The sequence below is a fragment of the Bos mutus genome, chromosome 5, assembly GCF_027580195.1.
Source record: "Bos mutus isolate GX-2022 chromosome 5, NWIPB_WYAK_1.1, whole genome shotgun sequence".
NCBI classification, from domain to species: domain Eukaryota; kingdom Metazoa; phylum Chordata; class Mammalia; order Artiodactyla; family Bovidae; genus Bos; species Bos mutus.
In genome coordinates this window covers 45,178,779-45,232,800 of record NC_091621.1, presented here as the reverse complement: position 1 = coordinate 45,232,800, position 54,022 = coordinate 45,178,779, and the positions used below count along the sequence as shown (strand labels likewise).

At 48.6% G+C, this 54,022-nt stretch overlaps 3 protein-coding genes across 3 annotated transcripts; all 3 read left to right on the top strand.

The window, feature by feature from the left end:
• The first annotated feature begins 3,424 nt into the window (after positions 1-3,424).
• On the top strand, positions 3,425-11,884 carry LOC102274244 (keratin, type II cytoskeletal 3). The gene is made up of 9 exons (XM_005907013.2): positions 3,425-4,069; positions 5,837-6,057; positions 6,940-7,000; positions 7,781-7,876; positions 8,059-8,223; positions 9,302-9,427; positions 10,035-10,255; positions 11,188-11,222; positions 11,565-11,884. The coding sequence occupies exons 1-9, from the start codon at positions 3,425-3,427 to the stop codon at positions 11,882-11,884; spliced, it is 1,890 nt and encodes a 629-aa protein (XP_005907075.2).
• An 8,313-nt stretch (positions 11,885-20,197) lies between these two features.
• KRT77 (keratin 77) lies at positions 20,198-32,627 on the top strand. Its single transcript, XM_070369992.1, has 9 exons — positions 20,198-20,764; positions 26,269-26,483; positions 27,683-27,743; positions 28,244-28,339; positions 29,311-29,475; positions 30,933-31,058; positions 31,175-31,395; positions 31,811-31,845; positions 32,293-32,627. The coding sequence occupies exons 1-9, from the start codon at positions 20,198-20,200 to the stop codon at positions 32,625-32,627; spliced, it is 1,821 nt and encodes a 606-aa protein (XP_070226093.1).
• A 10,029-nt stretch (positions 32,628-42,656) lies between these two features.
• Positions 42,657-48,199, top strand: KRT1 (keratin 1). The gene is made up of 9 exons (XM_005907012.3): positions 42,657-43,235; positions 44,311-44,525; positions 44,838-44,898; positions 45,268-45,363; positions 45,534-45,698; positions 45,830-45,955; positions 46,509-46,729; positions 47,451-47,485; positions 47,594-48,199. Exons 1-9 carry the CDS (start codon positions 42,657-42,659, stop codon positions 47,914-47,916), a joined length of 1,821 nt encoding a protein of 606 aa, XP_005907074.1. The 3' UTR covers positions 47,917-48,199.
• The last annotated feature ends 5,823 nt before the right edge of the window (positions 48,200-54,022 follow it).

Here is a 54,022-nt window from a genome sequence, read left to right as displayed (position 1 = left end):
GCTTCCCCGGAGCAGAGGCAGCCTTGGTCAGGGCGTCGTCCTGGGAGGCACAGCCATGACCACGGAGAGGAGGTGGTGCAGGGCCCCGTGCCTCCCCTGGGACCCCTGTGCCCTCACCTCCTAGAAAGCCCCACCTACTGCTTTCAGCGGTGGCACCTCCCTGCCAGTAGCACACCATTTCTCTCCCTAAGAGGTGTCAGAGGAGAGCGGCTGGGCTTTTATAGTCTGTGGGTGTGGGGGATTAGAGTGGGATTTGTCAGGAATAAGAGATTTGGGCTGGGCCCTCATTAGAGTCCCAGACTTCCACTTCAAGCTCTTTGGACTTTGTTCTCGACGTTTGAAATGCAAACTGACTTCTCAGCATATTCAAACTGGGCCCTGGCATTGGCAGCTGCCAAGGGGTGGAAATCAGCTAATCGTTCTGAAGAATTTCTCTGTGATAGCACTGAAAACCACGCAGGTGAGACAGGAAGACGGTGCGGGACATTTCCTCATTCATTCTCAGGGTCTCTTTGGATGCGGGCATCAGCCACACTTGAATCCAAAACACTATTTGGATTTTGGAGTCAGGATCGACCTCACGGGTCGGCAATGAGAGCGGCTTATGTGCTGTGTTGTAAAGGCCCCGTCTCCCAACCCAGTCACCAGGCCACTCTCCCCACTCTCACTAGGTGGACTATCCTTCATGGATGTCAGCGGGCTGAGATGGCGGTGGCCACGACACTGGGGCACTGCCCCCTGCTGCCCCTTCCTCCTGCCCCTGTCCTCCTCTGAACCCTGGGCTTCAGTGGGTCTGCACGGATCCCTTGATCAGGTGTGCCACCGTCCTTGTTTGGAAGAGGAGGCTGAGCAGCAGAGAGAAGATGTGGGTGGCAGCTGAGTCAGGGTAGGACCCGGGCTGCCTAACTCCCAGCCTGTGCCTTTGTTTGGACCCAGTTGCTGTATCTTGGTTTCTCAGATTAGTGAGATGCTTTGGGCAATAATCAGGGCCGTGAGGGAATGAGGCAGGCAATGAGGTTTAGAAGACAAAGCAGGGAATGCCTATTCGTGACATCAAGGGCTTCATAGGGAAGAGACTGCTGGGCAGGGAACCGTGTTGAGAGCGTGTGTCTGCGTGTATGTGAGAGATTTTGTGAGTGTGTACACATGTATGTGTGGTTACTGTTAATGCACAGTACATGTTGTGTTTTGGTCCTGTGTGTGTGTGTGTGTGTGCATGCATGTATGTAGAAAGTCCGGTAGTCTGAGGCACTGAATTCTGTAATCCAAGCAGACCTCGATCATACAGAACCTCCACTTGCCACCCTGTCCGAGGCCACTTGACTTGAGGGTCTTTGTGTGCTTGAAGAAACAGGAGCAGAGTTCCTGGAACTAAGGTTTCATGGGTCACTGGTTTAAACTGGCTCGATTCCCAGTGAGCTTGTAGGGGAGCAATTACCCCGCACTCTTGGTTGAGAGCACATATGCTGAGCAGCCAGAGGTGAGGGGTAAACAAAGGGGCTGGGTCAGATAAATGAGGGGGGATTCCTGGAGGGGCAGGTATCTGGGGACAAAGGAGGCCAAATTAGAAGAGGAAAGAGAAGTCTCCTTTCTCTTTCTCTTTAAGTAAAGACATTTTCCGGAGTACCTGGAGGTCGGCTTTCAGCCTTGGAGTAATTAAGACTGGTCTTTGCTGCTGAAGGGCAATGGGAGGTAAATGTTGTAACTGATTAAACATTCATACCACACATGATAAGTGATATGACAGTTTGCTTTTCTCATAACCATCCTCTCAACAACCTTACAAATTGCAATCATTCTTCTTTTTTTTAGAATCTTGATGGTGACAAGAAAAGGGAAATTAGCAGATTAAATGATTTTTCTGTAGAATTCATGGATTTTAGTCAACAATGTGCCCTGGAAAAAGAGTCAGAGATAAGAGGCAAGAACCCAACAGGATAGTGGGAAGTACTGATGCTATGTCCCAAGAACTTGGAATACTGAGTCAAAAGATATCTGAAACTTTTGTTTCTAATATGGAATAAAGAGTAATGCAAAGAATATTGGGGAAAAAATCTACAAGATCATGATGTGATTGGAAGTAATCAGCTCTATTGTATACATCGTGATGATAAATAAAAATATGTTTTAGAAAACTGATGATGGAAAGAGCCTTCACTTTCCTACGGTCTGAGTCAAGTTAAATGGACCCTGCCCAGCTGCGGGTGGATGTAGTTTATAGCCATCCAGGGAGCCACTCAAGCTTCCTAGGTGGTGTAGATGGTGTATCTTAGGGGAGCCGAGAGGAGAAATGAGAAATCCTGGATTCATTTCTCTAATGTGAGCTTGGAATAGGAAAGGTTGGTGGTCTCTCTGACCTGGACCAGGTAGTCTGCACACTCTTCCTTCCTGGATTAGTCTTCCTCCAGCTTTCCTTTCCCCACAGGCCCCCCTCCCTGTCTGTTGCCTTCCTCAAAGTCCTCGGCTATGGTCTGTGTGTGCGTGTGTTCTTAGGCGCTTCAGTCATGTCCGACTCTTTGCGACCCTATGGACCATAGCCAACAGACTCCTTTGTCTATGGGATTCTCCAGGTATGAATACCAGAGTGCATTGCCATGCCTCCTCTAGGGGAGCTTCCAGACCCAGGGATCAACCCCCTGTCTCCTGCGTTTCCTGCACTGCAGGCAGATTCTTTACCGCTGAGCCACCGGGGAAGCCCTGGCTGTGGTCTGTGCTTCCTTTCAGTCCACTGTATATCCCTCTGTTTCTTGGCCTGAGCACCCTGCACCCTATTTTCCCCGCTCCCCAACCAGCTCTCCATCCAAGGCCCACACGGTCAAGAACACATCCTGCTGTGTGACTCGGATGTGTACCTTTTCCTGCCTGGATGGCAAGAGCCCCAGAGGGATGCTATACCTCCTCTCACTCTTCCATTTTCCATCTCCTCATGCTCCTTCTCCTTCCCAGCCCTCCCCCTTCTTCTCCCTTCTTCCCCTAGGTCCTCACTGAGGCTCTGAACCCATCCTGTAAACTTCTGAGGCTTGATGGGCTGGCAGGGTGGCCATGGGGACACAGGGGAGGTACGGAAATGCTGACTTGTCACTCCTGGGATGGGAGGGTAAGTCTCTCGGGGATTAGGGCTGTGTCCAGCCCTGCAGGATGGCCCCTCTCCCAACTTAAGCTTCCTTCAGATGAGTAACCCTCGGGAAACAAAGCAATTTGGAAATTTGGAGTGATTACCAAGGTGTGTTTTGAGTTTCGGACTTGACCTCTTTCTGCCAGGCAAACCAAAGCTGATAATACCTCAATTAGTTGGTTGGCACCGCCAGCCAGCCAAGCTCCCAGCCCTATATAAGCGCCACCTCTGGCCCAGAGCTTCAGAAGGTCTCCGCGTTTCCGCCAACCTCCCGGTCCGCTCTCCTTTTGGAATACCTTGCCGTCCACCATGAGTCGTCAGGCCGGCTACAGCCAGCAGTCCTGCAGGGCTTCCAGCGGGAGCCACCGGCAGGGCTTCAGCAGGCGCTCAGCCGTGGTGTCGGGCCAGAGCCGGGTCACCTCCTCCAAGTCCTCCTTGGCCTCCCGCTCAGGCGGGGGTGGCGCTGGGTCTGCCGCCTGTGCCCTGATGGGAGGAGGCTTCGGCAGCCAGAGTCTCTACAACCTGGGGGGGAACAAGAAGATCTCCATCAGCCTGGCTGGAGGCAGCATCCGGGCTGGAGGGTTTAGGAGCACCAGTGGGGGATATTCAGGAGGCTGTGGTTTTGGAGGTGGTGGAAGAGGGATGGGCGGGGGCTTTGGTGGAAGAGCTGGGGGCTTTGGAGGGGGAGTTGGTGGCTTTGGAGGAGGGGCTGGTGGCTTTGGAGGTCCTGGTGGCTTTGGTGGTCCTGGTGGTTTTGGAGGACCCCGTGGCTTTGGTGGCCCTGGTGGCTTTGGCCCAGGTGGCTTCCCTGGGGGAATCCAGGAAGTGACTGTCAACCAGAGCCTCCTGCAGCCCCTCAATGTGGAGATTGACCCCCAGATTGGGCAAGTAAAGGCTCAGGAGTGGGAGCAGATCAAGACCCTCAACAACAAGTTTGCCTCCTTCATTGACAAGGTGAGCCCAGCTCGGGACAGCTGGACAGTGAGAAAGTTTGTCCTAATGAGCTTGGCCCCCTCTTCCTCTTTTCCTTTTGCCACCAAGGAAGGACTTGCAGGTTCATCCTCTACCTCCATCCCTCGGGGCGGGCCTGCTAAGGGAGTGGTAGATGATGAAAAGATCTCGGGTCCCTCACTGGACGGAGCCACTACCGTTCCTGCAAGCCCCATCACCGCAGCTCTGCGCGGTGCCTCTGGCGCTGCCGAGGCTGCTGCCATCATGGATGTCCCTCACTGATGCCTTCTGCACTCCTCCTCCATCTCAGGAAGACTGTGAATTGCTCCTCTTTGAAAGAGAGACCAACTCTGCCAAGGCTGGATATTTACCTGAGTGATGAATTAATCTACTCTCAGCCTAAGGAGAGGGATGCAGAGTGTTTTTTGGGGGTGGGAGCGGGGAAAGGGTAAGGGGTACCTCCTCCTGGGTGATTCTCTTGGGAAGATTTCGGCGTGAAGAGCTGTGAATGTTAGGCCACTGACCTTGGTATATGCGTGTCTGTGTGTAGGCGAGGTTGAAGCGAGGTTTTACTGGGCTTTCTGTGCTCTGACTACTCCATGTCATAGTGGGGACACTATGACAACAGTTGTGGTGACTAGAGAGTATCCAGGCTTGATCAGCTGCTAACTGAGTGTTTCAGCAGTACTGCTGAGTATAAGGTGTTGCGATCTCTTTGTGACCATGGGATAGTATCAGGTCTTAAAGAAAGGGTTTGTAGGGACTCGTTGGGGGTCCTCTCACCATATGTAAGAGGCTTGGGCAAAGCTGAAGATGAAGTTGATCTTAACACTGGAATATCAGACTTTGCAGAGGGGAAGTTCTTCAAAGCCTAGTGACCCACTAGTTCCTGGCAGACACCTGGGTGTCCAGATAAATTATTCACAGAGAGGTAGAAAGTGATGTGAAAATACTGCTCTCCACAAAAGGTGGAGAACTATCCAAGACCTTCTCAGCAAGATCTCTTATCACCTTTGAAGGGGGATTCTCAGGTCCTGGGGTCCTGAGTGGCTAGCATAAGGCATGGCACATGCCTGGTGCTTTGCAAATGTTTGTTGAATGGTCAATTGATTGATATTTATTCCATTGTTTATACAGTTGGCTTTGAGCTTGTGTACAGAAACGTTTTGCAGCAAATGAAAGTTTGAGACATCTTCAGCTAGTGGTTCAATTTAAATGCAACTGAGTCCTACATTTAACCAGGCTCGGCAGCAAGGGCCCATCTCGGTGCACCTGGGCCCTTGTTCCTAGGACTAGGGCAGCCCAAGAGCCATTTCTCTGTGGTTTTCTCTATTTCTCACCTTAATACAGGGCACCCAGACGTACTGTAAACCTCTTCCTGGAAACTACACCTGCTGTAGGCTCTCAAATCTCCTGCTATTTATTGAGTACTAACTGATTGAGGAATGAATGGATGAATGAATGATACAGTGGGAAGATCATCCAGTCTGGGTATCAAGAAACCTCAGTTTTGGTTTGTTACTAGCTTGTAGTGTCACCTTGGTTACTCTGGGACTCAGTTTCCTTATCTGCACAGCAGGCCTCTGCCTCCGTTGTAGGTCACTGATGCTGCTATCCACATGGGGTTAGTACTGAACTATTGTAGCAGGCAAAATGCAACCCAACGGGAGGGACTGGGAGATTCCTGGGAACTTTGTTTCTAGGAAAGTCAACCAAGACTGGAGTTGGCTGCAGACTGCTCCCTGATGTCCTTTTCCTATTGGATGGCAGGTGCGGTTCCTAGAGCAGCAGAACAAGGTCCTGGAGACCAAGTGGAGCCTCCTGCAGGAGCAGGGATCTGGCACTAACACTAACAACCGCAACCTGGAGCCTTTTTTCGAGAATTACATCAGCAGCCTCAGGGCCTTTCTGGATGGTCTGCATGTTGAGAAGGACAAGCTGCATGAGGAGCTGAGGAGCATGGAGGGGATGGTGGAGGACTTCAAGAAGAGGTGTGTGCTGCTCAGTTCCTGGGGCAGAGGGTGGGGCAGGGTGGGTTGGAGGGTGGGAGGGGCCAGCTCTGTTCCAGCTGGCTACACGCTGGGGGGGATTTACCCCACCTTCTCTGACTTTCAAGATCCCAGTCTTTAAAATAATGGCTCATGGTTTATTTGGGGCAGAAACTCTTAAGAATTTAATGAAAGGGTGTATCCATGTAAGTTTGGTGGGGATGTTCCAAGACACTCTGAAGTTCATTCACAAACCACACAGAATCAGACAACACCCTCCATCCTCCCTGGACTACATCATCTCCAAATTCCCCTCCAAATATGGGGTGTATTTCCCTTGTCAATAGGCTTCTGAAGGAGAGGCAGGTTACTTTAAAGTTAAGAGTACGGTCTCTGGGATCCGAGTGCCTTGGGCAAGGTCTATTCCACCACTTTCAGCTCTGTGAGCTTGGACTGACTCCTTAGCTTCTCTGTGCCTCAGTCTTCTCATCTGTAAAATGGAGACAGTGGTAGTCTTTATTCACTGTAGCGAGGCCTGAATGAGTTAATACGTGTCATTCACAGAATAAGACCCGGCACATTTGTAGTGCCATTCTGGGTTTTCGTGAATTCAAGAAGTGCTTACCAAGAGCCCACAGGGCTACCATACTTGCTGAACATAGAGCTGGTTCCAGGCCCTACCCTCTGAGCGCACATAGTGCTCAGTGAAGCCTGTAGAAAAACCAGGTCTCACCTGAACCTGGGGGGCGGTGCACTGCAAGGGCACAGGCCTTGAGCTAAAGGGCAGGACAAGAAGCCCTGAGTCTGCGGTACTTACGGGAAGTGCTCTGAGGCCATGGTGACCTCCTGGGGAAGATGGGCCAGAAAGTGCCTCTTTTCTCATAGATATGAAGAGGAGATCAACAAGCGCACTGCGGCAGAGAATGACTTCGTTGTCTTGAAGAAGGTGAAGGGTCTTTCCCCCACCTCCCACCCCAGAGCCCTGCTGAATAGGGCGCTATGAGGTTGAGGGGAGAAAAAGTCCAGTCCTCTTATTTTGAGGGTCTCCTTCAGGCCATGTAGGGAGGGAGGGCCACGGAGGGAGCCAGGGAGCCCCTCCACCCTAGCAAGCTGGGAGGGGCATCTGAGGGCCTGGCTGCTCCCCTCCTGGGAGGAGGGTCCAAAGTGTCCACCAGACTTTGCCATGTGGCTCCCTCCTGATGGGCCTGTGCGTCTATGAATCCCATTAGATCTTGAGTTGTGATCAGAAAGTGGATGAAGAGAAGGAATACATATTAGTATATATATTCCTCCCCCCTACCACAGGAGTGTATTCCCAGGAGCAATTTAAAGAGAGCCTTTGGAAAAAAAAAAGAGAGAACCTTTGAGTGTTGCTGATTTAGATTCTCCCCCAGACCCTCCTCACAAATTCTCCTCACCCAGTCTCAGTGTAATGGCCCCGGCCCAACCCTTGCTCTTCTTTTCACCCTCACAGCCTCTTTGGCTGTTTTCTGAGAAGGGTCCTCCAGCCCAGCCTGTAAGGCGGCCTATTTGGTCATGTTAGGCCAGGTCTGCCTGTGCCTGGATGGGCGTCTCATTTCCCCTGAGTGGGAGCTCCGGAGGGGGGGCGGTTGGTGGGGGGAACGGGGCAGGCCCCTGTGGCCCCTTTGCCCCGCTCCCTCCCTCAGTGCCCAGGACTGGGCTAAGCCCACAGGTCAGAGGGGACCATGACTGAATTCTTTCCCAGGACATTGATGCTGCCTACATGACCAAAGTGGAACTGGAGGCCAAGGTGGACAGTGTGACAGATGAGATCAACTTCCTGAAGGCCCTCTATGATGCTGTAAGTCTGCCCCTCACCCACCTGCCTCCTGTCTCCTAGAGAAAAGTTTCATGTCTCAGTCCTTCTGACAAAAGTGATACCTTCTCACCTGTCCCTCAGTTGGTTCAGAGCCCTCCCTCCTGAGCTGGTGGCTTGTGTCTCCTGGCGAGCTCAGGAGGGGTCATGTCTGCCTGGCCCTGCAGGAGCTGTCCCAGATGCAGTTAGACACAGGTGACACGTCCGTGGTCCTGTCCATGGACAACAACCGCTGCCTGGACCTGGACAGCATCATCGCTGAGGTCCGCGCCCAGTACGAGGCCATCGCCCAGAGGAGCAAGGCTGAGGCTGAGGCTCTGTACCAGTCCAAGGTGGGTAACACCATCACGTCTCCCCGGGAGGGCCGAGTCTGCTCCAGAGTCATTCTTCTCTGCATTTCCAGCATGGTGGCTCCTCTCCCTCCTACTAGGCTGGTTTGCTACCAGACATCTCCCTTCCTAATCAGAGAGCTCTGACATTGCTCTAACCTGGGGCTTCTCAACTGGGGTGGGGGGAAGGTATACTTTTCCCCCAGGAGGCACGTGGCAATGTGTGAAGACAGGTTTGAACGTCACACCTAGGGGTGGGGGTGAGGTGCTACTGGAGTCTGGAGGGTAGAGGCCAGAGATGCTGCTAAACATTCTACAATGCGTGAGATACCATTCTCCCACCAAACAAAAAATTATTCTGTCTGAAATGTCACTAGTGCCAAGCTTGAGAAATACTTAACCTAAAGCCCTCTGGCTGCATATCTTTTATTGTTGGAGACACTTCTATTTTGCTCTCACCCAACTTGGCCCTGTCATGCTTGCTTCTGATCTGATCACACTGAGGGGTTGAAGTCAGTGTCTGAAAGGAAGCAGGAGGAAAGCAAGGGAGACTGAGCAAAGTTAGAGGACAGGGGAATTCTGTACACCTTTCTCCCATCCCCACATCTGCATGGGGCCTAAGCTAGCCCTTAAGCATCAGACTCTTCTGAGTTTTCTGCCCCAGAAGGATAGCCTGCTGGGTAAGAGATGGCTCCAGCATCTGAGATGTTTGCATTCATGCGCCAGCCCTCTTACTTGACACCTCGGAGAGTTTAGTCATGGTACTCAAGCAATCTGTGTCTCAGTTTTCCCATTCATAAGATAGGGATAATAATGCCTTTCTCATCAGGGAGCTGTGAGGTTCTATGAGGTAAAGCACAGGGCTTGGGGCAAAGTAAAAGCTCAAAAAAATCCCAGCAGCGACTGTGCTGGAAGACGTGTCCCTGACACAGAGGACAGAGCACCTGATTCCTCCAGTGAGTGACCTTGCATAGGCCCTAACTCTGTTTTTGTTTTCCCGTTTGTGATGCAGAAGGGTTGGAGTAGAGGACCGTAGTAGGCCCTGCTGGCCTTTTGAATGTGTGACTCTTTTCGGATACAGTTGGGTGAGTTGCAGACCACAGCTGGCATGCATGGGGATGACCTGAAGAGTATCAAGAGTGAGATCATGGAGTTCAACCGGATGATCCAGAGGCTGCGGGCCGAGATTGAGAGTGTCAAGAAGCAGGTGGGAAGGAGGAAGGAGCACTCACCTGAGACTGCGGGCTGATGCCTGCACCGTAAGCTCAGGGCTCAGCACTCACGTCCCAGCCCCTTGCATGCTAAAATTGACGGGGCGTGCTTCTGGGCTGTGTCTAATGGACCCAGATCCTGCCTGCCTGGAGACTGGAGGCTGATGTGGACCAGAAATGTTGAGTTCAGACATAATTAGGGAGGCTGGGGAAAGAAGCTGTGTGAAGACCAAATTAGGGGAATAGCCAAGGTAGCTCACATCAACATGGATTAGGACAGAAAGACAATTCTTTGGATAATTCAAGAAGACTTCCTGGAGGAGGAGGGCTTTCAGGAGATGCTTAGACTCTTACCATGAGAGAGAAGAGAGGTATAGGAGGAGTCTGACTCCTGAGCTGGCCTGTGTCCTTGAGGCCTGATGGTGTTAATCCCATTCCTTGAGGCACTAGGATTTCGACTGCAGCCCAGGCTTCATCTTCTCGGGTTTTAGTTTCCTCATTTGTCCAACATGAGGCGATCCATGTGTAAGCGCCAAGCATACAGGCAGGCTCTCAGTGAATCCACTTGAACCTAAATTGGACTTCTGGTTGCCCCCAACCCAGAATGCCAACCTGCAGACAGCCATTGCTGATGCAGAGCAGCACGGGGAAGTGGCCCTCAAGGATGCCAATGCCAAGCTTCAGGACCTCAAGGCTGCCCTGCAGCAGGCCAAGGAGGACCTGGCCCGGCTGCTGAAGGAGTACCAGGAGCTGATGAATGTCAAGCTGGCCCTTGACATTGAGATTGCCACCTACCGGACCCTCCTGGAGGGCGAGGAGTGCAGGTTAGTTGGAATCCCTCTGGTTTCCATGAGGCTGAGATGTCTGGTGGCTTTGCTGCCTAAGCATGCTCATGTGGACTGCTGGAGATGGTGGTAGCCCTCAGCGGGCCCATTCCACCCCCACCCAACTCCTGCCCCTGCCCCTTTAAGTGTTTTGAGATGCTGCCAATCCTCCAGGAGAACGGTGCTTTCTATGCAATAGTGACACCACCAGAAACTTATCTTGGGCAGGTTTTCCCATCTTTCATGTCGCATATTTTAGCTGTAAAATACATGTCTGAAAAAGAGGAGGACTTACAGGTATAAGGGCTTCCCTGGTAGCTCAGCTGGTAAAGAATCCGCCTGCAATGCAGGAGGCCCCAGTTCGATTCCTGGGTCTGGAAGATCCCCTGGAGAATGGATAGATTACCCACTCCAGTATTCTGGCCTGGAGAATTCCACGGACTGTATAGTCCATAGGATCACAAAGAGTCAGACACGACTGAGCGACTTTCTCTTTCACAGGCATAAATACTATTTCTAGGCTATTTCTTTATTATTTAAGGCCTTAATAGTAGGTTTCTGAAGAGTGGGTTCCTGTAGGCTGGCACTTGGTTATAGGGCTCTGGCCTTTAAAAGGACAGATATAAACATTATTTACTATATAGGCCCCTGGGGAGCAGGAAGAGTGTGGGTAGACACACGAATGACCCTCTGCTCTGATCCTCTTGAAGGTGATGTTAGTGGGAAAGGGTAACAATTTAAGCCCAACTTTACCCAACAGGAGGAGGAATGCATGTCATGGCATTTTGAGCACCTATTTCTTACAGTCAGCATCAGTCAGGAAGGAGCTAGGGGGACCAAGGCTTTCACTGTTATTGACCTAAGCAAGGTGTATTTAAGGAAAGGAGGCTCCGGCACAGATGCTAATACGGAGGTCTGATATTCCCCAACAGGATGTCTGGGGAGTGCCAGAGTTCTGTGAGCATCGGTGAGTACCGGGTTCCTTCTCAGGAAAGGGGCTGGATGCTTTGGGATAATGTTTCTCAAACCGAGGTGGGGTGGGGGGGCAGGGGGGTTACTGCGGGGCCAGCGCTGGTGGGCTGCACCATTTGCAGGCTGGGAAGAGGCTGTAGGGTGGCGGCGGGGGAGGCCAACCTCCCCTGCCCGGCGGTCTTGAAGCCTGCCCTCACCCGACTCCGCCAAACCTTAGTGGGCGGTACCCAGGGAAGAGCCGGTGGGCGGAGGGGATTGGCTCCCGGACTGTGGGCGGGACTGGTGGGCGGGCTGGACCGGCCTCCCAGCAGCTGGCTGACCCCAATGCTCTTTGCAGAGATGGTTCACAACACCACCAGCAGCAGCAGTGGCGGCAGCGGCGCCCTGGGAGGAGGAGCTGGAGGTCGAGGAGGCCTGGGGAGCGGGGGTCTGGGAAGCGGCGGTCTAGGCAGCGGGAGGCTGGGCAGCGGAGGCCGGGACAGCAGGGCCAGCCGCGGGGGCCTGGGCTTGGACAGCAGTTCCGACGGGGGCTCTGCTGTGCGCGGGGGCGTCTCCAATTCCGGGGGCTCGTGCGCCGTCAGCGGGGTTGGCGGTCGCAGCTCGGTCCGGGTCACACAAAGCTCCTCTCAGAGCCAGCGGTCCCACCACAAACTCTGAACGTTGTCTCGGACCCACCAGCCCCCTTCACCTGCCGGCACACTCTAGCTCTGTACGCCCTTTGATATACCCGTGGGACCCTTTCCCTACGTAGCTTCTGCGGCTGGCATGGCGGCCCAAAATTTCCTGGGAGGGGTTATCTGGGGGAAAAACCATCTACTCCTATAAGGCCGAGCCGCGGGGCAGTGCCCAGGGGCTGGGCTGTGTCACCGCCCCCGCCCCGCAGGGCTCGCCACCCCAGCCCACGTTCCACTGTCCTATGGGAAAGCCCCAGCCAGCCCTGTGCATACCCGGCTACCCACCCTTTCTCGGCCCCTCTCCCCCCAATCTCCTGCTGATGTTTTGGTTTCCCTCGAGCAGTACTTTTCCTTTCTTGGCACCAATATATGTATGAATTTTCTGTTCTATATCTTCAATAAACCGCATTTATTCAGACAGTGGTAGACTTTTCCTTCTGGATTCTAAGGTCATTGGGTTTGATATCACCGCCAGTGGCTCACCGCAGTCTCTTTCCCACGCAGAGCTTGGCCTGAGCTTGAAGAGTTCCCAGGCGGGAGGGGCTGTGTCTTTTATTCACTGAAGACTATGCATGACATATACCAACTTTCTTCATGGATCAGATTTTCAATTCATAAAAATTTCATTACCCTTGAAAAAAAGTTGTAGATTTGATTTCCTTGCTTTTGAGTCATTCCAGAAATGTCTGAAATTGTCCAGTCATTACAGCTCATCATAATTCAATTAGTTGCTGATAGTCGTATATTTTAAAAAGCAATTGTAAAAATTTGAGTGTTTTGTAACACAAAATTGCATATGTATTTTAACATGTTTGCTATGATGTGGTGAAAGTGAAAGCGTCAGTCTCTCAGTCGTGTTCAACTTTTTGTAGCCCGCCTGGCTCCTCTGTCCATGGAATTCTCTAGGAAAGAATACTGGAGTGGTTTTCCATTCCCTTCTCCAGGTGATCTTCCTGAACCAGGGGTCGAACCCAGGTCTCCTGCATTGAAGGCAAATTCTTTACCATCTGAGCATAGAGCCTTCAAATACAAAGTTAGGAGAACTGTCAAAGACCTTGAATGGCCCTGTGACAGGTCACCCCTGACCCCTACCCCAGGTACAGCACAGAATCAAGGCAGACCCAGGAGGACTTGTGTAGAACACAGGTTCATTGCAGAGTCTGGGAGGTTCAACTCAAACCAGGGACATGCAGGTAGACAAAGTGAGTGTATGCCTGAGTACTTTCTCTTTAAAGTGTGGTCCTCATCAGCATAGAAGACTGACAATGTTGGATAAACAGAAAGAGAGGGCACACCTCCTGGTGATCCCAGAAACTCTTTGCTAAGTAAACACACAGCTGCCAAATGCTCACTGCCTAAAAAAACACAATGTACAACTGCAGCTTTGACAGTGGATGTTCTAGCTCTGAAGTGAATAGCTTACCTGCAATAGTCTGAGGCCGACAGAGAGAAGCCTGGCAACTGCCCGTGGCAGCCTGTGCTCCAAGGGGATGTAGCCTCACCTTTCAAAAGCAAACCCACTGTTGTACACACCCCCCCCAAGGCAGTGATGCAGTGTAACACACCTTTAGCCCAAGGACAGAAGAGATACTTTTGACTTGTTTCAAACAGATTAAAAATTTGCCATGTTCCTTTAAGTACATGATTAAAGAAAAGCTTTCCTGTATCTTTTGTAGGCTTAACAATATATCACAGGGACTTCCCCTGTGATCCAGGGGTTAAGGCTCAGAGCTTCCAATGCAGGTTCGATTTCTGGTTGGGGAACTAAGATCCCACATGCCATGCACTGTAGCCTAAAAAAAAAAAAAAGCTGAATTTCTTTTAAAAACAAGACCAAACAAAAAACCACAATATATCACAGATACATGTTTTCCTGCTCACAATGACTTTCCCATTTGTTAAGGGAAGATGGATGGAAAATACAATTTGGTTAATGGGTATGTGTGTATGTTGTGCAGCATTGTAATAGTTGTGAAAATGGATGCTTTCTTATTTTCTAGCACTCTGGTAACAGATCTTAAAAAATTAACTCATTTAATTTTCACAGAGGCAGGCAGTGTTCTTCCTTCCACTTTACAAATGAGGAAATGGAGGCAAGAAAGAGAAATGAACTTATCTCAGTTCAGTCACTCAGTCATGTCCAACTCTTTGCGACCCCATGAACTACAGCATGCCAGGCCTCCCTGTCCATCACCAACTCCTGGAGTCCACCCAAACCCACGTCCATCGAGTCGGTGATGTCATCCAATCATCTCATCCTCTGTCGTCCCTTTCTCCTCCTGCCCTCAATCTTTCCCAGCATCAGGGTCTTTTCAAATGAGTCAGCTCTTCGCATGAGGTGGCCCAAAATATTGGAGTTTCAGCTTCAACATCAGTCCTACCAATGAACACCCAGGACTGATCTCCTTTAGGATGGATGGGTTGGATCTCCTTGCAGTCCAAGGGACTCTCAAGAGTCTTCTCCAACAGTCTTCTCCAACTCTTCTCCAACAAGAGTTCAAAAGCATCAATTCTTTGGTGCTCAGCTTTCTTTATAGTCCAACTCTCCCATCCATACATGACCACTGGAAAAACCATAGCCTTGACTAGACGAACCTTTGTTGGCGAAGTAATGTCTCTGCTTTTTAATACGCTGTCTAGGTTGGTCATAACTTTCCTTCCAAGGCGTAAGCGTCTTTTAATTTCATGGCTGCGATCACCATCTGCAGTGATTTTGGAGCCCTGAAAAATAAAGTTAGCCACTGTTTCCACCGTTTCCCCATGTATTTGCCATGAAGTGATGGGACTGGATGCCATGATCTTAGTTTTCTGAATGTTGAGCTTTAAGCCAACTTTTTCACTCTCCTCTTTCACTTTCATCAAGAGGCTCTTTAGTTCTTCTTCACTTTCTTGAGGGAGATAATTCAAACTCCAGCAGCCAAATGCCGAAGCTGCCCTAAACTGCCTCATGAAGCTGTAAGTACAATGGTAAGACCCAGGCTTTGGAATCAGGCTGCCTGGGTGTGATCCATCCGAACTACCTGCAGTTTCCCATAAGTACCGTATTTCCCTCAAGAACTTGGGATTCTGGTCCTCACCCCACCACTACCTGGCACTGAGACCTTGGGTCTTTCTTGTCTCTCAATCTGATCCATCATATAATGGCATCCTCTGCCTAGACAACCCCTGTTTATGGCAGGAGCCTTTCTGTTTCTCTTAGAATTTAATCCACGTGTAACCAGCAGCCTTATTTCCCTTCAGGCCCATGTCTGCACAGATGCTTCTTATCCCTCAGAGACAAGAGAAAGTTGCCAGCTTTACAAATGGGTGTATACATAGTCGAGACTTCCAGAATGTTGGATGGAGGAGTTAATTTGCCTGGAACAATATTATCTCTGGACCTTGGCCAAGAGAATGTATGGGGCTGCTCTGAGACCTTGTGGGGGCTTCTGGCCCAAGAACACTTCGTAGATTTTATGAGAAAGAAAGACTGATCCTTAGTTTCCAGGGCAGGGTGGCATTCTAGTCAAAAGGATGTCAGAAGTGGGGTCCTGGCTGATTTGGGGCTTCAGGAGGAGATTGAGGCCTTAGTTGCTGCCCCAAACACTCACTCCAACCCAGAATCAGGAGAACACCTGGGTGTTTTCGCATGCCTAGCTCCATTTTCCATCCCTGCAGGAGGGCCTGTTGGAGACTGAAGGTCAGTTTCCCCATGGATCCCATCTCTCCCAGGCTTCAGGAGCCAAGAGGCTGCCAGGAATTTCTCCTAGGCCTCTGGTTGTTTTTTGGATTGGGAGGGAGGCTATTCAAGTTCTAGTTCCAGCTATCCCAGCAACTTTCCCCTGTAGCCTTGACCAAGTCCTTTTCTTTCTTGTATTTCATTCTCATAAAATTAAGGTGCTGGGCTGATGGTCTTGTCAGCTGTCTAGGTCTGATACTCCACAGGCAGAATATTGGCCTGAGGGTGTGGGAAGCCCAGGCTAGGAATTTCAAATCCATCCTAGGGGCTGTTCTTCCTGATCCCTGTCACATTATTGCCTCCCTCTGGTGCTCAGGGTCCCTAAGCCTCTGATTTCTAGATTAAAGGCCCACATACCTACACTAGGACTGTATCTTCCCCTTCCTCCCCAAGCGGGGGCTGGTATTGAAATTTTCCCTCTGCTCCTTTCTCTGCCTAAGGGGCCCTGCCTCTGTCCTCACGTCCTGCCCCACTTCCTTGCTGTCCTATAATATCCCCCTCTGGACTTAGGAGATGCAGGGTGAGATGGGATGGTTTTGCAGGGGCTGCCTCAGCAAGTCACACCAGCAACTTCTCTTAAACCCTGCCTCCCACTGCTGCCTGAAGCTGTGATCTGCTAGCTGATAACTGCCCTGGGCCTCACTCTCTTGGCAGCCCTGGATTTTAGTATCTGGGAGACAGGCAGGGCCAGCTGGAGCCCTCAACTGATTTCCTACTTTCCTTTTAAGGACAGCACTGACAGCAGGTGAGAAGAGATGTGGAGAGGAGGCGGGGAACCTGTCTCTCCAAAGACCCCACCTCTTCTGCAGTACCTGTGGGTTCTGGAGTAGGGGTGCTTGGGTTCAAATCTCCATTCCACCACTTTCATCTGTAAGTTCTCAGATAAGCTACTTGATCTCTCCAAGTCTCCTCTTTCCCATCTGTAAAGTGAGGGTAAGAATAAGAATACCTCCCTTATAACGTTGACTTACAGATTTCATGAGATTATCCACATTACAGAACCAGTGCAGTGCTTGGTCCATTGAAAGCCCTTGGTAAGAGGTTGACTATTAGTGCTCTGATCATTATTCTTTTGTCCTTGGACTGAATTGAATCTCAATATTCTCAAGCATCCTTCTGCTTCCTCCAGGTCAATGGTTCCCAAATTTGTCTGCCCATTTAAACCACCTGGAATTTAAAAATTCCAAAGCCTACACTATCCCCCCCCGCCACAAATGAGTGAACCGGTTATTATGGGTGGACACAGGCATCAGTGGTTTTTGAAGTTCCTCAGGTGATTCCAATGTGTAGCAAGTTTAGAAACCGTTACTCTGTGCTGTCCAACCAATTGAAGGGTTTTTCTTTGCGGACAGCAATTTGTCCTAGAAAACTCATCCAGCGTCTAACAGTTTCCCGAGGTCAGTCTTCTGGACAAGCAAAATCTCTCTTGTTTAACTTTAAGCCAGTTTTCTTTTGTGCTGAGGGAGTAGAATGGTTTTCAGCCTACACCAAAGACTCAGTAATATTTGCTGAGCTCCCCTTGCCTCAGCCCTTCAAGGGAGTGACAGTAGCTCAGCAGGGGTCAGCCTGCTCTCAGGAATTAGACGGGGGTGTTGGCACTGGATGCTGGCAGCTAGTCACAGCTAGAGACCAAAGGGGTTTTCTAAAGTTTGCTTTCTTGGGGGTTCCTCTTCTATTTCATCACAATTGACCAAGTACCCATGTTCAGTATGGGAGTAACTATAACCCTGAGCTTCCTGTTTAGTTGGCAGTAGAGACACCCATGAAAGCTTTAATTATGGGCATTCTTCATAATAAGAGTTGAAAGTGAGGGATGCAAAAAGCATCGCAGCAGGTGACAAGTTGGCTCATGTGGTCTAGAGCCTTCAGGAAAGGCTATGTGGAGGTGAGCAGGCAGGGGTACCTGAACCCACTTGTATGACTCTGTGGAGTTTTCATATTTGATCTCAGTTATTTACTAGAGTCACCCTGTGAAGCTAGGGTGATTATCCTTATTTTGCAGACTAGGAAACTGAGGCTCAAGGAGCTAAGTGTCCAAGTCATGGGACCAGGAGTGGGCAGAGGCAGGCTGGATTTTGAGATGCCCAACCCAAGGATCTTCCCCACACCACTGCTGCTTCCTACCTGGGTCCCATCATCTTTTCTTCACTTATCTTGCTTTCTCTGCCTCGACCTGACTCAGAATCCTTGCCTTCATGCCACTCTCTCACTCTGACCCATCCCGATCAGACTCCCCTTTTATTCCTCTGAGTCTACTGGTTTTCTCCTCTGTCTCTTGGGCCCAGGGGCTGAGGCTTGGCTTATCTTTCTTACCAAGAGCTCCCTGAGGGGGTTAGGATCAGGACTAGGGCTGTGCAGACCTGAGGTGCCCAGACTAAGGTGCCCATCCTGACTTGACCCGGACTGTCCTGGTTTAAGCACTGAAAGTCCAGGCCAAGAGGGGCCATTGGTCAACCTGCGAGGATCCGAGAATAGCTCCATCTGTTTGTTTAGTATATTATAGTGCTGTGTGCTTTTTCACTTGCCTTATGGGATTGACTCTGTGAAGAATAGATACTCTGATTTCTTTAAGTTTCTGAGGTTCTACAGGAGGTGACTTGCCTAAGATCACAGGTCAGTGAGAGCAGAGCTGGGTGCTGCAACCACCCAGCTCTGTGGACTGTAAATTTTAAGCTCACTTTCTCTTTTACATAGAGTCTACTGGAGACTGTCTACTAAACAATTGCTGAGCAGTTAGGAAGGCATGGAGGCTGCCCACAGAGCCCCTCCCAGCCCTGGGATGCCGCTCGCTAGTGCTCCCCAGCACTTGTCTTGCTCTAGCTGTTGGCAGCTGGGACTTGAGTCTCAGCTTTCGCAAAAGTATTTACTTATTGCACAAAAACAAAGAAGGACATAGGAAAAAAAAATCCACCTACAATCTTTAATAAACCAATTCACTTCCTATGTTACTTTTTAAACCTGCCTTCTCAGCATTCTTAATTTTTATGGGTTCATAGCACAGATACCATTGTGTATTTCCTCATTTAATGTTGTATCATTCTGTGATGATAATTTTAGATAATTATCTAAATTTGATGGCAAGCCATCATTTAGTCATTTTTCTGAGTCTGGACGTTTAGGGCTTTTCCTCTTCAATACTATTTGTCATTGTTATAAGTTTTGGATGAAAGTCACCATCCATTTAGTTCCAGAGGGCAAACACACATTTTTTTATAGGCTGACACTGATGTATGTTGAATGAGCTTTGCCCACACTTCCTGTCTGGGGTAGTGCTTTCCAAAATATGGTCCACAGGTGCTTTGTTACTGGTTTGAGAGTAGATACATACAAAATATGAGAATGATCATTTAGAAACAAATTGCAAATATTTTTCCTCTTAGCAACGGAACAGTTTTGGGTGTGCTTAATCTAAAAATTAAAAAAAAATGAGGCTTGTATTTCATATACCTTAAAGAAAATCTCCTTTTGGTTTTCCAAGGTGGTTCAGTGGTAAAGAATCCACCTGTCAATGCAGAAGATGCAGGTCAATGTGGGTTTGATCCATGGGTCTGGAAGATCCCCTGGCTAAGGAAATGACAACCCATCCCAGTATTCTTGTCTGGAAAGCTCCATGGACAGAGGACCCTGGTAGGCTACTGTCCATGGAGTTGCAAACAGTCAGACAGGACTGAGCACGCATGCATGTAAAAGAAATCTCCCTTTAAGGGTAATTCATTTTTATCCTATTTTACAAAAGCATTGGTCTACAAGAGATTGGGATGGGGAAAGAAAAATAAAGAGAGATTTGAGGGTAGTTTGTCTCTTGGTCTAGAAGACCACGTTAAGTCTTGCGAGATGCTCAATGAATCTATAACCACAGACCTTTGGTGCCACAGGACCTCATCTGTCTTGCACTTGAGGAGCCCGAGTGTATGGAGTGACACATGATGCACCCAGAAAGTGTGGGCAGCCTTGGGCAGAATCCTCTGCTTTCACTCGCACTCAATGACCACAATACTGTGTTTTTCTGTGATCAAGATTTGGGTGATGATAACAGTGGGGAGCAGAACCAGGGTGTAGGAAGATCATTACTGTTGCCCCACCAGGATAATGCTGGTGAAGTCTCCACCCTGGTCCCAGCTGTGGTTGCAAGGCAACTGGACACCCCCTAGATTTGCCCCAGATCTCCTGGACACACCTCCAAACCAACAGCTCAGTGGTGGAGTTTCTTAAGAAGATATCAAGATTTGGGGGGAAAACTGTATAGGAGTTTCCAGCTACTTGACCTGTGGAGACTATTGTGTTCTGATCTCTAAATGGCAAGAGATGAATGATAAATAATCGAGTTGGGGAAGTTTGTCTGGAGTGCGGTTTCTGCAATTCATAGGTGTGAGATTTTAAACAGATGTTGCTGGCAAGGCAAACTAAACATAAATACTCCCCTCCCAGGCTTCAGAAGGTGCCCAGCCCAGCAAATGCATGTATATATAGGGACTGAGCCAGATCTCCCGCCAAAGGAGTCATAGCTCCTTCCCTGCCTGTTCTCTGCCTCCTTTTATTCCCTTTCTCTTGTCTGCGTCTCTGGATGCTCCAGGAGCCATGAGCTACCAGTTTAGCTCCCAGTCAGCGTTCAGCTCCAGGAGCAGGCGGGTTTACAGCGCTGGTTCCTCTGCGGGCTCTGATGGTGGGAGCTGGGCTGTGAGGTCCGTGTGTCAGGCCCGAGGGAGGTGTGGCAGTGGTGGTGGTGGGTATGGGAGCCATGCAAGGGGGTTTACCTCCAGGAGCCTGTACAATCTGGGTGGCAGTAAAAGCATCTCCATCAGCCTAGTAGGGAGAAGTGCCAGTGGTTTCTGCCAGGGTGGGGGAGCAGGAGCGGGGTTTGGAGGAGGCAGGAGCTTTGGAGGTGGTGGTTTTGGGGGTCATGGCTTTGGAGGTGGTGGCTATGGAGGAGGTGGCCTTGGGGGTGCTGGGTTTAGGGGTGGCAATTTGGGGCTTGGGGGCTTTGGTCCTTCTTGTCCCCCAGGGGGTATCCAAGAAGTGACCATTAACCAGAGTCTCTTACAACCACTTCACCTGGAGGTGGACCCTGAAATTCAGAGGGTTAAGATGCAGGAGCGGGAGCAGATCATGGTTCTGAACAACAAGTTTGCCTCCTTCATTGACAAGGTGAGTGCCCCAGGGGCAGGCAGTCTCTGGGCTCTGACCTAATGACCTTGTACCCTGCCGCCTCTCACCACATTGTTTCTGGTGATGACAGTCACTTCCAGTGTGTGTGTCCTGGGACCTTAAGAAAGCATTGACTTCATTTAGGCCTCAATTTGACTTCTTGAGGGGTTCATCTTTATCTTTTCATTTTGGCAGGAAAGCAGATCCAAGGAATGAAAATAACAATCAGACAAAATACATGATGTGATCTCGCTCATCATTTTCACTTTCCATCCACCCATCCATCCATCCATTCATCCATCCACCCATCTATCCATTTACTCATTCATCCATATACCTCTTCACCCATCTACCCATTCACCCACCCATTCACCCATCCATCCATCCACCTGCCCACCTACATAATCATCCAGCCCACAAACATTTACTAAGCATCTACTGTATGCCAGACACTCCAGGTGTTTCAGGGTGACAAGGACACAGGTCCTGCCCTCAAGGAGCCCCAGATCTACAGGGAGGAGGATTGTGACAGTGTGTGGGAGGTGTGTTGATAGGGACATCGCTCTCTGGGCCATAGCACAAAGGAGGGTGTGATGAGCTCTGGGCTGATAAAGGTCTTGAAGGTGGAGAAAGAGCCAAGCAGGTTCTCAGGGCAGAGGGAGTTTCCAGGCAGAAGAACCAGGAGGCCTGAGAGTTTGATGCTTTTAGGAAATTTCAAATGGTTACAATTTCTGGAGAACATGGCACAAGAGAGGAAGGAGGAGGAAAGTGGAGATGGAGACACAGAGCAGGGAGAGAGAAGAAAACTGGGCACACTGCAGCAGAACCAAGCTGATGACTCTGGTGGGGATTGCTGGGGGTGAAAGCCAATACCCTGCTATATAAGATTCTGTCTGAGTTCCTCATTTTAGCTCATCCAGGGCCAAGAATAGGCCAGATAGAGCCAAAAAAACCCCTTCTCCCTAGTTTAAGCCTCAGGTTAGATTGGGTCGGGTCCAAACCACCAAGCAGGGGCTAGTAGAAGAGACATGGAAGAGACCTTCCACCAGCATTTCCTTTTGTCCAGAGGTGGTGGAGGCATGGAAGCCACTGGAGGCTCCCCAGAAATTTCTTTACCTTTGGGGATGTAATGGGAAACACCCTGGGATCCAGAGACCCCTGCAGGCTCAGTGACATTCCCTCAGGCCTCAGAGGAGTTCAGTGTTGAGGCCAAAGCTTGATCTATCTCTGAGTGCAGGGTAGCCATCGCCAGAGTCCACCACTGGTCTGTGTATCTGGCCTCTGATATCTAGATGAAAGCTGTCACTTTTCACTTTCATGCATTGGAGAAGGAAATGGCAACCCACTCCAGTGTTTTTGCCTGGAGAATCCCAGGAACGGGGGAGCCTGGTGGGCTGCCGTCTATAGGGTCGCACAGAGTCAGCCATGACTGAAGTGACTTAGCAGCAGCAGCAAGAGGGCTTGATGGGAACAAGGAGATGACAGATGAAGGAGACGCCACTGAAAGATCAAGCTATTTCAAAGGCAGGAAGAAGACAGGGTTGGGAATTGTTGAAATGGCCATGGGCAGCTGATCTCCTGAGACTCTGATTTGATTGTGGTTCCTGCCATTAACAGGATATCTGTTCAGGTTTATGGCATGGGGCTGAGGGCACAGGCCAAAGTTCAAGTGACTATGGTTTCCTGCCCTTCCCTAAGGGCCTGAACTGTGATGACCACGAGGAGAGTACTTATCCAGGAGGGCTCTGGCCTGGCTGGAAGAGAGAAGGCTTCTATCACAGTGGCTTCTGACCCTACCTTCTGACCTGATCTTCCTGCTTTTACCTTTAATCTTGTACAGCCTATTTCTCAGCACCACACCAGTGCCATCCTTTAAAAACATACTACATCACTCAATTTGAACCCTCTGTTGGCTTCCTGTCTCATCAGAAATAATAGCCATGATCTTATAAGGCCCTATATGATCTGGCCCTCTAACCCATAGCTGCTGCTAGTTCCTGGCTTGCATTTGTGAGACTGAGGCCACATTGCTGCTACTGGGTAGAGCCACTCTCAAGCTGCAAGGTTTAGTGAGCAGAGTGAAGGCAGGAACTTAGCTCACCAAGGTACAACTCAACACAGTGACCCTGTACACCTTCTCTGACTCTACTCCTGTTTTCCTTTTGCTCACTGGCACGCTATTACATCCCTCATCCTCCTGTACCCCACCATGGACCTGTCTCAGGGCCTTTGCACTTGCCATTCCCTCTTCTTGGAACTCCTCCCTCTAAGGAGTGGTCCAGCCGAACCCCTCATCTCCTTCAGGTCTTTGCTCACACACTGCTGCTCAGTGAGGCCTCCCTGATCTCCCTATTTGAAGGAGTACCTCATATCAGCATCACTACCCCCATCGGTGTGTTACTTTTCTCCATGGCCCCCATTCAACACACTGTGTAGTTCACATTTGTTTCCTTATAGTCATCTCTTCAAACAGATTATGAACTCCTGGAATGCAGGGGTTTTGTCTGTTTTATTTATAGCTGTATCTCCAGCACCCAGAATACTGTCTGGCATCTGACAGCTGCTCAATAAGTGAATGAAAAGTTGAGTCAACCCTTTAGGTGTCAAACTTGGGCTCTCAGAGAGTGGGAATGGAGACAAAGGCTATTTTTTTTTTTTTTTTTTTAGAATCAATGACAAAGGAAAGGGATCCCAGGAAAAAAGGATGAGGGACCCCGTTCTTCCCACAGACAGTGCCCTGGCTTTGTTCAGCTGAGCTTGAATCCTCTGTTCAGGGCAATGGGCAGGGTGGGTGGTTGACACCAGCAGCAATGCCAAAGTCTTAGCATCTCATTAGTCCACGGTGATTATGAAGTGTCTCCTCTGTGCTGGGTGCTATGTATCTCCGGGTCTCAGCACCTGGTGTCCGCTGGAGAACACTGCCTTCTTGGGGCTCACATCCCATTGTGGGGAGGAATGTGCTAAAAAACAAAAGACTGAAGTCACGATAGATGCCACAGGGGAAAAGAACAGGGGGTTATGAAGGGGAGACCCCAGGGGGTGCCACCCTAGTTGAGATCTAAAGGGAGACTAGGACTTCACCAGGCAAAGGGTTGGGGAGACCGAGGCTGCTGGAGGCACTGGGAGGTGATTGGAGTGTCATTTGCAGGGGGAGAGGGCCACAGGAGGTCGTGTGGGGTGTGCTTTATCCAGGAAGAAGCTTAACTCTGCATGATGCTAAGTTTGATCTGGGTTGCCTGGGCTTCTCCTGAGTACTGCTGCTGGGACACAGCCCAGCAGTGTTTAGGGGCCCCTGGGGAAAGATCATGATGGCTTTCAGTGATTTTTATAGTGGTTAAATCTCATGAAAATTGCCTGGCACTCCCTGAAGTCAGCTTCTGACTCTGCAGTTTGGGTGACCAATGAAAGCCATAGTTTCTTCGCCTGGGGTGGGGGCTTGGCTAACCCCTTAGCACTCAGAATTGTCCCCCTGCCCCCTCATTGTTTGACATAGAGCTTCCCTGTGGGACCATAAGATCCTCTCCTCTGGTCCCCACAACGCAGAGTACCGGGCTGCGAATGAGCACCCAGTCTCTCCCCTCCCTGGGATCGCCACCAGAGTGACGACTGGCCAGTGGCAGGGATTTCTCATGGGGATGTCACCAACCGGGTGGACAAGCTGTGAGGGTGGCTGCTTTATCTCTTGCTTTGATAAAGCTAACAAAAACAAACCATGGGAAAGAGTATTCTCTGGGCACATTCCAGCCTAGAGTCAGAGCCAAAGGAAGTTAACAAGGGCTGGCTGCTCAGATGGACAGTCTCAGGGCTGGGAATTCTGTCCGCCCTCAACTCCTTAAGCATTGTGGAGAACTATCTTCATGGTTCTCTTCTGACAACACAAAAGAGTGTGTTAGCCTCCTCTCCCACCACTCCCCACATCTCCTGGGCGGCTCCTGGAGGGCATGTGTGTGTGTTTGTGTGTATGTTGGTGGGTATGTGTGGGTGGGTATGTGTTTGTGTGTGTGTGTGTACACACACCTAAGCAAAGCATGGAGAAATCCACTGTCCTCACTTAAGGCACGGGAGGGGAGGCTCCCCCTGCAGGCAGTCGGTGGAGGTAGGACGAAAATTGATCATCATGGGAAGGACAGTCCAGGACTGGATCTGCACGGCCAGCCAGATTTCTGGAGCCTGTACTTACCTTCATGTGCGCAGCTTTGGGGGAAGAAGCAATGAGATCACAGGGTGAGGTCTGCTCTCCATCCTCTTGCTAATGAAGGAAACTGCAACATGGGGATTTCCCAAATGCTAGTTCGATCCCTGGGTTTGGAAATACTTATAAAAACATTTATTGAACAGTAATGAGTTTAGATATGGCTCAGATGGTAAAAAATCTGCCTGCAATGCAGGAGACCCGGGTTCGATCCCTGGGTTGGGAAGATGCCTTGGAGGAGAAAATGGCAACCCGCTCCAGGATTCTTGCCTGGAAAATTCCATGGACAGAGGAGCCTGGCGAGCTATAGTCCATGGGGTCACAAAGAGTTGGACACAGCTGAGTGTGCACACACAACTTGCACACAGGCAACATCAAAGTCCTTACTTTGGGGCGCTAGAACGAATCACATAACTTAAAAAATGTACCTACTTTAAAAATTCTGTCCAAAATTCTTTTCCCTCTTCGGTTATTACAGAGTATTGAGCAGAGTGCCCTGTACTATACAGTAAGTCCTTGTTGGTACTATTTAAAATATAGTAGCGTGTAGATGTCAATCCCAAACTCCTAATTCAAGAATTTGAAAAGGAAAAGATACATGTATATGTGTAACTGAATCACTTTGCTGCACGCCTGAAACTGACACAACATTGTCAATCAACTGCACGTCAATATAAAAACATGGCTAAAATTTCATGTTTTTTAAAAAATTCTGTCTGAGTTATGAGAACATTTAAGTGCGGTGACCTTCCTGAAAAACACACTGGGCAGCAATAGAGGTGGTGGGCCGCAGGATGGGGGCACCTGGGCTAGTGTGTTCAGGAAACAGTTTAATATTCGAAGCCAAAATTATTCCTCCCCTCTTCTTATTTTCTCTTCTTCTCAATCACATGAAGTGTTTCAGCCACAGAGAGACACGAGCCGTGGGTGTGCTGGTGTTTCAGATGCTCTGGGTCACCATTTCCTGAGGTTGGCATGGGGAGCTGAGGGTGGGGATGGACAACTCTACCATGTGAGCTGATAGAACCAAAGGAAACAGGGTACCACTCGGATGGAGGGGACTTGCCTTCAACAGCAGAGTTCGATTAGTGTAATTTTTCGGCAGATTGATCTTACAGTCATTGGTCAACCATCAGAAACAATACTGTATTCATGCATCCTGGTCCTAGAAAAAGAGAGCCCTCTGACCCGTGGAGGGGCGTCCTGATTCTCTGAGGTCTGGATATGCTATGAGGCTCCACCTGCTTCTACCCGTGGGAGTGCTTCTTGGACCCACGGCTTGGGGGTGAACTTGGAGGTTTTCTGTTCTTAGGTGCGATTTCTGGAGCAGCAGAATCAGGTGCTCCAGACAAAATGGGAGCTACTGCAGCAGGTAAACACGTCGACTCAGACCAACAACCTGGAGCCCATCTTTGAAAGCTACATCAGCAAGCTGCAGAGGCAGGTGGATTGTCTCAGAGCGGAGCAGATGCGCCAGAGCTCGGAGATCAGGAGCATGCAGGATGTTGTGGATGACTACAAGAGCAAGTGAGGCTCCAGGAGCAGCAAAGGGGTGGGGAGGAACAAGGCAGGGCACTGGCTTATGGGGCAAGGCTTACTGTGAATGGGTGAGGGCTGGTGGGGCCCTGGACATCAGGTGCAGCCAGGCAGGCTCTGCACCACTGCACAACTGCATGGGCACCATTTTGTACACGGTAGCCCAGGAGTGATGGTATTGCCAGTCAGCTCTCAATTGTATTGGGTGGGAAGGGGAAGCAGAGGATCTTCATGGATGCTGGAGTCACATAAGCCTGGGTTCCAGGGTGGGCTTAGCCACTTTCTGACTGCCTGCAAGGTCAGCTTTCTAAGCCTTTGGTTTTCACATTAGTAAAGTAGGGATAGTGAGTACCCTCCTTGTTGAACTGTTGTGAGGGGGAGATCTGTGGCCTTCAAATTTGAGTGTGCATCAGCTTGTTGAAATCAGATTGGTCTGGGATGGGTGCAGAGGGCTTTCATTTCTAATATGCTTCCAAGTGATGCCGATGCTGGTGGACTGGGAGCCACATATGGGGAACCACTGGTTTAGATAAAATATTCTTAATAGTTCTTAGACTGTTTTTGCACATATGAAACACTCAGTAAGCACTAGCTATTATTAGTAATAATGGTAGGAGTGACATGACTTACTTAATTCTAGGTCAGCTGCTCCTGTCCCATACAGGCAACTGAGCAGCCTCCCCCCAGTCCCATGCCCCCTTGCTGGGAGTGTAGGGTGCTTCTCTTAACATCATCTTGACGTGCTCACTGTGTTGAGCAGTCACATGTGTGTGAGTCAACAGGGGGAAATGAAATGCACACTGAAGGTGACGGGGGCAGAACGGCATGTGAATTTTTTTTCTCTTTTAAAAAATTTAGTCAAAGTGGTTGTTATTTAGGTTATCATTTAAAAAAATGATCGAACTGGACAAATGTACAAAGGTAAGATATTAAAATAAAAAGGACATTTTGGGGATGTTCTATGTGGCTCTGGATTTTCCACATTGTGGGGTTGTGCCTCTGTTGACCTGGAGAGCCAGGAGGTGGCTCCAGCTGCTTGTCAGCGAGAGTGGCAGGCCCTGGCAGGGGACAGCCGGAGTCCAGGACCATAAAAGTTTGGGCAATTCCGAGCCTCCCACTGCACAGAAAAATCTCAAGGAACCAAGGTCAGCCCTTGCAGCCTGTCTGTGTTTCTGACCTCCCCTCAACAGGTATGAGGAAGAAATCAACCGGAGGACTAGCAGCGAGAATGACTTTGTTGTCCTGAAGAAGGTGAGGGATGGGGGTGTCCAGAGGGGGACTGTGGGTTCAGGAGGCTGAGAAGAGGCAGGGACTCCTTTGGGATGCAGTAGAACTGAGGGGTAGACAGGTGAGCTTGGGGCCAGCTTGTCAAGGGTGTTTCCCAAATGCTGGGGCCCTGACCCTGAAACAGTAAGTCTCAAAAGTGTGTTGCTAATGTGAATCTTGAAAAGTTTTTGAGTTTTTAATCTCTCCAGAGTCCTGAAAGTGGAATTAAATTAATGGGCAGCATGTGAGTGTGTTGTGTGGGGGCCTTAGGACCTGGGGTGTTTCGCATGACTGGCCAGGATGAGGAGCTGATGAACACTTCCTTCTGGCCTGGAAAGCCCAGGTTTGCTGGCTCCTTATTTGAGTGAGGAGAGGAAATTTGCAGGCAAGGAAATAAACCCAGAGAGGCTTTGCCATTTGCCCAAGGCTGCCCAGACAGCTGGTGGCAGGGCAACTGAGTCAGACTGTCTTCGCTTGCTGTTCAGGATGTGGATTCTGCTTATCTGAGCAAAGCGGAACTGCAGTCCAAGGCAGACACTCTGCTTGAGGAGGTTGATTTCATGAAATATTTATTTCAATCGGTGAGTGAATATCTCAAATATTTTCTATGAGATGATGAGCTCAGTCCTCATAAGAAACCCTTCTCTTTTCTACATCTGTCAGGCGGTGTGGGATGTAAGAGGAGGAGGTCTGACACTCAACCTTACCCCCGGGGGTGCCTCTCCCCAGTCACCTCAAGTCTGTGGACCTGGAGTCAGAATCGTTTCAACCCCCAAAGCTCAGGGTTCTGGGTGGGGCCCTGGAGATGGGAGGTGGGAGATAGTGAGACAGTCTTTGCTTTTGTCTGGAAAGGAAGGTTAATGCCCAGGACATATGGGGTAAAACCAACCAGACAGCTTCATCAGCACTGGGGAGTAGATGGGGCCATCAGGGAACTCTGTGGGAGAGGGCAGTGTGGGTCTTAAAGGGAACACAGATGAAGACTGGAGAGGGGGATAACACACTCCTCCCAACCCTGGTCTAACTTGGAGACACCTTCTCTGGACTGGATGCTGTCCTGGGAGCTGTACTGGTTCTTGGGTATCTCCAGTCTATAGATGAGAGAACAGGGGTACTGAGAGACTGAGTTCCTTGCTCAGTTACCCAGCTGGTTAACAGTGGAGCCCAGATGCTAAAATTAGTCTGAACGTCTACACACATGGAGTCCTTTCTGCTGCCTCTGGGAGCTCACGTGATCTCAAGGAACAAGCCTGCCTGGCTGGGGGTCCAGCTCAAGATGGCAGCCAAGCCAGAGTAAGGAGGGATGGAGGGTCCAGGAAAGGCATGATGGGCAGCTCTGAGTTCAGGCTCCCTTCTTCTCTGAGCCTAGATCCGGATGCCTGTACCTTTAGTGAAGGTCCCTCTGGGCACACAACAGTGATTCTAAGAGCTTTTCCCAGAGAGCTTTTCTCTCTCAAGGCTTCCCCAGACAGCCTTGGTTGGGGGGCATAGAGGGAAACTGAGGTCCCAGGAGGGGAGTGGAAGAAGTCAGCCTGTGTTCCATGCCTTGCAGGAACTGTCTCAGATGCAGACCAACATCACCGACACCAACGTCATCCTGTCCATGGACAATAACCGCTCCCTGGATCTGGACAGCATCATTGATGCCGTGAGGATCCAGTACGAGGAGATTGCACAAAGGAGCAAGGACGAGGCTGAGGCCTTGTACCAGACCAAGGTGAGCATCACCATCCCCAGCCCAGGCCTGGTGCCCTAAACTGAGCATGCCTCCCAGAACTTGTATTGTCTTTTTCTTATTTCTAAAGTAAAACATGTTTGCTATAGACAATTTCAAGATTACAGCTAAAGATTACTCATATCCCACTACCACTATGAATATGTCAGCATATTTTCCGCTTGTTCTTTGTAGCTAACCTTTATTGAAAACTCACACATATCAGGCACTGCACTAAGTGCTTTTATACATAGAATTTCATTTACTCCTTACAACAACGCTATGAGGTAAAGATTCATTGATTGTTTTACCAATAATAGAGTATGAGGTTACCAGTTTCCCTTGGCTCTTATGGTTGGGAAGTAGCAGAGGCAGAATTTAATTAAATTCAGGTGCACCATCTACACGTCCATGCGCTCAGCCACCATGATGTTTTCTTATTTTTTCATAATGATATCTTTAAAAATATCTTTTTATATTTTTCTCTTTCATTTATTACTTGCGAATACCTTTCTCTGATACTAAATATTTGACATCATTTTTAAGAGCAGGGTGGTATTTCATGGTAAGAATATGTCTCCAGTTTTCAGATAAACATCTTTGTACCTAAGTTTTGGGGGACATCCTTGGTGACTTGTTTAACATAAATGGACTCAGAACTTTCTGGAGGGCGAACACAGCAGTTAAGAGTCAAAGGCCAGTCACTCAGTTCTGAACACCTGGCGCCTGAGATCTGTTTTGTGGGTTACCTGTGACCATCTCCAATCGTGGCTGGCCTCTATCCCACTGTCCTGCAGGCAGGTGTTCTGAGTGCCATGGGGTCTGGCAATAGACTGGGGAGATAGTCAGCAGTGAGGACTTCAGAATGCAGAGATGCACTGGAGCCCACGCTCCCCCTTGTTTTCTTCAGAGGCACCCCGCTCTGCTTCCTCTGTAACAGGCATCAAGAGCCTGGTTTTGTCATGGCCTGCAGGTGGAGGTCCTCTTGATGGGACCATAGATACAGGAATGGAGATAGAGAGGAAAATGCTGAGGGCCTCTGAAGAAGTAAGGTCCTGAGTGTTAGAGAAATCATTCTGGAAAAAGGGGAGGAAGGAATATGATGGGATGGGAAAAGTGAGAGGGGCCCAGTATGGGCAAAGTTTAGATGTGGGAAAAAGGAGGTAAAAGGGGGCATCAAGAAGCAGGTTTGTCTTGTTTGGTCCTGATTCTGAATCTCTGTCTCGAGATATAGGCATCTGTGTGTGTGTGTGCATATCTGTGTATGTGCTGTCAGATGAGGGAGGTTTGGTACAAGTGTGAGTGTGTGTATGGGGGATCACAGCTCTAGGGAGGCTTACTCTGGGACCTTCCCTAGGGGAGAGCAGCCTTGGGCAGGGTCTGGGAAGGCAGACTCACTCCTTCCTGGAGGAGTGTGTGATGAGCAGCAGGCTGACCATGATGCTGCCCTTGACCCTCAGTTCCAGGAGCTCCAGATCACAGCGGGAAGACATGGAGACGAGCTGAAGACCAGCAGGATGGAGATCTCCGAACTCAACCTCACCATCCAGAGGCTGCAGGCAGAGATTGGCAACGTCAAGAAGCAGGTGAGATATATGCTCAGGGCAGCTGATCAGAGCTTCTACCTCCCATGACACCCTGCCTCATGAAGCTCTGGAAACTCATGCCCCACATGGTTCTTCTCCTTGACTCTCCCGAGTAGATCGAGCACATGCACACCATCATTTCTGATGCAGAGGAGAGGGGACAACAGGCCCTCCAGGATGCACAGCAGAAGCTGCAGAACCTGGAGGCCGCCCTGCAGCAGTCCAAGGAGGAGCTGGCCCGCCTGCTGCATGACTACCAGGCGCTGGTGGGAACTAAGCTGTCCCTGGACGTGGAGATTGCCACCTACCGCAAGCTGCTGGAGGGCGAGGAGAGCAGGTGGGCCGTGTATCCGGACCAGAGCGCAGGCAGGCTGCAGCCCTGGAGTAGTGGGATTATTTAGAGAGTCCCAATTTATACAATCCCAGCTTTCCTGGGAAGACTGGTAGCTCAGGGTGAGCAGAAACGTTCAAGTCAGAAGCAGAGGACATGTGAGTAGGCAGCACCATTGTCATCGCTGTCTTATTTCCCAGTGCAACGTCCCTAATACCACAGCTTAAGCCACTGCAGCCAGGTGGTGACCCCCAAGGCTAAAAGGCTTCACGAAAATGCTTCAAATTCCCTCTGCCTGCACTGGCTCCCTGACCTCTCTGCTCCCAACACACCTCCCCTGCTCCCGATGTCTCCTGGCTGATGATTGCTTTCCTTCAGGCTTTGTGGATAGTGCTGACTGTGTGCACCTTGGTTTTTACAGGATGTCAGGGGAGCTGCAGAGCCAAGTGAGCATCTGTAAGTAGCAGAGCCCAGGAGTGGGGCTGGTTGGGGCTGGGGGAGGGAGGGTCCATGAGAAGACTGGCCAGCAGAAATCTGGCAGTGGGCATTTTTGTGTCCAGTTCTACACAACGAAAAGCAAAGTAAGCAAGGACAACTGCACAGCCCAGAGAAATAGGTTGAAATAATACACGACCTTAGTTTTCCTTTATTTTGATTTTTATGATGCCTAATAATTAGTAGCGGCTTAGAATTCTTCCGGGTGTAGCAAAAATGAAAATGCCCCCTGACATTCCTTTGTATTAGGAAGAATACTTCTGAAATGGGGAGACTTTGATCCATGCTTTTGGCAAGTCAGATGCGGCCAGTGATGAAGGATGTAGGGGGCTGCTTCGAGGGTAGGTGCAGGAGGGTCCGCCCTGCCCAGTCCTCTGACCCCCTTGTGGGCTGTCCTTGCCCCCACAGCTGTGCAGAGCAGCCAGCTGACCATCGGCGGAGGTGCCCGGGGCTCTGGAGGTTACAGCGGTGGCGGAGGTTACGGAGGCGGCGAAGGTTACGCAGGCGGCAGCAGCAGTGGAGGCTACGGCGGCGGCGGCTCGCGCGGGGGCTCGGGCGGGGGCTCGGGCGGCTACGGAGGGGGCTCTCGAGGGGCCAGTGGAGGCGGTTATGGTAGCGGCGGTGGGAGCTACGGAGGGAGTAGCAAAAGTAGCAGCAAGTACCGGGGCGGAAGCGGCGGCGCCTCCCGAATGCAGATAATCCAAACGTCTACCAGCACCTCCCACAGGCGTATACTGGAGTAGAGTGCCAGGCTTCTGGGACGTCAGGCTTCTGCAACGCCTCGCGGCTCACAAGCACCACCTCCTGCCCCCACCCGCCACACCAATCCTGACCCCCATCCCCTTACCTTTTCCCGATGGGTCTCAGCAGTTTTGCCGATAAATTCCTCTAGACAGGGAATCAGGTAGATAATCCCAAACGGCAGATCTCTATTTGGAGGGCATTGACCTGTAGTCCAAACACAGCCAGGCACATTCTCAAGTGAGATGCCTCAGCTGGCCCAGCTTGGGGACACTTGCGGATAATGGAGAGTTGATGTCAAGTATACCAGGTTTCTCTCTCCAGGCTCCCCTTCTTGCACATGGGCTTCTCTTTGAATAAGAATCCATTCCTTAGGGCTGGGGTTCCCAGCCTCCAGGATCTAATATTAACCTGATGACCTGAAGTAGAGCTGATATAATAATAATAGAAATAAGATACACAATAAATGTAATGCAATTGAATCATCCAGAAACCATCTCCCCCCACCCTCTGGTCCAGGGACAAATTGTCTTCCACAAAACCAATTCCTGGTGTCAAAAAGGTTGGGGAACGCTGCCTTAGGGGACTTGAAAATGAGGTCTTTGAGTGAGTAGCTGAGGACGAGGCAGGCCAGCTTGGTAAGGAGAACTTCTGCGCCAGGGGTCGATTCCTGCCTCTTGATCTGTAGCCCCATCCATTGCTATTGCTGGAGAGTGTGGATTTACACATCAGACACCTGTAAGTCCTGTCTGGTCCTGATTCTGAATCTCTGTGTCAGGAAACATTATCCCTTGGGTTAACAGCCCAAGACGGGGTGTCCAGAGAGCAGAAATGTTTGTCCACAGGGAGGACTGTAACTAGCAGTGAGTGAAGGAGTCGATGGACAGCAGTCTGGTTCTATTCTGTCCTGACTTCCTTTGGAAGCTCCATTCTTTGGAAGTGTGGCCCTTCCTGAACTCTGCTTCATAATGACTCTCTGGAGAATTGCCCAGCAGGCTGGGCACGTGCAGCCCAGCACTGATCTGTCCAGGTGCCCAAGCCCTGAGGAGTTTGCGAATCACACTTGGGTCTTGGGAAGGTTCAACCCTGAACTTGTCTGCAAGCTGCCCGCTGTTTGCAAGGTACAGCTTCATGCTCTTCCCAGACTGCAAAGTCCCTCCTGACTCTTGTTCTCTGTGATTCTCTCTTTGTGAGACTCTGACTGTTTATTTTGGGTCTCACATAAGATACTTGAGAAATGCTGGAGGGGACAGGATAGGGCAAGTATGACCAACTAATGGGGCCTTGTGGGCCTTGAGAGAGGGCCAGCTTTGCTGCTTAGATCTGGATTTACCTCCGCTTGTTCGCTGAGTCCTAATATGATGTCCATGTCAATGACACTCCTGAGGCATCTGCTGGATTCAGTGTGGGTTCCCTAGGAAGTACTGTGACCTCATCATCTCCTGGTTGAAGGTTGTACCTTGAAGGGGTTGACATTTCTGGTGTTTCTACAATAAATTTTCTGTGCTCTCCAAACTGCTGTTTGATCACACGAGTTTACTCTTTTTTTACTTTCTGCAGGCTTCTGAAATTATTCATAATTGAAAAGTTTACAGCTTTTATTAGTTTTTTATTGCATGAGTAATAGTTGACCCTCAAAAACCTTGCACACATAATCATAAAATTAAACCTTAAAGTGGATGATCTTTGAAAAGTCAGTTACATGTTTGTTCAGGAGGAATTTGTTCTGCTCCCATCGTGTGGCAGGCAGTGGCCTATGCACTGGGGATGTGATGTTGAATGAACACATTTCGGAATCTGAAGGCACTCACAACACAAACGGGGAGGGTACAGTGGGAGATGAAATCGGAGTGTGGGCCCCTATGGACCCTTGGCCTGAGGGTGGAAGCAAGGCCATATTGAGGACAGAGGCAGACCCACTGAGCAGGAGCAGTGGGGGCCGCAAGAGGTGCACATGCTGGGGAAGGGAAGTTTGGTCCCAACAGGCTCTTGAAGGAAAGTAGAACAAATGGGGAAACAGAGTCAGAGCAGCTGTGGACATGGAGTCAGGGAGGGGCCCTCCAGACAGGGGAATGATCTGCTCAGAGTCTTGAAGATCAGAAAGTGTGAAAGTGTGTGTGAGTGACAGGGGACAGCCAGGTAGGAGAAACTGAACTGGAGAGAGAAGAAGCTGAGGCCATTAACTCAGCAGAGTTTATGGTCAGGGGTGTCTTTAACTGATGTCCCCCAGGGAGGCAGAGATGCAGAAATTCAAGGGTGGAGCAGGTTAAGCCATCACCTTATCCTCTGTGGTATTTCTGAGTCTGTGTAAAGGAGTCACGTAAAAGATGTGACCTGCTTTCTCATTCTCTGAAGGAATACAGATGGAATTTGGATATGGGATTCATTCAAATAGAACTGCAACTCCTTTTGATGAGACATTGTGTTCCCATGTGTAGGCCTACATTGTCTTGGAGGAGTTTCTCCCCATCTCACCTGTCTTGAAAGCAGGCCTGTGGGGCAAGAACTGGGAAAGGGAAATGAGGGCAGAGGGGCTGCCCAAGGGGAGGGATAAAGGGAGCAGACAAATACAATTTCTACACTTAAAAGTCAAAAGAGCACAAAGACCAGGATGGGAAGACATGGACAAACAGCAGTGAGTAGAAACATGATTGAAAGTATTCAGCTGAGACTGCACACGAGAGAGTAAGGTGCACAGGCTTCGAGGCCAGGCATGGGAACCAGCAAGAGTGTGATGTGTAGAGCCTCCTTTTTCATCTGTAGAAAGAGCCTAGAAGAGACGACCAAGATGGACAGGTGGGAATGCAGCGATTTGGCTCAATATTAGAAGTATCTTTTAATTAATCCTGACATGAGAGAGGCCACGTGGATTTAGCACATTGTAAGCAGAGGTTGGCTAACTATTTGGCAAGAGGTTGAGGGAGGGAGTGAAGGATGGGTGGGGTTGTGTGCATAGCAGCATTTCATGTCTTTGTTGCCCTAAGAGTTTGTGCAATGAAGCCTGAGAAAAAAGGAATTCTACTCTCTATTTTATAGTTGGGAAACTTGAGGTCAGATGCCAAGGAAGGACCAAGTCATGGAGAGGTCAAGAGCTCTCTAACCAGGACTGTTTTCTGGCATCACCAGACCTATTTCAGGGTGTGGATTTGATTATCCCTGGGATCATGCACATGTGTAGGATGTGTATGATGTTCTTAAGGAATCCAAATTGGCTCTGGAAAAAATACACAAGGCCAACCAGAGGCCATCTTTCCCATACTTCTCCTTCTGGACAGGAGTTGGGATTGACTCAGAAAGCATGGCCCTGCCTTTTCTTTTCAGAAGCCCTGACCATCCCCATCATGGAAGACCGGGGGGCAGATGGAGGGAACTATGTGCCTGAATCCAAGGATTCTTGGAACAGAGATTCCACAAAGCAGTGAGATGTGAAGGCCAAGGAGAAGGAAGGATCTTGGACTCTAAGGAGAAGTTTCATGTGATATTCTGGGGCTGAGCAATGGGGCTGGGCACTAAAAGAGACCAGAGGATGTTTCCTGGTACAAACATTATTCCTGTTAGAGATAAAGAGAGATCCCATCAGGAGCAAATGCCTCTCATCTTTAGCTCATCCTGGTGAAAAACATGAATGGGTCCACAGCCCTTTACTATGTACAAAATGCTTTCACACACATTCTCTCAGATGACCCTCACTGGCACTGGGAAAGTGATGTGGAGATCACATGCGGTCCCTTCCACGGGCCATAACGTGCGCCATCCCTGCTTCTGGTCCATGCTATTCCTGCAAGGCAGTTACTCAGAGGGAGTGCCGAGCAGACCCATCCATCCACCAGCAGAGGGGTGGACAGGTGGGAGAACGGCACCCAGGGCAGCAAGACTCCCAGGGAAAGTGTGCCAGCGGACCCTCCCTCTGAGAGGCTGGGGCAGGGCAGGGAGTTCTGGGAATCTAAATGTAATTCCACCAGCTACTCATCTACATAGATTTCGATCTTGAGACACGGTGAAGAGGAGGAGCAACCATGGTTCAATAAAATTCTCACTCCGTCTGACAAGGCGTATGTTTCTGGGCTGGGAAAGTCTTTGGTCTAAGGAAGTCTCTCAAGAATGTCGCCTCACCCTCAGTGACCGGCCCTTTGGCCCAGGAGGTGTCTTCTAATTATAAGCCAAGGGTTCTGATGGTTCCTCTTCAAGCTCAGTGTAACTCCCATTCTTTTGTTAGAACCACCGCCCTGGTTTTTATCAGCTCTCTGATCAGTCCTAGAAATTGTATGTCTTCAGATTGATCAATGCTACGTTGCAAGGCTGAGTTGGGAACTTGGGATGCTGGGAGCTTCTCCAGCTTGGAGGATCTGTTCTGAACATCCCAGTGCTATGCCTGAAGGGCTCTTAGGGGTGTTCCGGTGATGTGGCCCAGCTTCCACGCCTGTTTCAGTGTGCCCGGCCCCGGGGATCGTCCCCGCCCAACAAAGCAGGCATCCCACAGGGAGGGTTATTACCAGCCTGGTCTCACTCCGTTCAGCTCAGGTGCACTCAGTGTTCCTTTCTGTAGTGATGGGCCCCTAGTTTCCTATTACAGATTTATGGACCCCATGATTCCCTTAGGTTTCCTTCCACAAGATGCCCTCATTTCAAGAACTTGAACTTCCTTTCCAGGTCTTTTCACTGTTTTCAGTGAAACATGGGGCTTGTTCCAAAGCTTTTCCTGATTATTATGTCTCCTTCTAGGTCCTTCCAAATGCGAAGGCGAGAGAGATAATCCCTGCTCCCTCTCTCTATCATTTACTACATTTCAGTTTCCCTATAAGTTAGATATAGTCTCTATTTTATAGATGAGGAAAGCAAGATCAGAGAGGGTAAGTGACCTGCCTAGGGTCACAGAGCTAGAAATTTACATTCAGGAGGTAGACTGTGCCTCAAAGTAAGACAATCTCTACCTCTCTTCTTCCATATGTTCAGCTTTAACTTCCTCTTTTCTGACCTCTGCTCTGCTCCAGCATTGCCAGTGGGTGACTTCTGGGGGCCTCCTTTGCTGTCAGTCTTGGAACAGGCTGCCCCTAGCTCTTCACATGTCTCCTCTGTAAGGAGCCTTGGCCCTTTCTCTGCTGACTGTCGGCTTTCAACATCTCACCCCGCCTCCCCATTGTCTGTCATTTTCCTTTAGGCCTTCCAGGCTTTAGCTTTCCCCACTGCCCTGAAATTTTCTTCTCCCACGTCCCTGGTGGAGTCCCACAGGGCTGGGTGGCTTGTCATTGCATGTCTCTCTTTGACGCTTTTCTCAGTCCCATCCCTCGAAAAGCTCTCAAAATAACACCACACTGCCCCTCCCTCTCCCCTCAGCCTGCCTGTGACAGCCTCATCTCATTGATCAGTTCTGGGGAGTGTGTGTGAAGATCCTGGGGATTGGAGGTGCTCCAGCATTCTGTCTGGCACTGTTGGGAGTACCCCTCAGGGACAGGAAATCCTGTGGGAAGCTGGGGAAAGAACGGGGCTGAGAAGGTACCCAAAGACACAGAGGACTTAGTCTTGCTTTCAGAAGGCTTACAAAGCAACTGGGAGACAGCAAACACATATGCACACAAGTGAAAATGAGCCAACTGATACATCAATATGCATTTGAATCTGGCAGCAACTGAGCTTAGGAAAAGAAACCAGTGGAGCAGCTGAGTGATCAAGGAACACTCCCTGGAGGAGTGGGCCTGTCCACTGCTCAGTGGAACAGATGAAATATAGGCATCTGTCTTCAAGGCCTGCTAGACCAAAAACAGATATTCAGGCCCAGATGCTGAAGAATTGAGATCTTGACTACGGGCAGGAGTTTGAAGACAGTTGCCAAGGCAACCTGAAGGTCTTTCAGAGAAGAGTAGAAGTAGGCTTGGAAGATAGAGTGTTACAGAGAAAAAGGGAAGAAGAGGATTTGGCCTGGGCAAAACAAGCGAACGGCAAGGTCAACGTGTGAGCCCTGGTAAGAGGGTGGTAAAGCTGAAAGTGATGCGGGTGGAGAGGCAGGCCAATGGCAAGAAGAGACCCATGGGGTGGATGAAGGCAGGCATGTACTTGGGTCTAATGAGCTGGCCTTGTCAGTTACCACCTGGGCACATCTTTATGAACATAAAATGTCTTTTTTTAAAAAATTGGAAGATAATACTTTTACGTTATGTTAATTTCTATTGTACAGCAAAGTGAGTCTGCTGTATATACACACGTATCTCCTCCCTCTTGAGCCTCTGTCTTCCTACCCCATCCCACCCGTCTAGGTCATCACAGAGCACCAAGCTGAGCTCCCTGTGCTATACAACAGATTTATATAATTTCCCTTCTTTAAAATGGGGCTAATAACTCCTGCCACATGAACTTTTTGTGATTTTTAAATGAATTGTAGCTCCTACCACATGACTGGTACCTGTCAGGGTTAGTGTTTCTTTCTGGTTGCGTCTTTCCTTTACTTTTATAAATGCAGGGAACGCAAATAAGCCAGAAATGAGGGCTTGTGGTTATTATCTTTCTCCCATCTTTGCTTTTTAATATCACCACACGCTCATCACCATCCTAGGGACTCGGTAGGACACACACTTGGTTACCAGGCAGCATTTCAGTTTCTAGTCATTTGAGGAGACCTCAAAAGTAAGCAGTGAAAAGAGAATGGAAGTGATTCAGAAATTGGAGGATTCCCAGGAATTGACCGTATGACTTGGGAAAATGTTTTGACATCTCTGGGTCTGCCTTCTCACTTTTTTGATAGGCAGGTTAGATGGTGGCATCTTGGAGTGATTCTCTTCCCACTCATTTACAGGAACCAATTCCCCCAGCCCATCCTTGAGCTGTTCTCTAGTTTCAGAGGAAGAACACTTGAATCAGAACCAGAAAACTCAGCTTCTAGTCCCAGATGTGTCTTTTCCAAGCTGGAGTATTTAAGATGCTGAATCTCTCTTGAGTCTCAGTTTTGTGTTTCATAAAATGGCTTGAACACAGCACGACTGCCTAGTTCTCAGGACTCTTGTGGGAATCGTGTCTTCTGAGTCTGTTCTTGGTGAGGTGTAGGGTGCAGATATAAGCTGATGGTTATTTTATGCCTTCTTGTTGCTTCTAGCAGCAGCTAGTGTAAGTTTTGCGGTTCTGTGAATTGTCTATGGACTGTTTGCCTATCCACCTCTTTGATTCTTCTCTATGTCAGTTTCTTAGTTTGAGGTTGGAAGCATGGATCACTGCAAACATCAGCTGTGGGCTGGCAGAGGTAAGAATGAACACACACACACTCACACACACTCACACACACATACACATATGCACACCCCTCCAAACTGCTAGAAGGAATCAATTATGCAGTGATATGTCTCATGAGGGAGTGTGCTGAACTAAAAGGATTTTGATTGCCTGTTAAAAGATGATTAGGCAACAGGTATCACCCTGCCAAGACCATCCCAAGTCCCATCGTTCCCAGTGAGGGACAAGATCTGGATTGCTCATTCCCTTAAGAGATGGTTGGTGTAGCAGCTCAAGAATGGTAGCTTTGGGACAGAGTCTGAGACAACAGTGCCATGGAGATTAGGGGAAGGGGAGCACTGGGGAGGTGAGGGGCACTTTCTGGAGGAGAGTGTAGGGCAGAAACTGTGGAAAAAGAGGATGGAAAAGGCACAGTGGTGAGGAGCAGGCTGGAGAGGGTGTCCTGGTTCATAACCATAGGGTGATGGGACCAGATGGTCTTCACTGACAACCTCCCTCCTGCATAGTTGGTATTCCCCAGTGGAGCCCTCACACTTAAGTCTATGACTGATCAATACCACTCAGGGTAGCTTAAAGCCAGCTGAAGTCAGAATCCACTGCTCACAGAGTCTTCAACTCTGTGTTTACATTCCAGGGTGAGGAGCATGCCTGGCTTCTAAGAAGTGTCAGAATGAAAGTCTGTGTAGGGTCCAGGTCTTCCCAGATTCCAGTGCCACTACTGGCCATTAAGACTAACCAAGGGCTGCTCTCCAGGAAGGCCCCTGGGGATTGTTTCCTGACCCCTGCAATGCATGCTGGGTCCTTTTGCATCTGAATGGCAGCAAAATCCAGATCACCGACTCGATGGACATGAGTTTGAGCAAGCCCCGAGAGTTGGTGATGGACAGGGAAGTCTGGCATGCCGCAGTCCATGGGGTCGCAAAGAGTCAGACACGATTGAGCAACAGAAGTGAACTGGCAGCAAAATCCCTACTGAATTCTGAGTCTCCCCTTTTCAGAGTAAACTGGAGAAACATTTTCCAAGCACGTGCACGTGTCTGGAGCCATGGACTCAAAGGGATAAAATAGGCCTTCTGCCCTTGGAGCTCTCTGCAAGGGAATGGCTTCCCAGACTATCTGATTTTACACATAGTGGGCAGCACACCCCGAATTCAGCTTCTGTGCTGTCATATAACATGTGGGTTAGGATCTTGTGCACTGCAGCTTGGCATCCCCTGTTCAATCCCAGCCATGCTGTCTGCCATCTATGTCAACCTGGCAGGCTGTCCAACCTCTGTGTCTCAGTTTACTCATTTTAAAAATGGGTAGCATAGTAGCATCTATCTCAAAGCATTTCTTGAAAGTTGATATATATAAAGCTCTTCCCTGGTGACTCAGTGGTAAAGAATCCACCTGCCAATGCAGGAGATGTGGGTTTGATCCCTGGGTCAGGAAAAACCCCCGGAGAAGGAAATGGCAACCTACTCCAGTCTTCTTGCCTGGGAAATCTCATGGACAGAGGAGCCTGGTGGGTTACACGGGGGGTGCAAAAGAGTTGGACACAACTTCGTAACTAAACAACAACAACATGTAGACCAGTCCTGGTACCTGGTCAGTTATTGATACATTATTATTAATTAGCTATTCTTGCTCTAGCTTGCCATTATAATTACTCTCATTATTATTATTGATGTTATTACTATTGACATTACTGTTGTCCAGAAGCAATTTAAACCTCTCAGGCCAGCTTTCCTGACTTCCATCATTGTTCTCTCTTCCAAATCTACATCCATCTTTTCTTACAGTCTAGTGTGAGTCCTGAACCGCTCGTCAAGTCTCACTGCCACTCCTTTGTTTTATGAATGTATGAAATAGCATCTGTGTGTTTACCTCATTCTCCATATGCTTGTGTGTGTGTGTGTGTGTGTGTGTTTGGCCATACCCTATGGCTTGTAGGATATTAGTTTCCGATCAGGGATTAAACCTGTGCTTTCAGCACTGGACCACCAGGGAATTCCCGCCATATAGTTTTTCGACTGGTCTTTGCATGCCATCCATGTGCACCTGTTTTCCCTTGCTGATTCTGCCCTTGATCTGTTCCTGCTCTGGTCAACCTCTGAGGAGAAGGAAAAGCCAGAAAGCTAGAAAAGAACAAGCATCTCCTTTCTGGTCCTTTCAGAGCACAAACCCACCCACCCATTCTGTTCCACGATAGTTCCTACTTCTCTGACATTAATGCAGCCCACCTATAAAGTTTATATTTAATAAAAGAGCTTCTTTTAATTTCTCACTTATTAAAGACAGCACTTGCTGAGCTCTGAGGTTTGGAGGGGAGATCTCAGAAATGGGCTGAAGAGCTCCTTCTGAGACTCAAGTGTGGGGAGCTGCACCTGCCAGGCTCCAGGAGAATGGGCTGAGCAGCTTCCATGGGCAAGGCAGCAATGGGAACTTCCCTATCTCTGTGACAGGAGGTTATGAAATCCTACCAGGAAGCAGCAGGTGGCAGATGTGGGGTCCCATTTTCCTAAGTCGCAAACTCTCAGAGAGAGATTCTGCCTGATAACAAGATTACCACACGAGCGATCTTGCGTGTGCAGCAACTTTCAGAGCCATGCTGAGAGCTAGGTGTGTAGCGCTTATCATACTGTTGAGGCTCGTAAACATCTTGTATGGCTGCAGGCGAGCCAAACCTTGGAAAGGCGCTGCATCTCGCTGACTCTAGGGCCAAGCCCAGCTGGCTGCCTGTATATAAGGGGAAGTCTCTGTGCTCCAGGTAGAGGAGTGTTAGCTTCTTTCCTTTCTCTTGACGTGGCTCCTTCTCTCCCCACGTCAACATGAGCCGACACTTTAGCTCCAGGTCCGGGTACCGTTGTGGCGGTGGAGGAGGGGGCTTCAGCTCTGGCTCTGCAGGGGTGGTCAGCTACCAGCGCAGGTCCACCAGCAGCTCTGTGCGCCGCAGCGGCGGAGGTGGTGGGAGATTTTCTGGTGGAGTGTGTGGCGGTGGTGCTGGTGGTGGTTTTGGAAGTCGGAGTCTCATTAACCTTGGTGGCAGCAAAAGCATCTCCATTAGTGTGGCCGGAGGAGGTGGACGTGGTGGTTTCGGTGGTGGTTATGGCGGCGGTTATGGCGGTGGTGGCTTTGGGGGTGGCGGTTTCGGTGGTGGTGGCTTTGGGGCAGGCGGTTTTGGAGTTGGTGGCATTGGGGGTGGCTTTGGGGGTGGTGGTTTTGGCGGAGGTGGTTTTGGTGGGGGCGGTTTTCCTGTCTGCCCTGGTGGCATACAGGAAGTCACCATCAACCAGAGCCTTCTGCAACCCCTCAATGTGGAAATTGATCCTGAGATCCAAAAAATAAAGAGTCGAGAAAGGGAGCAGATCAAGTCCCTCAACAACCAGTTTGCCTCCTTCATCGACAAGGTGAGTCTATCGGCACAGTCCACCAGGACAGCTGCTCCTGTTCCATGTGGGATTGGCCCTGCCCAGGCATGTTTGAGTTTGAGCCTCAGGTTTCTGTGGTTGGATGGTTAAAAGGATAGTTTGTGGAGTTGTCTTCAGGAGATACATTAGAAGTATGTTTGCAGTGATTCTGGTGACTAACTTCTCTCCTGGGCAAAAAGGTCTGTGGTCCACATAAAGGAAGGTCAATTTGACCTCACCATGAAGTGCTTTTTTTTTTTTTTTAAATTCAACTCCTGAGCTGAATTTGGCCTCATAGATGTTTAATAAAGATAATAGAAATGAGGTTAATTCAACCTTCTAGGATGCAAACAGAGCTCTGGAAAGGCCTTCCTAACCATAAAAAGGAACTTACTTGAGTATAAACAGAGCACATGGTGATATTGTAGCCAAAAGTGTACAGTAAGTCAAGGTCAAGCATCTCTTGCTGTCGGAAGAGGAGAACCGCACCCTGAGGATTTTCCATTCATACTGGACCAGGGTGGGGGACTTTTTGTGCTTGTATTTCCAAGTATCTGCTCTAGAAAAGAATGTAAATTATTTTTTACTTGATCATCAATAATGTCAACACAATAGATTTGGAATTCACTTTTTGGATTTTCCCAACATACTTTTGAACTATGTTTGCTCAAGGAAAGCAAAACAATTTTTATGGTACTCTACCTAAAAAAAAAAAAAAAAAAAAAAAAAGAAGGTAAATCTCTTAAGTATCAAGTATCTGTTTCAAAATATAATTGCAGTAATTTTATATGTGCTTTGCTATTTGGATAGCTACTCCCTTCCAAAGTTCCAATGGAAACTTTTAATTGCCATTTTCAATCTCATAGAAACTGAGTTCACAGTGAGTTGGGTTTTGTTATGAAGATGATGCTAACTTGATCATCATCTTCCTACTTTTTTCCTCTTCCATGGCTAGGAAAATAAGCATTGAAGTTCTTTCCCAAGTGGCTGGGCCTGGCTCTGTGGTAGGCCTTGGTACTCAGTGGCCATAGGACTTATTTCTGTACCAGTGGGTAATGGGGTCCTGTGTTCTTAGGTGAGATTCCTGGAGCAGCAGAACCAGGTGCTTCAAACAAAATGGGAACTGCTGCAGCAGATAAACACCTCCACTAGGACCTACAGCTTAGAGCCCCTCTTTGAGGCATACATCAGCCGTCTTAGAAGGACTGTGGACCAACTGAAGAGCGACCAGTCTCGGCTGGATTCAGAATTGAAGAACATGCAAGATCTGGTGGAAGATTATAGGAGAAAGTAAGGATTACTGGCTGGGCTACTCTTGGCTTTTGTTCTAAAATATTTCTGAAAGGTAGCAAGCTAAGACTACGAATAGCATGTAACAATACCTTTTCATAGGTTAGAGGGAAGTCAATTTGGCATTTTCAGAAATCTTAGTTTTCTCAGATGCTGGTAATAGTTCAGTGGTTTTATTGCTTAGAAGGTAAGATGTCTTAGGCTGGTTATGACAGGCAAGGACAATGACAGGCAATGCCATTTTTAGTCTAAAAAGCTAAATGTTGGGCCTCACCTCCCCGAATCTCCTCCTCACTTCTGATTTCCTTGCAGGTACGAGGATGAGATCAACAAGCGGACAAATGCAGAGAATGAGTTTGTGGGCATCAAGAAGGTGAGACAATTCTGTAGGATGCCTATCACATTTGAAATAAGTAAGAGTGGAGGATGTCCAATACGTAAGCAGAAAGAGGTCATAATGTGGAGAATTAGTTAGTGGGCCTGAGGAACAGCCGAGGTAGAGATTCCCCCTGCCTGAAATTATCACAGACCTGGACTTGTCCACACACTCTGCTTCTCCAGATCCCTCAGGACTTCCTGGAGTGAGGAGGCAGTTCTCAGACAAGATCACTTGTGATACCAAGGGGTGGGACAGTCTAGGGATAAAGAAATGAAGAAGACCTCTTGGAAAATCCCCTCCTAGCAGGTGAGAGGGACTCACCCTGAAAAGACTCTGACTTTATGATGTTCGTGGTTCTTCCAGGATGTGGACGCTGCTTACATCACCAAGGTGGACCTTCAAGCCAAATTTGACAACTTGCTTCAGGAAATTGATTTCTACAAAACACTCTACCAAGCAGTAAGTTCTCTAGTTTCAACCAGGTTTACCGAAATGGAGAGCCTTTAAGCCCAAACCCACTTCTATTCAGAAGAACAGAGAGATACCTTTCTTCTCCTGAAACCCTCTCCCTGTCCCAAGTTGTTCTTTAGTTTTAACATGGTAAGTCACTGAACTGTTATGCCTCGCAGGAGCTGTCTCAGATGCAGACTCATATCAGCGATACCAATGTTATCCTTTCCATGGACAACAACCGCAATCTGGACCTGAACAGCATCATTGATGAAGTCAAAGCCCAATATGAAGAGATTGCCCAGAGGAGCAAAGCTGAGGCTGAGGCCCTGTACCAGACCAAGGTGAATGGGCCGATGCCTGTCCAGTTTTCCTAAAATGTCTTTTCTTGCTATCGTGATTTTTCTCTAACATTTGTGTGCATGAGTCGTGGTGCATTCTGCCACCTCTGAATGACTTGATCTATCACATTTAGTATGAAGAGCTCCAGATCACTGCTGGGCAACATGGAGACAGCTTGAAAAATACAAAGGTGGAGATTTCTGAGTTGAATCGGGTGATCCAAAGACTTAGATCTGAGATTGACAGTGTCAAGAAGCAGGTACTTTTCTTCCTCCTTCAACTACTCAGTTATATGGAATGGGTTGGGGTGTCCAGGTTATTGGAGGATGTGTTCCTAATTTTGAGGCTTACAGTCCATATGAAGGTTGTATTGTTATCTCTAGTTCTTTGGTGACTATGGTTTCTAGAGTTTGGCCATGACGCTAGGTTCTCCTTGGGGAAATTTATGAAAATGACCTAGTAAAGAAATAGATATAGTGGTCATGAGAGGTCTAGCCCATGGCCCAAAGTGAGACTTAAACAATGGTGGCTGAGAGGAAAGGCAACCAGGAGAGTAGGCATCTGGAAGAACGTCAGGTCTGTAGCAGTGAAAGAGTCTCAACTTAGGGCCCAGAGAGGCTGCTGTATCACCTTTATTTAAGGAAGTTGACACAGTGATGTATTATCTCAAGACAGGTGAATGCAGGTCCTGTAACTCTCTGGGAGCCAGAGTACTGGCCTTACAAGGGTGGAGAGATCAATCTGAGACAGAAAGGCCAGGATGGAATTAGGTATTCAGAGAGTGTATAATATGCTGGATTCTCCTTTTCCAGATCTCTTCGCTGCAACAGGCCATTAGTGATGCTGAGCAACGTGGTGAGAACGCCATTAAGGATGCCCAGAACAAGCTGAATGAGCTGGAGGATGCCCTGCAGAAGGCCAAGGAGGACATGGCCCGCCTGCTGCGCGACTACCAGGAACTGATGAACACCAAGCTGGCCCTGGATGTGGAGATTGCCACCTATAGGACCCTCCTGGAAGGAGAGGAAAGCAGGTGAGGAAGGGACCCTGGGCAGGTGGCCACTTCTTATGTGCTTCCTCCCTTGGACACTGGTTGCTGTTGAAGATGCAATCACGTGACTGCAACTTGTCCTGGGTATGGGGAAAGGAAAAGCACACAGCACAGGAGGAAGGGCTTGGTTTCACTTTGGGAGCCAGAGTCCCAAGCTTTTTTTTTGAAGGCTGTTGCATCTCTCTGAACTCTTTGAGAGAGAGCAATTTATTCTTCACCTGAGTGTGTGTGTATATTGGTCATCAGTCATGTCCAACTCTTTGCAACCCCATGGATTGGGGCCCACCAGGCTCCTTGGTCCATGGGATTTTCTAGGCAAGAGTATTGAAGTGGGTTGCCATTTCCTTCTCCAGGGGATCTTCCTGACCCAGGGATTGAACCTGGGTCTCCCACTTTCAGGCAGACTCTTTACTGTCTGAGCCATACCTGGGCTGGCTCAAATGTCATCTGACCTAAAGCCAATGTCTTTGGATGTGGTGGGCATATTTACCTTGTCTAATTTACATGGAGGTTTTGCCCTGTTAGTACTGATGCTGAGAAAACTGACTGAGTTCAGGAGGCCAGAGGGAATGGGATTAGGTTTCAGATGAAGCAGACTGGGGGACTCCCAGGTAGGAAGACTCTTTAAAGATGGCTGAGAGGGCCTGGGGAGGCAGTCTGTGAAGCTCGCATCATGAGTATTGTGCTTTTCTTTCTCCTTCAGGATGTCTGGAGAGTGTGTCCCGAACGTGAGCGTGTGTAAGTACAAGCTGATTTCTCAGGGCTTCTTCTCGGGTGCAGGGCTTGCTGGTCTTGCTGAGTTGGAAAGGGAGTTGGAGTTGATGATAACGAAGTGTTCTCTTGCAGCTGTGAGCACCAGTCACACCAGCATCAGTGGCGGCGGTGGCCGAGGAGGTGTTGGTTTTAGCTCCGGTGGCGGCGGCTACAGTTCTGGAGGTGGCGGCGGCTACGGCTCTGGAGGTGGCAGCAGCTATGGCTCCAGAGGTGGTGGCAGCTATGGCTCTGGAGGAGGCAGCAGTGGGAGCCGTAGAGGTGGCTCTGGAGGAGGCGGTGGCAGCTCTGGAGGCAGCTTCATCTCCTCTGGAGGTCGGGCATCCAGCACCAAGACCTCTGGTGGCAGTTCCAGTGTGAAGTTTGTTTCCACCAGCTATTCCAGAGGGCCCAGATAAAGAGGTCCTCTCTCCTCCATTAGCTTTCTCTCTCCATCACTACCAAATATGCTTCCGAGTGCCTTACTGGAGGAAAAAATCTATAGTTACACTGGCTTATCCTATTCCCTAGCTCTGTCCTTTCTGCTCTGATTTCCAAAGAAAATTTTAAAATCAGTGGCAATCTCAGTCCCTCAGCTAGGACCCTGCTCTGTACTCTGCCCAAGAAACACTTCAACAATCACTGCTACACACATTACATTTCAAAGCACCTCCTTAAGTCAGCCAGAGGAGAGCTGGTCAGACCCACGGCTTCTTTGCCATGGACAGAGCACAAGCTTGGGACAGCTTTAGTATCCTAACTTGCACAGCAAGCTCTGTGCTGCTTTGGTTTTGTACATAAGGTGTAAGCCAGTTGTCTTTTGTGGAGAGGTCTTAAACTCCCTGTTTCCTGTGTTGCTGCAATAAACTGCATTTGAAATCCTCTCTGTGTCTCCATCTCCTTTGTTCACAGCACTGTCCATCCTGGATGGGTGTTCTGTGGGGAGAAGACCCTGGAGCCCTATGGCGTGTGTGTGTTGGGGGGTTGGGGCACATGAACATGAGCGAGGTGGGGACGCTGGTCAGACAACACTGAACTTGAAACATTCAACATTTAACTAGAATAAATTCTTGCCCAGAGGGTGAAGGTGTCATGAGAAATAGAGACTAGGGTAGCAGGTTTTACTCATCTGAGAGGGCTTTTTTGAAAAGGGCAGTGAACCAAGAAGGTTGGGAAGGAGAAATCTGGCATTGGAAAGGGGGAAAGTATGATTGGAAAAGCAATTGTTTATGTGAAATAGCCAGTGATGATGTTATCAAAGAAAACTTGGGTCCACTTGCCCTTGTGCAGTAAAGCCCATGTACTGACACCAGGTTATGATGAAGGAAAGTACAGTGTTTACGGTAGGTACCAAACAAGGAGTCTGGGGAACTAATGCTCAAAAGGTCCAGACTCTCTGATGGCTTTCTGGGAAAGGTCTTTTTTTTTTTTTTCCAGGAAAAGGAAGGATTTATTACTTGCAGCAAGTAAGGAGAATATCAGAGATCTTTCCCAAAGCAGTCTCTCCCTCAACAGCAAAATTGGGAATGTTTTGGAGTTTCTTAAATTAATTTATTTTTAATTGAAGGATAATTGCTTTACAATGTTGTTTTGGTTTCTGCCATACATCAACATGTATCAACCATAGGTATACATATGTCCCCTCCCTCTTAAACCTCCCTCCTACCTTTTCCCACCCCTCTAGGTTGTCCCAGAGCCCTGGTTTGAGTTCTCAGGGAAAGGTTCTTAAAGACAGGTTGAGGGAGAGGGTTGCAGGGCATGTGATCAGCTTGTGGACATTCTTCTGATTGGTTGGTGGTGATGTAATTGGGAGACAATATCATTAACCTTTTGGTTCCAACTGATGTGGGATCTCCATGCTTGTGGTCAGCACACAGTCAAACTTCCACTTGGTGGGGATTTCAGTATTTGTAGAACAGTTCAAAGCATATGACTCAGAGTATTATCTACAATCCTTGAGGAGGAACTAAAGGTCCTTGACTTTGTTTAATGGATAAACTAGCCTTATTTTCTCTTGCTGGACTGTTTTCTTTGTTTCTGCATTTTCTCACTTCTCTAACTAAACTGATCTTTAGAACCTGGGGAAGGGCTAGGAGGCTAGCCTAGGAGGAGGCTAAAGTTTTTCTGCAAACAAGAGGCAGGCTGAGGACCTAGGGGAGGGTTCTGTCATGGGAAGGCCCCCCCGCTAGAGTCCCGCTGGGCTACAATGAGAGGAGTGTGAGTAACATGGGGTCCACAGCTACTATAGTCAGAATACAGACTTAGGTATAGGGAGTTCAAGAACCAAGAGTGGTAATGGAGAACTAGACATTCATTTCGTCTCTCTTTCAGGCCACCATTCAAAGTTCTGCTTAATGTAAGAAGTTCATTTGTGGATATATAGCCCACACTGCTATAAAGTAATACAATGGGATAGCATAGTGGCCAGAAGCATGAATGTTTGGAATCAGATATTCTTGGGTTTGAACCACCACCATTAACGAACTCTGTGATAATGTGTAACTTAAAGACCCCACTACACCTCAGTTTTATTATCTCTAAAATGGAGATAATAATGCCTTCCTCATGGAAATTACTGTGAGAACAGAATGAGATGATGAATGAACGTGGCTTAGCATATAATAAGCCCTCAGTGAGTTTTAATGATAATGGTGGTGAAGGTGATGATGGTGATTGTTGTAAGGTGATGAGCAAGGTTGTTGTAACCTTGCTTATTGGCCTCCACATAACTCAGTAGATGTTTGTTCTAAGGAATATCAGCTTCCTAGCAAAAGCTGAAAAAAAAAGAAATCATGAAAAAGTCTGTCAGTTTTCTGAGGATCAACTTTCTTAGGTTCCTATTAGGAAAAATGTTTCTAGCTCCTGTGTTAGCGAGGGCTGAAGGGAATAAAGAGGGCATAGGTCAACATGAGTATCATTTAAGTGTCTATCAGTGAACTCTATCCCTTCTTCCTGGTCACCTCTCCATCAGAGCTGCTTCCTGTCTGACTGATGTGAGAGTCAGGAAGGCTTTATGATGGATAGAAAGAGCAAAGAACTTTGATTCAGAGAACCTGGGTTTAATCCACTGTGGTATTTATGGGGCAGACAAAGGAAGATAATCCACAGCTTACTGGACAGGTGGATCCTTGGACAAGTCACTTGATCATTCTACAAGCCTCAGGAGTCTTGTAGATGAAGTGGGGGTGAAAACATTTGCCTCTAGACATCAAGAGGATAAGATATACAATATAGAAATGCTTTGTGAACTGTGAGCTTGTCAAACAGTATTTAAATGAAATTAAAAGGGAGTGACGAAAGAGTAGAAGAACATGGTTGGTTGTCAGGGCCACCAAGGGGAGAAGTATCTTGACAAGGTCACTGTGACACAGTGATAGCTTGTAGGGACAAAACATTGGTTTTGTTAGTGAACCCAAGTTGAATCTAGTTCTGAGGCCTAGTATTTATAGGCCAAACATATAAGAGATGGAAACATGAACCAGGATATCTATGTATTAGCTTGTGGGAAACCTGTATTTTCAGTGGCTGAAATACCAGAGCCACCCCACCCTGTTATCAAGATGCCTGGGAGACTAAATTAGTCACAAGGGGTGGCTTGGTACTCGTGGATTTAGAACAGTGGGAGTTGGAAGGCCTTGAGGGAGCTGGCTTCCTCTCCTCCATGGGAGAACAGACCTCTGAAATTACCAGATACAGTTCTGGGGACACTGTTGAGTGAATAGTGATGTATTCTGGCACTCTGGCACACACTTCCTAATCTCTTTCTAAGATACAAGTTTCTTTAGTCATACGTCAGTATTGGAAATACCCTTGCTTGTTTCTTTTGAACCTAGGTTTTCTTGGTAAGTTCAGACATGAAGCAGAAACCACTACAATTTACAGTGAAACTTATCAGAACTTTTAAGGTCACAGGACTATATGAAATCTCTCTGTTAGTATATAATAAATAATTAGATGAGATGGTTTGACGGCATCACCGACTCGATGGACCTGAGTTTGAGCAAGCTCCGGGAGTTGGTGATGGACAGGGAAGAAAGGCATGCTGCAGTCCATGGGGTTGCAAAGAGTCGAACATGACTGAGCAAATGAACTGAACTGAACTGAACTGAACTGAACTGAAAGAACTAAAATGAGTATGGTCAAGCACTCAAATGCATTAATACTAGAAGGACAGCAAAGGAAAAAATCTAGATTCTGATCAGTTCAACAAATAGTTCCTGCACACATACTGTATGTCAGGGACAAGTCAAACATTGGAAATACTCTGATGAGTGAGACGTGATTCTTGCCCTCAAAGGCTTGGGTGATAAGAAGTATGCCAGCGTGTCATTATGATGCACACAACCCACGCAATGATAGAAGCACACACAAGGTATGGAAATGGTACATACAGAAGTGAGAGTGATAACAAGTGATGCCTGGCAGGGTTTTAGAGGATAAACAGGAATTTTTCAGGCAGACAAGGAAGGTCAAGACAGACAATGACATTTAAGGTAGAGGACACTCTGGGTAGAAGGAATACAAGCAAAGACAAAGACAAGAAAGAGTAAAATTGCTTGAAATAATTGAACATCTGAAGGATCATAAGACTACTGACAATAAATGAGGGTGAAGAGTTAGATTCAATCAAGAAAGGCCTTGTACTCATTCAATAGAGTCTAGGATCTAGACGGTGGGGTCAGAAGTTCTCAGATGGGGTTTGGGGATCTACCGGCTTATTACAACCTACTAAGGGAAGAAAAGAGGTTACATTATGCTACTTGTAAGAACTGAGCATGAACCACAGTTTATCATGTACTTGAGTATTTTTGTTGTTCAGTTGCTAAATTGTGTCAGACTCTTTGTGACCCCATGAACTGCAGCACACCAGGCTTCCTGAGACCTTCACTGTCTCCTGGAGTTTGCTCAAACACATCCATTGAGTCAGTGATGCCAGCCACCCAACTTGTCCTCTGTCGTCCCCTTCTCCTTCTGTCCTCAATCTTTCCGAGCATCAGGGTCTTTTCCAATGACTGGTCTCTTCACATCAGGTGGCCAAAGTATTGGAGCTTCAGGTTCAGCATCAGTCCTTCCAATGAATATTCAGGATTGATTTCATGAGTTTACCCTAAGAAATTTGATCTGCCAATGGATGATCTACTTGTGGAAGTGTCATTTTTTAAAGATATTTTTTGGGGGAGAAGATGTGACAGATAAGGAAGAGACAATAAAGGGATTTAATGATTGAGTGACATGGTTAGATTGGTGTTTTAGAGGGATCACTCAGACCAGATTGAATGAGTGTGAGTGATAGTTGCTCAGTTGTGCCCAATTCTTTGCAAACCCATCAATTATAGCCTTCAGACTCCTCTATCCATGGAATTCTCCAGGCAAGAATACTGGAGTGGGTTGCCATTTCCTTCTCCACAGACCCAATTGGAGGGGCCCATATTGAAGGTAGGATGACTTGTTAGAGGATTATTCCAAAGGTGCAGGCAAAAGACAATCAAGGCTTGCATCTCAGCTCAAGTCCTTAGAGGTGGCAGAGTGGCCAGAAATGAGGATGAGGAGCTGCATTCCAGAGGTAGTCAGGAATTGAATCATCAGGGCTTGGTGATGGGTTGGATATGGGTTGAGGAGGTGGGTGAGGCCAAGGGAGGAGTAGAGGGTGGTTCCATGTTCCTGGTTTGGATAATAACAGAGAATGCAGCAAGCAGGTGGGGAGAAATGCTGAGTTACTTCTTTTGAGGTGTCTCCACTCTATTCATGTAATTATTGGGACTAGGGCTATAAACTGAAGTCATCAAAATTTAAAAGTTAGAGTAAACCATCAGATAACTCAGAAGAAGGAATAGAGCGAGAACTGCAGAGAACTTCCAGTAGGAAAGCCAAAAATACATGGGAGAAATGGGTTAAAATGGAGAAAACTTAAAGACCACAAAACCAGTCACAATTCCTCAGCAGTTATTCAGCAAAGATACTGAGGTCCCCTGATCTTAGTGATAACGTCTCAAAATCTTAGACTCCTTATTTCATCCCTGGGTAGGTCCACTGTGGATTTGATGCTTGCAGCTAATTCAAGTAATAATATTCAGGAGGGAAACCCACTAATACAACTGTGTGATAAAAAGTATTCTATCTTCCATCATCAAGATCCTTTTCTATGTGGCAACCATAGTGCCTTGGGTATCCATGCACACACAAGCAAAAATGTACATATGTGTTTATCCTCCTTTCTCATATGTCCTGTGGAATCTGTTCATGTGCCACATCTGATGACCCACTTTCAGCATTTTGCCCTTACCTAGATATATCTGCCGGAGAAGGCAATGGCACCCCACTCCAGTACTCTTGCCTGGAAAATCCCATGGACTGAGGAGCCTGGTAGGCTGCATTCCATGGGGTCACTAAGAGTCAGACATGACTGAGCGACTTCACTTTCACTTTTCACTTTCATGCATTGGAGAAGGAAATGGCAACCCACTCCAGTGCTCTTGCCTGGAGAATCCCAGTGACGGGGGAGCCTGGTGGGCTGCCGTCTATGGC

Coding starts and splice junctions, on each gene's coding strand:
- LOC102274244 (XM_005907013.2), top strand. CDS start 3,425: ATGAGTCGTCAGGCCGGCTACAGCCAGCAGTCCTGCAGGGCTTCCAGC. Junction 8,224..9,301: donor AGGCTCTGTACCAGTCCAAG/GTGGGTAACACC, acceptor TTTCGGATACAG/TTGGGTGAGTTGCAGACCAC. Junction 11,223..11,564: donor CCAGAGTTCTGTGAGCATCG/GTGAGTACCGGG, acceptor TGCTCTTTGCAG/AGATGGTTCACAACACCACC.
- KRT77 (XM_070369992.1), top strand. CDS start 20,198: ATGAGCTACCAGTTTAGCTCCCAGTCAGCGTTCAGCTCCAGGAGCAGG. Junction 28,340..29,310: donor TGAAATATTTATTTCAATCG/GTGAGTGAATAT, acceptor CATGCCTTGCAG/GAACTGTCTCAGATGCAGAC. Junction 31,396..31,810: donor CTGGAGGGCGAGGAGAGCAG/GTGGGCCGTGTA, acceptor TGGTTTTTACAG/GATGTCAGGGGAGCTGCAGA.
- KRT1 (XM_005907012.3), top strand. CDS start 42,657: ATGAGCCGACACTTTAGCTCCAGGTCCGGGTACCGTTGTGGCGGTGGA. Junction 43,236..44,310: donor TTGCCTCCTTCATCGACAAG/GTGAGTCTATCG, acceptor CTGTGTTCTTAG/GTGAGATTCCTGGAGCAGCA. Junction 45,364..45,533: donor ACAAAACACTCTACCAAGCA/GTAAGTTCTCTA, acceptor TATGCCTCGCAG/GAGCTGTCTCAGATGCAGAC.